Genomic DNA, 72,089 nt, shown 5'->3' on the forward strand with positions numbered 1-72,089 from the left:
ATTTACTCTGATGTTTTAAGATTTAAGGGGCGTAGTTATCAATGTGCGCTACTGTTGAGGTATTATTTTACCACTTAGGGGGGACATTATCAATGTGGGCTACCGTTAAGATGGATTATTTTACTGTTAATTGGAGTTAATATAATAACACACCTGGGGAGCATCCGTGGCACACCGGTTGAGAAACATTGTATTAGAGGTTGAGCTTTAGAACTATTGTCAAAGTTTTTGGACTATTCTTTAAGACCAGAGGCTGTGAAGGTGTGAGCCTATATATAGGATATTTCTCAAGTGTTTCAATTGCTGGGTCAGTGTGAAAAAATTTCAGACCAAGCTTGGTTTGTGACAGTCGATGTTATGTCTTTATAAACCTGTATTCCACAATGTGAGGCACCTAGTATTATATGTTCAACTTTACAGTGGAGTGAGATGACCCCCTCATATTCTTCGGAGTTTTTGAAATCTTTGGCTAGTTTGATGTTTCATAACTAATTTTCATTTAAAGGCGAATGTGACCATCCAACCCATGAAGAAGTTATAGGAGCTACTTTTGCTCCTTCATTAGCTATTTTATATGTGGCTGAGTTTGAGGAAAACATACATTTGTCTCCTGAATTCATCAATTCGGGGTTCTGTTACAGATTTCTGAATGATATATTTCTTCTTTGGTCTGTAACCTTTCAAGAATTAGAAGCCTTTGTTCACAGATTGAATGTAGCTAATGTTAATTTGAAATTGTCGATGCAATGTAGTCGGATCTACATTTCTTTTTTGGATTTAACTATCTATAAGAAACATTCACTATAGATATTTAAACTTGTTACTCCTCTTTACCGCAAGAAGATTGGCTGGAATAATTACCCGAGATTTGCAAGCTATCATTTGTTATCATTCAAAAAAAAAAACCCTGCCTTTTAGCCAATATCTATGACTAAGAGCAGCTGTAAACGCCATATACATGTTGTAAAATGATGGTGTAAATTTGTACAAGATCATTCATGCACTATTGAGGATCACTGTAAAAACATATTTTATGTTGCCTTTATAAAACACCAACGAACCAGATAAAGGAAGCATAGCGATGACTTTGATAAAGCCATGAGGCGAAACACGAAGCGTGTTGGACAATACAGCCCCCTTGCTGATTTTTGTTCTTCAAGAAACATTATTTAAGCTAAGTCCATAAAAATCTTTCAAGTTTGATATATATTTTTGAAATTAACATTGAAATGATTGAGTAGGCATTAAATTGAAGACCGATCACAGGTAAGCACGTAAAGCTTACAGCAATGAACATTTGAGAGCTTGGAGTGGTGCTGCAGAGGTCTTTAAATTAAAACTTAAAAATTGTTATATACTTTATACACAGCTTTACCCTAGTCTGTTGATACTTGGAGCCTTTATAAAACAAGTATGAAATAGGCATCTTTTTAAATGTTTCACATTATGAATATTGTCAATGCAGTGTACTGCATCTTGGGGTGAATTCTATATATGGCACTGAAAAAAGTGCTATTCTATAAACCATGCTTAAAATTATGTGCCTTTATACAATACTCCCCAAAGTTCCCACACAAACTTACACCTGCTCTGAGACAACAGTAATTTTGTGCTTGTAAGGAGCTGGCACATATGCATGAGGATGGCAAAACTGCAAAATCCAAAACTTTCTAGTACTGAAATCACTAACTACAGACCAAAAGCCTTGATCCCACTTTTGACTAAGATAATGGAGGGTATTGTGACTTGTCAACTAACAGAATTTCAAACTACACATGATATACTCCACTATTCACAATCCAGTTTTAGAAGCGGTTTCAGTACTGAAACCATCCTCGCTGCGCTGATTTCCAACATTAGAGAAGTTAGCCTAGGAAAAAGTGTACTAATACTTCAGTTCAATATGTCAAGCGCATTTGATCTAGTAGACCACAATATCCTATTGAACATTATGAATGGATATGGGATAACTGGAGTAGTTCTGAATTGGTTTAGAGAATTTCTTTCTGAGGTATCAAGTAAAAAAAGAGGGTCAGTTATCTCAGGAATGGTCCCCAATCTGCAGTATCCCACAGGACTCACCATTATCCCCTTCTTTGTTTAATATTTTGATGGCACTATTAGGTTTAAAATTGGATGCATTAGGTTTTCACCCATATATTTACACTGATATCACAATTTATATACCTTTTTATGGGTGAAATAAGTGAGACACTATCTACAATTAGTCGGGGGTTGAACTGCTTGGAGTCATGGGCACAGTCTGTTAAATTAAAGTTGAATACAGACAAAATAAAATTTCTTTTAGTAAGTCACCCTCAAAGGAGATGCCTTTCTAAGGACTTTTCTGTCGAAAGCATCACTTATCATTTAGAATCCCAATTGAAGATTCTTGGTATGACCCTGGACAGCTCTCTTACTTTAGAGTCACATGTACAATTATTGTCAACAAAGATTTTTAGCCTACTATGGCAATTAAGATGAATAAGATCTTGTTTTGATTCCAAGGCCTTCCAGTTATATCTTCAGATTTTGCTGATGGGTCACTTGGACTACTGCAATGTTATGTATGTTGGTTGTAGCATAGCTATTCATCGTAAATTGCAGACATTGCAAAATATTGCGGCAAGGTTGATCCGTAGAATATCTAGGTTTGCGAGTGCCACTCCACTGATGAGTTCTCTCTATTGGTTACCAATGGATACCTGCTCCATTTTTAGTTTGTTTCTTGGCTTATAACTATTTATTTATTTATTGCATTTGTATCCCACATTTTCCCATCTTTTTGCGGGCTCAGTGTGGCTTACAATACGATATGAATGATGGAAATACAATTTGTTACAACTTGGTTATGGATTACATTGTGAAGAGTGGTGTAGCGTTAAAGTTTATTCGTCACAAGTTGATGAGGTAATCAGATATATAGAGTTCTGTTATGTCCAGTTCTGGTATGTTTCATTGATTAGAATTTAGGATGGGTCACTATGGTATGCCCTGTTGACCGGTTGGTTTTTAGTAATTTCCGGAAGTTTGTTAGGTCATGTATTGTTTTTATGGCATATGGTAGTGCATTCCATAGTTGCGTACTTATGTAGGAGAAGCTGGATGCATATGTTGATTTATATTTTAGTCCTTTGCAGCTGAGGTAATGGAGATTTAGGAATGTGCGTGATGAACCTTTTGTATTCCTGGGTGGTAAGTCTATGAGGTCTGACATGTAGACTGGGGCCTCGCAGTGAATGATTTTATGAACTACAGTGCAGACCTTGAATGCAATGTGTTCCCTGAGTGGGAGCCAGTGCAATTTCTCTCTTAGGGGCCTGGCGCTTTCGAATTTCATTTTTCCAAATATGAGTCTGGCTGCTGTGTTTTGGGCAGTCTGGAGTTTCTTGATTCGGAAGCTGTGATTGATTTCATTTGTGATTTCTGTTAGATTATGTTTGAATGGGATGTAGATTGTAACATCATCTGCGTAGATGTAAGGATTGAGGCCTTGGTTGGATAGCAATTTGGCTAGAGGTGTCAACATTAGGTTGAAAAGGGTACTCCACATTCTGGTTTCCATGGTGATGATGTGATCAAATTGGATATTACTTGGTCTGTTCTTGCGATCAGGAAGCCTTTAAACCAATTAAGTACGTTTCCTCCAATCTCAAAGTTTTCTAGGATGTTTAGTAATATTTTGTGGTTTACCATGTCGAACACGCTCAACATGTCGAATTGTAGGAGAAGTACACTGTTGCCAGTTGCAATTGCTTGTTTGAATTTGGTTAGGAGAGTGACTAGTACTGTTTCGGTGCTGTGATTGGAGCGGAATCCTGATTGTGATTCATGTAATATTGAGAATTTATTTAAGTAGTCGGTGAGTTGCTTGGTTACCAAACTTTTCATTAGTTTGGTTGCTAGGGGGATAGATGCTACCGGGCGGTAGTTAGTTATGTCATTTGCTGTTTTATGGAATGGTCCATCAATATTTGCTTTTGTTAATTGTTCTTTATGGAAAAAATTATGCAGTAGATTCTCGGCACTATTTCCTTTCCCTTACAAAGTGATCTATAAATCTGATTGGAATTGGCCTTCTCTTATCAAATAACTAGATGGTAGACTATGCTTCCTTTAAATGTCCGTCACCAATCTAGTTATTTGTTGTTTAGAAAACATATTAAAACATGGCTTTTTCATAAATTTCATGATAAGTGGCTTTATTTCTAACTCATTATTGTAATTCACAGGATATTGTCCCTGTTCTCTTATATGATTGTGAGCCACATTGATGCATTTACTGGTTGATGCGGCCTATAAGCATTGATTGTACCTTGTTGTATCTTATATATATATATATATATTATAAAAATGCTGATCCAACCCTACTCAGTCTATTCTCCACCTACAAGTATATAACGTTACATTTTCCAAGCACCTACTTTGTTTAGCACCCCCAAACATTTTGATAAATTGGCACCTATGGTCAGCACTAATATTTGGAAGATCCTAAAGAGCTTTTTTTTTTTTTAATTAACAAGTAGCAAGAAACAAGACTGTGGGAAAATGTTTTCTTTAGGTCTCCTGGACTTTTATGAAGGTAGTAGGATGTTATGCCACTAAACTGGTCCTACATCCTCTCAGATTATGACATACAGGGACAGAACCCAGGGTGCTAACACCACATCTCAAATAATAAACCTCTGTTCTTCCAGTTTCCAATGGGCCTTACTATTTATGAGGCCCATGAATGCCATCTATTGAACTCTATCAATATTTTGAACCTGTGGAAAAAGACATGACCTTTTTCCGATTCTGCTAGCTACACTATTACCATTTTACACTAAAATCCCCATTGTTGCAACCTAAACCTTCTTCATTCCCTCCAATATTATTTACATCTACATTGAACTCGGTACTGTCAGACATAGCTTAAAATGGCGTCACTAGTATATCTCAAAGGGCTATTAATGGCAGCTGACCCAAGAAGTTTCTTGGTCCAATTCCACTGCTATTCCCATCCGGCCCCCACCCCCAGTTAATATAAGACGACGAGGCACAGAGTCTGTGCAACCTTTTTTAGCCACACGCCCATCTCAATATGCAAAATAAGTTGCTCAGTTAGCAGACGCAACAATACCATAGCAAAGGCCTCCCTTGCCCCGGAAGCAATTATTCTTCCATGCGCACATTCATTCCTAGAAGCTAATCCACTCAACCTTATGCGTTTAATAAATATATCCACAGAGAACACTGAAATTCAGTCAAAGGCACAATCCCACATTGACCCAATGCCTCTTTTCTTTTTTTAAGGGAATGAATTTTGTCTTGCCCTGCTTGGTCAGTATAGTAAGGGGGATTTTAAAATCGGCCTGAGAAGTTGCCCCAGACAACTTTTTTTTTTTTAATATCTATATCTATATATATATAATACTAGTTTCAAATATAGCAAAGTAACCCGGAAGTGAAAACTACTGAGGAACGTCAGCCCCAACGAAGTGGGGGTGGAGCGTTACGGGGTCATCACCGACTAATCAAACTTCGGCGCTCTTAACGTCACTTCCGGGACGCCATATTGCCGGGTGGCCGCATAGCCAGCCTTCTGCCTGCGACAGGGGACCTGCGCGCGGTCCTTTCCAGACGGTCGCTGCCTCGTCTCGTTGCTCTCGGCAACAGCGCAGTGGCCGTCACCGAACACCTCTTCGAACTGATTCCGCCTGGACCTCGTTGTGCGGCAGTGTCCGCACTGACCGCTAGAGGTCTCCCGCCGCCAATCCTCTCCTTTTTAAGGAGGTTGGATGAGAAAACTCCTCCCCGAAGAGCGAGTTCCGTCGACGTCAGCGTCGTTGACCCGGAAGCGGTGGTACAAAGGCCGTCCAACCATTTCCTTTTCCTGCGGAAGGACTTCATCGCGGATTTTATTTTTTCTCCTCCTCGCCCCTTCCACACCCTCTTTGTTCTCGCGAACGGAATCCTTCCGCGGCAGCAGGACGCGATGTCCCAAACGCAGCAGCTGCTCATTCCCAGTCCTGAGCCGGCGACCAGTAACGGCCGTAGGTGAGTGGCGGTTCCCCTGCCCTCCATAGGTGGCGCTGCAGCGGTAACGAACTGGAATTAATGGGAAATTAAAATAGCACCAGGTGGGGCGCGCGCGCGTGTGTGGTTTATATATATGTGTCTATTTTTACTATTTTGTACATTTTGTGAAGTTAAAAATATTAAACGTTTCAGGCCCCAAATTAAAAGGGGAGTTGCCCTTTATTCCGTGGTTTTACGTCTCCCAAAGGTTTTGATACGTCAGAAAGAACTCGACAAGCCAGTGGCTGTTTTCTTGCCAATGGCAGCAGAATTCCCATGGTGCCTTGCGATGATGGCATCATGGCGTTTGGAGGCAGGGAAACGTGATAAGAATGGCAGCCAAAAAGAGGGGGGAGGAGAGGGGGGGGGGGGCGAAAAATGCATGGTGGGAACAAATTTTAATTTCTTTTGATTATTATTTTTATTTTTTTGGAGTAACGTAGTAAAGAGTATATTTAAACAGTTAACATTTAAAAAAAAAGGGAAGATTTTAAATCCTAATTATATATAGTTAAAACAATGAATTTCTTATAATGGACTAGATATGCAAACCCTTACAAGAAAGTAAACTAAAAGGAACAAGTTTAAAAGGAAAAATCAAAATAAAAGAAACGGAAATAAAATTATAAGGGGAGAAGAGGAGAGGATTACACCAGTAAGATCCTAAAATATATGAAATTTGCATGGTTAAGAGGGACCATAGCAAGGAAAACGGGAGCAATATTCAAAAACATTCATTTTTAGAACATGTTTATTACATTTTAATAACAGGGGTAGGAAATACAAATTACAAGAAATAATCAGGTAATCACACCAAAGAATATCAGTGGACAGGTAACAGAGGGAGGAAAAGGAGGGAGGTAGGAGAAGGGTAGGGGGGAGGAAGCAATTTATGAATGCATTCAAAGCAAAACCTGCAATTTACACTCGAGTACTATGAACAGCTCTTGTTTAAAGAAAGATAGGTTGTTAAAGGCAGCCATACTTTATCAACATATAAGAATTTCGAACTTTGAGGGCTAAAGATAGCTCAAATTTGTGGATCTGTAAGACAGAATGCCACCAAAAGTGAGAATTTAAGAAAGGAGTTATCCTTCCAATTTGTTAAAACCATTTTTAAGCCTACAGCAATTAACGTATCATATAGTTTGGAGGAATATTTTTTTAGAGCACGTTCAATAATATGCGAACCAAATATGATCTTACTAACTGAAAGTGCTTCAGACAAATGTGAAATATCAGAAACCACACGCCAAACAATCAGATATTTAGATATATGTTACTTAGGGGATGATTTCAAATTTTGTAAAAGGTAGTCACATATTTGCAGCATTAGGAGATGCTATTTACTCCCAAATCTGTACCAGTCCATATCTAGAGGTGGTTGGTCAGGTCTTCCTGATAATTTTTGAGTGTACAAAGGTAGCAGTTAGACCAAAATTGAGTGTAGTTGTTTCTGAAATAAACACTTTTTAATGCATGTAGAGGACAAGAAAAGGTTTTCTTATTCTTGAGTCATGAGATGATCTGATTTGAAAATTTTGATAACATAAGCATTTAATGAATGTATTTGTAATCTTTTCTTGAAATTCCCAACATTTGAAAAAAAACCTATTAGACTAATTACTTTCAAAACAGCAATGCAAATTCTTGAGCCCATTTAAACTATAAAGGGTGAGATATCAACAGTAAAAAGGGTGATTTATGATGAACTAATAAGATGTAAACCTATTACTCCTTAATTATGCAGAATCACTGGAATAAAAGGAGGTCACCAAAGCTGGACAGAGGGTGGTTTGATGTGGAACAAACTCAATGGTACAATAATAGATTACGGGACCAAGACTTCCAGTTCAACTGGCAAGTCAGAGTGTTAGAACTAATTTTCCCTTTTTTCCCCCTTAAATAAAAGAGGAAAAAAAAGTTTCTACGTAACCAAAAAGGATGATCTGGGAATACTATGGGTAAATGATTAAAAAGAAACAGTATTTCAGGAAAAATAAATATTTTAATTGCATTAATTTAGCCTAGGCATGAAAATTTAGAATCTTTTCAATCACAGAACAGGTAAGGTGTTCCCCCATTCAGGGTGTCATAATTCAAAGGGAGAAAACTTTTTGTGCATAATTGTAACATTGTCAAGCTATTTACAATCCATACCATATTCAAAACCACTTTGCATTCAACAGTAGGTGAACACGTAACATGTAATTTGGCCTATTTCCCTATATTTAAAGAGTTATGCAAGTCAATATTCAAAGTAATTTAACAGGCCAGGTATTTTGAAACTGTTGCGTAATAGTGCCCACATTCCTGTTATTTGTTATTTTTTTAAGTCTTTAGCTACTTTGGATGTATTTTTTTACTTTTAGTTATTGTGGTTGCTACATTTCATATTTTTTTTATATATGGTCTACACTATATTTTACACATTTATGCCCTCAGTTTGTACTTAAATTTGTGCTAGATCACATTGTTTTAACACTATAACCATTTGATGCAATAGTCTTTATAATCCAGCTGGATTTTTAAGGTTCATATTCAATTTTTATGTTAATTTTACTATATTTTATATGAATGCATGTTTTATTTGGCCATATGACTGTGTCATTTTACTAATTATTCGTTTTTATGATGGTACCATTTAGTAAAAAATTCTTTAGTTTTGAATGTTATTCCATTGTGTGTGTTTAATTTTTATATAGTACTACTACTATTTAGCATTTCTATAACGCTACAAGGCGTACGCAGTGCTGCACAAACATAGAAGAAAGCAGTCCCTGCGCAAAGAGCTTACAATCTAATAGACTCCTGAAGAAGGCCAGATAAGCCGAAACACGGCCGTTTCGAGTCTTGGTTTATGACAATAAACTTTGAGATCCTTGGAAGCATCGTTTTTGTATCATTTGAGTTACCGTCACTATTTTTCATGTGTCTTCAAGTCTTCGAGGGCATTGTTCTTCAGTGTATACGTCAGATCAGTCAATAGGACATGAAGGCCCAAAGGCCAGTTGAAAAAGATAAGTTTTTAAAGGACTTCAAATAGGAATGTGCTTTATGTAGATCAGGGGGCAAGGAATTCCACAGAGATGGAGCAATGAAGAAAAGTGCGCAGTTACGCATAAACTCAAATTGAGAGGAAAAGACTGATGGAATTCTCAGATGGCATTCATAGGAGGAATGTAATAAGTGGCCTGGACGATGAGGGACAGTAAGAGATGATATATAAGAAAGAGCAAAGGCAAAAAGAATCTTGTGGGTCAGGATAAGAACTTGAACTAAACCCTAAACTGTGTAGGGAGCTAATGATGCTAGATCAGGAGGAGGGGTTTTGCTGTATCGAATTTCTTTGCTCGGGTGAGAGCACAGATGGCAGTATTTCATATAGACTGAAGGCATTTGAGTATGCTGGAGTTGAGGCCTGCATAAATGACATTGCAGTAATCCAATCAAAATAGGACTGTTGCGTAGAAGAATAGCCATGGAAGCTAATGGGTCAAAGTATTTGCAGATAGAATGGAAACAGTGCAGACAGAAAAAGCAAAACTTGGAGACATCAGAAATTGATGTCAAATTGGAGCTGCTGATCCAGAAAATACCAAGATAATGGAACAAGGTAACTAATAAAATTGTCCTATTTAAAAGTAAAGGGGAGGCAGTGGGAGCATAAGGATGACTGATCAACCATCATGCGATAGTTTTGGTGGGATTAAGAATCAAGTGATTGGAACTGTATCCAGACATGCATGAATCCCAGTGAAGTCCAATCAGTCAGGGTCATGGAAAGAAAGGAGGAGGATACCTTCAGCGTAATTAAAGACAGTAATGTTATGATTCTGAATTAGTGTAACAGTAGGACTGAGGAAAATGTTGAACAGGACAGGGGTAAGGACGGAGCCCTGTGGAACCCCACAGGGTAGGGAGTAGAAGTCCCTGAAGATGTGCTAATGGGGTAGACACTGTTAGAAAGGAAGGACTGGAACCAACTGAGTACAGTACCAGGAAGGCCTAAAGAAGCAAGTCTAGTAGTGAGTAATTCATGATCTATAAGATCGAAGGCGGAGCTGAGAGTTACTAATATGTAACCTGTCATAAAATCATCCATAGTACCTGAAGATTGGAGAGTGGCCAATGTGATGCTGATTTTTAAAAAGGGTTCTAGAGGTGATCCGGGAAATTATAAACAGGTAAGCCTGACATTGGTGCTGGACAAAATAGTGGAAACTATTACAAAGAATAAAATTACAGAACACGTAGACAAACATGGGACGGAATCAGCATGGGTGCAGCCGAGGGAAGTCTTGCCTCACCAGTTTGCTTCATTTCTTTGAAGGCATGAATAAACGTAGATAAAGGTGAGCCGGTTAATGTAGTGTATCTAGATTTTCAGAAAGCTTTTGATAAAGTTCCTCCTTGGAGACTCCTGAGAAAATTAAAGAGTCATGTGATAGGAGGCAAGGTTCTGGTGTGGATTAGGAATTGGTTATTGGACAGAAAACAGAGGGTAGGGTTAAATGGTCATTTCTCTCAATGGAGAAGGGTAAACAGTGGAGTGCCGCAGGGATCTGTACTGGGACCGGTGCTATTTAACATATTTATAAATGAAATGGAAATTGGAGCGACGAGTGAGGTGATTACATTTGTAGATACAAAACTATTGAAGGTTAAAACACGTGCGGACTGTGAAATATTGCAGAAAGACCTTAGGAAATTGGAAGACTGGGCATCCAAATTTCAGATAAAATGTAATGTGGACAAATGCAGGGTGGTGCACATTGGAAAGAATAATCCAAATCATAGTTACCTAATGCACTCCAGAAAAAGATCTGGGTGTCATTGTAGATAATACACTGAAATCTTCTGTTCAGTGTGCGGCGGCAACCAAAAAAGCAAACAGGATACTAGGAATTATTAGGAAAGGGATGGTGAATAAGACCAAAAATACTATAATGCATTCGTATCGCTCCATGGTGCATCTACACCTTGAGCATTGCATTCAGTTCTGGATATAGCAGAATTAGAAAAGGTTCAAAGAAGAGCAACCAAAATGATAAAAGGGGTGGAACTCCTATCGTATGAGGAAAGGCTAAAGAAGTTAGGACTCTTCAGCTTGGAAAAGAGACAGATGAGGGGAGATACACATGTCAAAGGACACACAATTGACCTCCTTACACACAAACTATCCTTAGACTCAAACCTTATACTAACAGATACAAAATGGACGACCATACCATGGTCAGACTACCATAAATTAAACGTAACCCTACAATGGCAGAAAAAAGACACGCACCCCAAGCAAGAAAGCACAACCTACACCACTAGAGGTCAGATCGATCCTGTTACTTTCTGGCAACAGATCTACAAAAATGAATGGCTAGCACAGACAGACTCCAAACACTATCTCCAAAAGTGGGACGACAGATGCAGGAGCATACTAGACGAAATTGCACCACTACAAACAAGAACCACACGAAGACACAGCTCGATACCTTGGTTCAACTAAGAACTGAAAAAACTAAAAACACAAGTCAGGAGATTTGAACGCGCATGGCAAAAAATGAACATACACTTAAAGATTGGAAACAAACACAAAGAAAATACAAATATACAATAAGACAAACCAAAAGAGCATACTACAAAACCAAAATAGGACCAGACTACAAAGACGCACATAAACTCTACCAACTCGTGAATAAATTAATAGACACCACACCGGTTACCACAGCCATCACAGACACCCCATCAGCAGATCAACTTGCCAAATACTTCAATGAGTAAATTATAAAACTTTGATCCACATTACCACTCAATACCACTGATCATGAAAAATTTATGGATTGCCTGGACCCTACTCCCGGTGAATACCCAGCAGATCGAACCTGGAATGACTTCAACCTGCTAACCGAAGAAACCATAACCCAAGCACTCAACAAATTCTCCAAAACCCACTCCAAACTGGATATCTGCCCCAGTAGCCTAATAAGGTTCGCCCCCAAACACTTCATAACAGACCTTACGTCACACCTGATCTACATGCTACAGCGTGGACTTTTCCCTAAGGACAAAGGAAATATACTACTGACACCCATACCCAAAGACTTAAAGAAAAAACTAAATGACACAACCAACTATCGACCAGTCGCATCCATCCCCCTGATAGTAAAACTAATGGAAAGTATGGTAACCAAACAACTCACCAACTACCTAAACAAATTCTCAATACTACATGAATCACAGTCAGGATTTCGATCCAACCATAGCACTGTAACAGTGCTAACCACTCTTATAACCAAATTTAAACAACTAATTGCAACTGGAAACAGTGTGCTACTCCTGCAATTCGATATGGTCAGCCACCAAATACTCTCGAACATCCTAGACTACTTCGGGATCGGAAGAAACGTACTAAGATGGTTTAAAGGCTTCTTAACAGCAAGATCTTATCAAGTGATCTGAAACTTAAAGTCAACACCGTGGAAACCTGAATGTGGTGTACCACAAGGATCACCGCTCTCACCAACCCTTTTCAACTTAATGATGACACCTTTAGCCCAATCGCTATCCAACCAAGGACTCAACCCGTATATCTATGCAGACGATGTCACGATATATATCCCGTTCCAACAAGACATAACAGAAATCACAAATAAAATCACACACAGCCTCCAAATAATGAACTCATGGGCTGACGCATTCCAACTAAAGCTAAACAGAAAAAACACAATGTCTCATCCTGTCCTCACAATACAACACAAACAAACCCAATACCATAAATACCCCAGACTACACCCTTCCGATATCAGACAGCTTGAAAATTCTGGGATTCACAATTGACCGAAATCTCACATTCGAAGAACATGCGAAAAATACAGCAAAGAAAATGTTCTACTCAATGTGGAAACTTAAAAGAATCAAACCTTTCTTCCCAAGGGAAGTATTCCGCAGCCTAGTACAATCAATAGTGTTAAGCCATCTAGACTACTGCAATGCCATTTGTGCCGGATGCAAAGAACAAATCATTATGAAGCTTCAAACCGCTCAAAACACAGCGGCCAGACTCATATTTGGGAAAGCGAAATATGAAAGCGCCAAACCCCTAAGAGAAAAACTACACTGGCTCCCACTAAAAGAACGAATTGTGTTTAAAGTTTGCACCCTGATACACAAAATCGTTCATGGAGAAGCCTACCTATATGTCAGACCTTATAGACTTGCCTACTAGGAATGCAAAAAGGTCATCACGCACATTCCTTAATCTCCACTATCCTAACTGTAAAGGGCTAAAGTATAAATCCACATACGCGACCAGTTTCTCATATAGCACGCAGCTATGGAACGCACTACCGAAGGCCATAAAAACAACACAAGACCTATCCATCTTCCGAAGGCTACTGAAAACAGATCTGTTCAAGAAGGCATACCACAAACATCCATCTCAGATACTAAATAATAATACTATACACGATCTATACAAAACAGATCTCTTATCACATGACTGATTAACCTCTTTGATATCAATGATCAAGCAATACCACTTTAAACCTTATGCTGAATAGGGACTCTCTATAGTCAATGACCTAATGTATGTTACAATCCAATTTATTACTCAGGAACCTCATGCAATACCATAATCTATTCTTCTTTACCATGTATATATGCACACAGTGTATATAAATACCATGATCTGTTCCATATATGTTATGTTCCATGTATGTTACCATGTATGTATGCACTTATTGTAACACCATATGTAATTCTGTTACCCGGAAATGGCAACCGCCATTACGGCAAATGTAAGCCACATTGAGCCTGCAAATTGGTGGGAAAATGTGGGATACAAATGCTACATATAAATAAATAAAAATAAATAAATGATTGAGGTCTGCAAAATCCTAAGTGGTGTAGAACGAGTAGAAGTAAATTGTTTTTTTTACTCGTTCCAAAAGTACAAAGACTAGGGAACACTCAAGGAAGTTACATGGAAATACTTTTAAAACAAATGGGAGGAAATATTTTTTCACTGAACAAATAGTTAAGCTCTGGAACTCTTTGCCAGAGGATGTGATAACAGCGGTTAGCATATCTGGGTTTAAAAAAAGGTTTGGACATATTCCTGGAGGAAAAGTCCATAGTCTGCTATTAAGATAGACATGGGAAGCAACTCCTTGCTCTGGGATTTGTAGTATGGAGTGTTGCCACAATTTGGGCTTCTACCTGGCTTTGCCACTGTTTGGAAAATGGGCTACTGAGCTAGATGGACCATTGGTCTGACCCAGTATGGCTATTCTTATTTTCTTAAGGAGATGGAAAGAGCAACCTTACCCTCCTCAAAACCAATGTGTAAGGAGTTAAAGCAGCAACTAGAGACTCTGTTGTTATAGTGTGGCCTAAAGCCAGACTGGAAAGGGTGTAATATGTGAGTTTGATCTATGTGTTGAAATAGTGGACACAGAACAAACGTTTTGGTAAGTTTGGACAGCAGCAGTAAATTGCAAGTGGGCCTATAGCTGTTGCATTTTTTGTTGTTGTTGGTTTTTTTTTGTTTTTTTAGAGTTGGATAGCCTTTATCCAGGAACACTCTAGTAGATAAGCTTTGCATCATCATGGATAAAAAGAAGGGAAGGAGATCATGCTTAGAAACCATGAACTAGGGGCCTGGGAAAGAATCCAAGAGGGATGTGGTGAGGTGGGATGAAGAAAGAAGCTTAATTGAGATAAGAGTAGGCAGATTAAAGCTGTTCCAGTTGGGAATCAGCACTCCATTGGGTATCAAAAGAGATAGTGCTGTGGGACACAAGACATACAGATCAGTCAAAGTCATAAGAAGCATCACAAACTACCTCCAGTTAGAAAAGTCCTACCTATTCAGGAAATTCTATGAGTAAAATATGCACTAATCATTCTAGAACAGCAATACACAGCATAACCTTTAACTGTAACACAGTTCATTTCTTAAATGAAAAGATAAGACATATCTTCTCAAGAACCCCAATACGCACTAATAGTTATCTTGTCAACCTTTGTAAAAAAAACAGCACCATACAACCTTGTAAATGTAATTAAATCAATGTAAGCTACATTGAACTCGTTATTGGATAATTGTAGGATACAAGTATGAATGAATGAATAAATAAACACTTGAAATAGGCACAGCTGTTGCATACTGGTTAGAAGTCTAATTTCAGATGCATTTGTATTTGTACAGACATCTGACCCTTGAAGACCAAGTTGCTGCAATCACAGCAAAAAGCTTCAAAACACTATGGAAACTGAGAAGAATCAGAGACTATTTCCTCAGACAGTCATTCTATCCCATAGGACAGATGCTGATATTGCGCCATATAGACTACTGTAATGCAGCATATGTAGGCTGCAAAGAAAACCTACTACGATTGTTGCAGACTGTCCAAAACATAACAGCGAGACTGATATTCAAAAAGTCAAAATATAATGGAGCAACCCCATTACTCATAATGCTACAATACTTCTTATGACTGTTGGAATTGAGTTCCACCATTTTTTTTTTTTGTTACATTTGTACCCCGTGCTTTTCCCACTCATGGCAGGCTCAGTGCGGCAGGCAATGGAGGGTTAAGTGACTTGCCCAGAGTCACGAGCTGCCTGTGCTGGGAATCGAACTCAGTTCCTCAGTTCCCCAGGATCAAAGTCCACCACCCTAACCACTAGGCCACTCCTCCTCCCAGCTAAATCCCGCCATTTATTTATTTATTGCATTTGTATCCCACATTTTCCCACCTCTTTGCAGGCTCAATGTAGCTTACAATACATCATGAATAGTGGAAATATATTAGAAAATAGACATTTAGTGTTACAGAAGGATCATTGGGCAATATGATAATGAAGAAACATGATAGCAGTGGACTTGTACGTTTTTGCAGTTAGAGAGGTGAAGTAGTAGATAGCCTCTGATTCCTGGGATTGCATTTCTTAGTGATAGTTTGATCATGTATAGCATGTAGTCCGGTGACATTCCAAACAGTATTTTGAACATGATTGTACTGGTTTTGAAAAATAGTCTGGCCTTGATTGGGAGACAATGTAGCATTATGAGTAGTGGGGTTGCTCCATCATATTTCGACTTTTTGAATATCAATATTACTGCTGTGTTTTGGATGGACTGCAACAATCGTAGTAGGTTTTCTTTTCAGTCTACATATGCTGCATTACAGTAGTCTAGATGGGGCAATATCAGCGTCTGTCCTATGAGGCGGAATGACTATCTGGGGAAATAGTCTCTGATTCTTCTCAGTTTCCATAGTGTTTTGAAGCTTTTTAATGTGATGGCAGCAATTTGGTCTTCAAAGGTCAGATGTTTGCCAAAAATGATTCCTAGTATTTTTATTTGTGTTTCCATTGTGTACAATTGTTGATCTATTATGAGGTTTTGGTAAGTAGTGGGATTGTGCTGGCTGGCTAAAACCAGGAGTTTGGTTTTGTCTCAGTTTGACAGTTGTGGCTCAATTTTCCATGAGGTTGAGTTCTTTTTTGGCCTATCCAGTATCTCTGTGATGCTGTTGTTGAAAGGTATGTAGATAGTGACATCTTATCCGTATGTGAATGGGTTTAAACCAGTTTTCTCCAGTTTCTTGCCAAGTGGAGCCATCAGGACATTGAATTATATTGGTGATATCGGGGACCCCTGAGGGACCACACATTCAGGGATCCAGGAGGCTGAAAATTCATTGGATACCTTGACAAGATAGGATCTAGTTCTTGAAAACCGTGAACCAGGCTTATACTGCTCCAGTTATTCCTATGTTGTGAAGTAGGATAGTTGGTATTGTGTGACCTACTAGGTCAAAGGCACTTGACATATCAAATTGTAGTAGTAGTATTGACTGGCCTTGGTTTATTATTCTTCTGAATTTTGTGATCAGGGTGGTTATGCATGTTTCTGTTCTATAGCATGATATGAAGCCTGATTGAGAGCTGTGAAGGACTGAGTAGCGCGTTAGGTATTCCATTAATTGTTGTGCTTCTAGTCCCTCCATTGTTTAGTTAAGCGTTTGATGAACCAGTCTGGTGGGTTTTCCATCATGTAGTTTGGGCAGCTGTCTAGCAGGCAGTTGGCATGTGCATATTTTGTCAGTAGTGTAGTAACTGAGCTGGTTGTTGGTATCTTAAAGGAGGTCCAGATTCTTTTTGATGTGGTCCTCGATTTCACATTTGTGTAGGAAATCTTTGAGTGTTTCTTGTGTTGCATCTAGGTTTGATCTTATTTTTATTATTTTTTTCTTCAAAATATTGTGTGAACTCGTCTGCTGTTCGTGGTTTTTCATTTGACGTTAGCAGAGCTTGTATGTTGAGTACGTTTTTCATTAGTTCATTTTTTTTTCGTGTTTATCTCTTCTGGGTGCACGTGTGTGCTATAGTATTCCGCTTTGGCTCTTTTTATGGTGTGTTTGTACTTAGGTTTTTCCTCTGTGTGGTTTTTTCATGTCTTATTTGTTTTGGACCATTTTCTTTCCTGTTTCCTGCACAGTTTTTTTCATCTCTGATAGTTCCTCGTTGAACCAGGGGCGCGGTTGTTGTTTCCTCTTAGTTTTCATTTTGAATGGTTCCATTTTATTTAGTGTGTTTCCACTTAGTTCGTCTCAGTTTCTCATGAAGTGATGTGGGTATTATGTTTGCTTGGTCATTCATCACTGTTAAACAGAAGCTGCTGTTGTCCACTTTTCCTCTGGTTAGGGCAGTGTGTGGTGTCCTCGGTTCTCTGTTTTTGCTGTTCTCTTTCCACTGAAGTGTGAAGGAGAGTTTGTTATGGTCTTACTATGGCACCTTTGCCCAGTTATGATTCTCTATTATATAGTTGTTATTGGCTAAGAGTCTGCAAGCTAGTATGTCTAATTGGTGACCTTTTACATAAGATGAGATGAGGTGGCTGGTGCCATTTTGAAGTTCCATTGGTTCTGGAAGTTTGTTAGAAGCCTAGTGTTGGCGTAATGTTGCTTGTCTAGCTTTAGATTGATATCATCTAGTAGAAGGACATTGGAGAAGTTTCTGCATATGATTGATATGAAGTCCATGAAGTCGTCTTGAGCTTTGGACCATCTTCCAGGCAGGCGGTAAAAAAGTATACCTCATAATTAATCAGTTAATGTTGAGTCTGTGATTTTGCATGTCATGATTTCAATCGCAGGGGATATATGTTCAGCTTTGGTTTCTACTGTAGAGGATTTGTGTATTAAGGGGACCCCGCCTCCTTTCTTTTTAGTTCTGTTGATGTGTATTATTTTATATCCGGCGGGCATAAGTCGAGCAGTACTGGGATGTCTTACATTTGCAGCCATGTTTCTGTTATGAATCAAGTCCCATTTCCCTTTCCATTTTTGATTATATGGTCATTGCAATTGTTTGTGCTTATCTTTTTGGTATTGGTTAGGATGTTGCTCTCTGGTTTGTTTTGGTTTCTGTAGTTTGGTCTTTCCAGTTGGTGAAGGGGGCATCATTTTGCTGTAATAAGTAAGGGGGATTTTGTTCCATTTGTTTGATTGAGATGGCTTGTAACCCCGTTATCCATCGTATTAACATGCAGTAGAAAAACCATGATCTAATATTGGCCCTAATGGGATATGTTGTGGGACTTGTGGTAGAGTGTTGGTAATTAGGGGTTAATTGTCGGAGCCACCAGTGGTCTACCCAAGTCGCTTAGTATACTTCACTTTATTCCACAGTTTTTCCCTGATGCACAATGGTGCAAATTGTGTATTATAAAGACAGAACAGGCAACAAAAACCTTATGAAAGGAAATTCAATCTATCATATCTAGGGAGCTCAGCAGTCAATCTGAGCTGGACACAGACCATGAAAAAAGAGTGTTTGTCTCCCTCTTATTAGGTAGGGTTTCTCCTTCAGGCTGCTGTTCTTCCATAGTTAATCGTGCAGCTGTGAAGAGAGAGTATAAAACGGGCTTCATACCACATGTTCATAGATTTGACAATCTCCTTAGTTTGCTGTTTGAAGGAAGGTTACAAATGCAGACAGTTCTCTATTTCAAGTTGCTGGCTTGGAATTACTTCAAGCAATGGAGAGGGGAGGGGGAGGTGAGCTGAACAGGATAGGTATTTGTAAGACAAAGGAAAATAATTGACCTTAAGATTGGAATGCAGCTATGAGAAAAAGCTACCATAGTGCTTGTTTTAAATCTCCACAAAACTTACGCCTCATTGCTATTAGGTATGTTCCTGTTTCAAATGCTGTTCTTCCTTAGTCAGTCATGCAGCTATGACGGGAGAGTTTACAGCAGGCGACAGGCCACAGGACCCAGTTTAGAGTGGGCGACAGGCCACAGTGTAGCTCTCATTTTCATATTTGTGTCAATTTCTTTTGTTTGCTGTTTGAAGGAAGGTTGCAGATGCACAGTTCTCTTTTTCAGGTTGCCACCTTGGAATTACGTCAGGCAATGAAGAGGGGAGGTGAGATGAGTAGGACAGATATTTGTGAGACAAAAGAGAGTGATTGACCTTAAGCACTCTTGGAATGCAACTCTGAGAAAAGCTTCCACAGTGCTTGTTTTAAATCTCCACAACTGAAATCCTGATAGATACATTTATATATCTTTATTCATCTCAAGAGTGTTGCTTCACTTTATTGTTTAGCTCTTTTTGTAAATGCACTTAAATAAAAGTCAGAAACATTGCTTTTCTTGAGGCCGTTGTATCTTCTTCCCCAGATTACTAGGGTGTTTGAAGATCTTTGATTTTTTTGACCAGAGCAGATTTTTGTATTAAAGTAGGTGAGATTTCAGAACTTTCTATCTATTTAGTATAACAAAAAGCCAGTTTGTCTTTGGCAGCAATTAACAGAAGAGTGTTAATTTCACAGAGGGTGCTCGATGAGGATCTGAGTCTCTTTAAAGTTGGAAAGTTGAGATTCTCAACATAGTAACATAGTAACAGTAGATGACAACAGAGAAAGACCTGTACGGTCCATCCAGTCTACCCAACAAGATAAACTCATATGTGCTACCTTATATGTATACCTGACCTTGATTTGTATCTGTCACGTCTGTGGTCATGACCCTCTCAGGCTTACCTTATTTCTGGCGGTCAGCTTCTAAGCTGGCTTCTGTCTGGTCTTTCTGTGTTAGTTCTGTCTCTGTGTGCTGGCTGCTTCCAACATGGCTCTGATTACTCCACTATACTGCACATGTGTGTGTAAGCCTCTCTGTGCTTCAGTATGCTTTCTGCCTGTGTTTTGGTTTGTGTTCCTCTTGCCCTCTGGTGGCCAGACCTGGTGGCTGCATTGGACTATCTGTGTGCTGTTTCCCATTCCAGACTTCTTCTACTACTACTACTACTACTACTATTTAGCATTTCTATAGTGCTGCAAGGCATACGCAGCGCTGCACAAACATAGAAAAAAGACAGTCCCTGCTCAAAGAGCTTACAATCTAATAGACAAAAAATAAATAAAGTAAGCAAATCAAATCAATTAATGTGAACGGGAAGGAAGAGAGGAGGGTAGGTGGAGGCGAGTGGTTACAAGTGGTTACGAGTCAAAAGCAATGTTAAAGAGGTGGGCTTTCAGTCTAGATTTAAAGATGGCCAAGGATGGGGCAAGACGTAGGGGCTCAGGAAGTTTATTCCAGGCGTAGGGTGCAGCGAGACAGAAGACGCGAAGTCTGGAGTTGGCAGTAGTGGAGAAGGGAACAGATAAGAAGGATTTATCCATGGAGCGGAGTGCACGGGAAGGGGTGTAGGGAAGGACGAGTGTGGAGAGATACTGGGGAGCAGCAGAGTGAATACATTTATAGGTTAGTAGAAGAAGTTTGAACAGGATGCGAAAATGGATAGGGAGCCAGTGAAGGGTCTTGAGGAGAGGGGTAGTATGAGTAAAGCGACCCTGGCGGAAGATGAGACGGGCAGCAGAGTTTTGAACCGACTGGAGAGGGGAGAGGTGACTAAGTGGGAGGCCAGCAAGAAGCAGATTGCAGTAGTCTAAACGAGAGGTGACAAGGGTGTGGATGAGGGTTTTGGTAGAGTGCCCGGAAAGAAAGGGGCGGATTTTACGGATGTTGTAAAGAAAGAAACGACAGGTCTTGGCAGTCTGCTGGATATGAGCAGAGAAGGAGAGAGAAGAGTCAAAGATGACCCCAAGGTTTCGAGCTGAGGAGACAGGGAGAATGAGAGAGCCATCAACAGAAATAGAAAACGGGGGGAGCGGGGAGGTGGGTTTGGGGGGGAAAATGAGAAGCTCGGTTTTGGTCATATTTAATTTCAGGTGGCGTTGAGACATCCAGGCAGCAATGTCAGACAAGCACGCTGAAACTTTGGTTTGGATGCAAGGTGAGATATCAGGGGTAGAAAGGTAGATTTGGGAGTCGTCAGCATAGAGATGGTAGGAAAAGCCATGGGATGAGATTAATGAACCAAGGGAAGAAGTGTAGATAGAAAAGAGGAGGGGACCAAGAACAGAACCCTGAGGTACGCCGACAGGCAGAGGGATAGAAGTAGAAGAGGATCCACCAGAGTGAACACTAAAGGTGCGGAGGGAGAGGTAGGAAGAGAACCAGGAAAGGACAGAGCCCTGGAATCCAAGTGAGGACAGGGTATCGAGAAGTATGCTGTGATCGACAGTGTCAAAAGCAGCGGAAAGATCAAGAAGAATGAGGATGGAATATTGACCTCTGGATTTAGCCAGTAATAGGTCATTGGAGACTTTAGTAAGCGCAGTTTCGGTTGAGTGGAGAGGGCGAAAACCAGATTGTAGTGGGTCAAGAATAGCATGTGAGGAGAGAAAATCAAGGCAGCGGCGGTGAACAGCACGCTCAAGTAATTTGGAGAGAAAAGGAAGGAGGGAGATGGGTCGGTAATTAGAGGGACAAGTAGGGTCAAGTGAAGGCTTCTTAAGGAGAGGTGTGACCACAGCATGTTTAAAGGCAGCAGGGACAGTCGCAGTGGAAAGTGAGAGGTTGAGAATGTGACAGATAAAAGGAATAAGAGTAGGAGAGATGGCATTAAGAAGGTGGGTGGGAATGGGATCTGAGGAACAGGTGGTACATTTTCAGCACAGTCCAGTCCGGATCTTCTGGCCTGCCAGACTTGCTTGTCTTGTTTGAGCCTGCACAGCACCCGTAGCTGCCTGGTGATTGCTGCAGCTGAATCTCAGCTGCTGCTGGGCTTATTAGCCATTTGGAAACTCTCTGCTTTGCCTTTGCATCGCCTAAGGCCCTGGTTTGTTGGTGCTTGCTGCACTTCTGCCTAGTCCAGTTTATAGTCTGTATTCTTGCCTGATTCTAGTTTAGTCTTTGTGTAGCTTCTTGTACTTTATTGCTTGTTTCCCAGTCTTGTTTCTTGTTTGTATGTCTTTGCCTAGTTCTAGGTTGTCTGTGTTTCTTGTTCAGTGGCTGCTTGCAGCTTTCAGTTCTGTCCCTTGTCTGTCTGAGAGTCCTAGTCTAGTATTCTGCCTTGCCTCCCTGTGTATTCTAGATCCTGTGTGTATCCGGCTGGTTTCCAGTTCCTGCCCTGTCCGGTAAGTCCTGCCGACCACCTGCACTCAGGGGCTCAACGCCTGAGGAACAGTGGTCAAGTGCAGGTGAAGTCTAGCTGGCCATGTCAGAGTTCTGCCTTATCCCTGTATGGGGTGGTTTTGCCTGCCACTGCTGCTTCTCGGCAGCGGCCCAAGGGCTCACAAACCTAGCTCCTGCTTTGGAAAACGTGATTGTATCTGCCATTTTCAGGGCACAGACCGTAGATGTCTGCCCAGCACTAGCCCCACCTCCCAACCAATGGCCCCGCCTCCCAGTCTCCGCTAAGCTTCTGAGGATCCATTCCTTCTGAACAGGATTCCCTTATGTTTATCCCACGCATTTTTGAATTCCGTTACCGTTTTCATCTCCACCACCTCCCGCGGGAGGTCATTCCAAGTATCCACCACTCTCTCCATGAAAAAATAATTCCTGACATTTTTCTTGAGTCTGCCCCCCTTCAATCTCATTTCATGTCCTCTAGTTCTACCGCCGTCCCATCCCCGGAAAAGGTTCGTTTGTGGATTAATACCTTTCAAATATTTGAACGTCTGTATCATATCACTCCTGTTTTTCCTTTCCTCCAGGGTATACATGTTTAAGTTATCAAGTCTCTCCTCATATGTCTTGTAACACAAATCCCATATCATTTTTGTAGCTTTTCTTTGCACCGTCTCAATTCTTTTTATATCCTTAGCAAGATACAGCCTCCAAAACTGAACACAATACTCCAGGTGGGGCCTCACCAACGATTTGTACAGGGACATCAGCACCTCCTTTCTTCTGCTGGTCACACCTCTCTCTATCCAGCCTAGCAGTCTTATGGCTATGGCGACCGCCTTGTCACACTGTTTATATAAGTAATGCCATACTGGGAAAAGACCAAGGGTCCATCGAGCCCAGCATCCTGTCCACGACAGCGGCCAATCCAGGCCAAGGGCACCTGGCAAGCTTCCCAAACGTACAAACATTCTATACATGTTATTCCTGGAATTTTGGAGTTTTCCAAGTCCGTTTAGTAGCGGTTTATGGACTTGTACTTTAGGAAACCGTCCAACCCCTTTTTAAACTCTGCTAAGCTAACCGCCTTCACCACTTTCTCCGGCAACGAATTCCAGAGTTTAATTACACGTTGGGTGAAGAAAAATTTTCTCCGATTTGTTTTAAATTTACTACACTGTAGTTTAATCGCATGCCCCCTAGTCCTAGTATTTTTGAAAAGCGTGAACAGACGCTTCACATCCACCTGTTCCACTCCACTCATTATTTTATATACCTCTATCATGTCTCCCCTTAGCCGTCTCTTCTCCAAGCTGTATAGCCCTAGCCTCCTTAGTCTTTCTTCATAGGGAAGTCGTCCCATCCCCGCTATCATTTTAGTCGCCCTTCGCTGCACCTTTTCCAATTCTACTATATCTTTCTTGAGATGCGGCGACCAGAATTGAACACAATACTCAAGGTGCGGTCGCACCATGGAGCGATACAACGGCATTATAACATCCTCACACCTGTTTTCCATACCTTCGTCACCTTCAGATCCTCAGATACTATCACCCCAAGATCCCTCTCACCGTCTCTACATATCAGACTCTCACTTCATAACACATACATCTCCCTTGGATATCTACTCCCCAAGTGCATCACTTTGCATTTCTTCGCATTGAATTTTAATTGCCAAACGTTAGACCATTCTTCTAGCTTCTTCAGATCTTTTTTCATGTTTTCCACACCCTCCGGGGTGTCCACTCTGTTGGAAATCTTGGTGTCATCCGCAAAAAGGCAAACCTTACCTTGTAACCCCTCGGCAATGTCACTCACAAATATATTGAACAGAATCGGCCCCAGCACCGATCCCTGAGGCACTCCACTACTCACCTTTCCCTCCTCCGAGCGAACTCCATTCACCACCACCCTCTGGCATCTGTCTGTCAACCAGTTTCTAATCCAGTTCATCACTTCGGGTCCTATCTTCAGGCCGCCTAGTTTATTTAAGAGCCTCCTGTGGGGAACCGTGTCAAAAGCCTTGCTGAAATCTAAGTAGATGACGTCCATAGCACGTCCTTGATTTAATTCTCCCGTCACCCAGTCAAAGAATTCAATGAGATTCGTTTGGCACGATTTCCCTTTGGTGAAACCATGTTGTCTCGGATCTTGCAACTTATTGGCTTCCAGGAAATTCACTATCCTCTCCTTCTGCATGGCTTCCATTACTTTTCCAATAACCGAAGTGAGGCTTACCGGCCTGTAGTTTCCAGCTTCTTCCCTATCCCCACTTTTGTGAAGAGGGACCACCTCCGCCGTTCTCCAATCCCTCGGAATCCCTAAGTGCATCACTTTGCATTTCTTCGCATTGAATTTTAATTGCCAAACGTTAGACCATTCTTCTAGCTTCTTCAGATCTTTTTTCATGTTTTCCACTCCCTCCGGGGTGTCCACTCTGTTGCAAATCTTGGTGTCATCCGCAAAAAGGCAAACTTTACCTTGTAACCCTTCGGCAATGTCACTCACAAATATATTGAACAGAATCGGCCCCAGCACCGATCCCTGAGGCACTCCACTACTCACCTTTCCCCTCCTCCGAGCAAACTCCATTCACCACCACCCTCTGGCGTCTGCCCGTCAACCAGTTCCTAATCCAGTTCACCACTTCGGGTCCTATCTTCAGCCCATCTAGTTTATTTAAGAGCCTCCTGTGGGGAACCGTGTCGAAAGCTTTGCTGAAATCTAAATAGATTACGTCCATAGCACGTCCTTGATTTAATTCTCCCGTCACCCAGTCAAAGAATTCAATGAGATTCGTTTGGCACGATTTCCCTTTGGTGAAACCATGTTGTCTCGGATCTTGCAACTTATTTGCTTCCAGGAAATTCACTATCCTTTCCTTCAGCATCGCTTCCATTACTTTACCAATAACCGAAGTGAGGCTTACCGGCCTGTAGTTTCCAGCCTCTTCCCTATCACCACTTTTGTGAAGAGGGGACCACCTCCGCCGTTCTCCAGTCCCCCGGAACCTCCCCCGGAACCTCTCCCGTCTCCAAGGATTTATTAAACAAATCTTTAAGAGGACCCGCCAGAACCTCTCTGAGCTCCCTCAATATCCTGGGGTGGATCCCGTCCGGTCCCATGGCTTTGTCCACCTTTAGCTTTCCAAGTTGTTGATAAACACTCTCTTCTGTGAACGGTGCTCTATCCACTCCATTCTCAGGTGTACTTTTGCCAGTCCCTAGCGGTCCTTCTCCAGGATTTTCTTCTGTGAAAACAGAGCAAAAGTATCTATTTAGCAAATTGGCTTTTTCTTCATCATTTTCTACATAGCGTTTTGTTGTATCTTTTAGTCTCACAATTCCGTTTTTAGTCTTTCTCCTTTCACTAATATACCTGAAGAAGTTTTTGTCTCCCCTTCTTACATTTCTAGCCATTTGTTCTTCCGCTTGCGTCTTCGCCAGACGTACCTCTCTCTTGGCTTCTTTCAGTTTCATCCGGTATTCCTCCCTGTGTTCGTGCTCTTGAGATTTTCTATATTTCTGGAATGCCAACTCTTTAGCCTTTATTTTCTCAGCCACTTGCTTGGAGAACCATATCGGTTTTCTTTTGCTTTTAGTTACTCTCCTTACATAAAGATCTGTGGCCCTATTTATTACTTCTTTCAGCCTGGACCACTGTCCTTCCACTTTTCGTACGTCCTCCCAGCCCATCAGCTCCTTCCTCAGGTATTCCCCCATTTTACTAAAGTCAGCACGCTTGAAATCCAGGACTTTGAGTTTAGAGTGTCCGCCCTGCACTTCAGCCGTCATATCAAACCAAACCGTTTGATGGTCACTGCTTTCCAGGTGTGCACCCACTCTGACATTTGACACACTATTCCCATTTGTGAGCACCATATCCAACGTTGCTCCCTCCCTCGTGGGTTCCGTCACCATTTGTCTGAGCAGAGCACTTTGGAAAGCATCCACAATCTGTCTACTTCTTTCAGATTTGGCAGACGGAACCTTCCAATCTACATCTGGCAGATTAAAATCTCCCAACAACAGCACCTCTCTTTTCTTTGCCAACTTATTAATATCAACGATCAGATCTTTATCTAGTTCCTCCAATTGTGTCGGGGGTCTGTAGACAACGCCCACGTGGACAGAGGTTCCATCCTCTCTTTTTAAGGTGATCCATATCGCTTCTTCCTTTCCCCAGTTTCCTGTCATTTCAGTCGCTGTGATATCATTTCTCACATACAGAGCTTAGATCTTACCTGCTAGTTTTCTTTCCTTGAGTCTCTCCAAACAATTCCTGAACCTTCCCAGATTTTATCCGTGGGATTCTGTGGTTCTTTGGTTCCAAAAGTCCAGAGTTGACAGTGATCCCTGATTTTATTTTCCAGATGGACTGCTGGAAGGTTCTGAGTTTATTTTTTTTTTTAAAAGAAGGTTGTTGGGGATCTGTTCTGTTCTTTATACCATCTTGCTTGCTCAGTAGAAATACTGACCGGCTCAGGTTTCACAGGACCATATTAGATGATGTCACTCAGTAGTACTCAGTGTCCCCATCTGCTGGTAGGAGGCCATATATATCCACTCTTCGAGAATGGTATGGAAAGACTCAAAGAAGGAAAATTAGCAGGAAATATCTAATTTCTTCTTTCTGTGTATACTTTTTGTTGTTGTGACTTTTTGTTTTCTTGCATTTGTTCCATTATTTTTGTTTTTTTATTTAACATTTTCTTGTTCTACTTGTAGATTTTTTATCTAATTTCTTCTTTCTGTGTATACTTTTTGCTTTTTGTTGTTGTGACTTTTTGTTTTCTTGCATTTGTTCCATCATTTTTGGTTTTTTTATTTAACATTTTCTTTTTCTACTTGTAGATTTTTTTTTTTTAATTTCTTCTCTCCATACTAGTCTTTCCCTCATTCTTCAGATCATCCTGTGTTGTGGTACAGAGTAGCCCAAGGCCAGAACACCTTCTCTTAGGTCAGCTCAAGGCAAATTTAGGAAACCTGGTACTTGGAAACTTTCCATCCCTTTATCACAGAGCTTCCCTGAATTGTACCATAAACATTGGAGAAAATGGTTCGATGCTGTGTAACTTATTTTTACTTAATAATCTGGTACTGTATTTGAGGATGTATCTAATGGTATATGTTTTTGGACTTTTAGGATGTTAGAAGTGTGGAAATCTAAGCAGTCATAAATTCTAAACTTGCTTTTTGTATATTTCAGTCTTGCAGGATGTTGGTACCAGCTAGTTCAGAATGTTGGACCAGATGGAGCTAATCTCTTAAAACTTATTCCAGTGCCTAAAACTTCTGGAAATCAGCCGCCGCCAGTTCAGAACTCTGTTTTTTCTGATGCTTCAAAAGTGAACACAGCAAACCCAGTTCATGTTTTTCAAACACTTCCAAACCACACTGCTGCTTCATCAATTCAGGTACCTGTTTACCAGCAAGCTAACACTAAAAACTACATTTTTACAAGTCAGATTAACACAGTCACCTCTCCAGTAGCCTCTGTGGAAAATAGGAATTCCTCTTCCTCAATTCAGAACACAGCAAACCCGATTCGTGTTTTTCAAGCACAGCTTCCAAGCCACACTGCTGCTTCATCAATTCAGGTACCTGTTTACCAACAGGTTAACACTGGAAACTACATTCTAAAAAATCAGATTAATACAAACCCCTCTCCAGTAGCCACCCTGGATAATAGGAGTTCTTCCTCCTCGTCCTCAATCCAGACCACTTCTGTGCCATCTGTTCAAAAAATCGCTGTGCCACCTTCCTCCAAACAAGGTGACAAAGCATATATGTTAATTAACTCTAAAAATCTACCACTGACTGTGAAGTCGCCAGTGTTGCCCTCTGGGCATCATCTTCAGATTCCAGCTCATGCGGAAGTTAAGTCTGTTTCAGCCTCCTGTTTGCCACCCGCCATCCAGCAGAAAATACTAACATCAACAGTATCTAGTTCTTCTGGAGCACAAGAAGTTAAAAATATTCCCACTGTCATCTATGTGTCTCCAGTCAACACAGTGAGAACAGCGGTTTCCCAGGATTTTAAAACCATTTGCCCCAAACAAGAAACGGTCACGACGAACTCACAGACAATAAATGTAGTTGCTTCAGAGAGTCAACAGCCCCAAGAGTCTCCGATGAAATGGGTTGTACAAGAAAATCCTCAGTCGTCATCTTCACCGTGCCTTGTTCCTGTTAAGTCATCCAATAACACGGCTTCCAAAATACTCAAATCTTTGGCAGAAAGGAGTAATGTGGAATACAATTCTGAAAATATCTTATCACTCTGCTCCAATTCTGGAGCAACCATAAATAAAATAACTCCAATCAAGGATAATGCTTTAGTTATGTGCAATGGGAAAGTGTATTTGTTGGCCAAGAAAGGCTCAGACATTCTCACAGGGAAAACTGAAAAGCAGAGTGCCCAAACAACCAATGAAACGTTACCTACAAAAGCTCCAGAGGTAGCGAGTTCTGGCTCAGTCACAAAATTAACTAGTGAAGTGGTTAATATTGTATTATCCAAAAATAAAAGTGGAAATGTTACCAGCAGTCCAAGAACAGATTTAAATACAAAGGCTTCCTTCCATCCCAGTATAGTAACTAGTGTGAAACTAGAAGCAGATGAAACAGAAAGGGCTCTGCAGTGCTCTATTGACATAGATCATTTTGAGTTACAATCCACAAGGCAGGATGCTGTGCCTGTTAAAACTGTGAAGAAAAGGAATGACCTACTGAAAGAAGAAAATTGTGCTGTGGATAGCCAAGGATCAAATTCTTCTAGTAATGGGCCAGCAGAAGCTTGGTCTCGCTTTAATCAATATGGCAGTGTGTGTGCGAAAGAAGAAGAGGTAAGCGGATTCCGTTTATAACTCTTGTGCAGAAGGAAGGGATCCTCAGGAGCTTAGCCTAGAATGGGTGGCAGAGCTGGTGGTTGGGAGGCGGGGCTAGTGCTGGGCAGACTTATACGGTCTATGCTGGGGCTGGTGGTTGGGAGGCGGGACTAGTGCTGGGCAGACTTATACGGTCTGTGCCAGAGCCGGTGGTGGGAGGCAGGGATAGTGCTGGGCAGACTTATACGGTCTGTGCCAGAGCTGGTGGTGGGAGGCGGGACTGGTAGTTGGGAGGCGGGGATAGGGCTGGCCAGACTTATACGGTCTGTGCACTGAAGTGGACAGTACAAATAAAAAAAGTAGCACATATGAATTTATCTTCTTGGGCAGACTGGATGGACCGTGCAGGTCTTTTTCTGCCGTCATCTACTATGTTTACTATGTCTTGTAAATTGCAAAGTAAGATCATTTTGAAGAGCCTTTGAATACTTTGACATGTACAATGGTTGGACATATGGCACATTTCATTTTGGAACTGCAACAAACAGGAGGGTGACTGTAGATATCTCTTCCACCAGTTAAAATGAGAAGTCCAACAAAATAGTGTGCAGGGTTTTCTCAACCCATTAGAACTGCCATATAGGGTCAGATCAAAGGTCCACCAAACCAGTATTCAGTTTCCAACGGTGGCCAATCCAGATCACAAGTACCTAACAGGATCCAAAAAAGTAGTTAGGTTCCATTCTGGTTATGGTCAGAAAATAAGCAATGGCTTTCCCTAAGTCTGCCTTAATAGTGGTCTATGAATTTCCTCCAGGAGCTTGTACAAAGCATTTTTTTTAACACACCTTCTGGCAGAAAAATTCCAGAGTTTGATTGTGCCTTGAGTAAATAATATTTTACTTATAATCCATGTCAGAACAGTCCACACGAGTGGGTTATGCGTCCCATGCCAGCAGATGGAGCCTGTGAAAACCTCCATTGTTTCTCTAGTTCCAGCAGGTAGAGCAAGCATGTCATCTGGTACAGCAACTACAATCAGGCCATTCCCAGGAAGGCTGTAGGCCCAGATGAAGCATAGGCTGAGTTTGGGGGATGCTTCATACAACAGTCCTTTGGTGCTGATTACCCCCCACCCCATCCCTCCTTGGGAATGGACACAGTTAAGGTCTGAGTTCCCAAACCAATGGGTCCATCAGGGGTTGAAGACCTTTCTCCCAGTGTCCATATTTTCTGTTTCCATGTCCTTTCTTAGGCTCCAGGACAGTGGAGCTATATGTTCTATTTTGGGTTCAGACTGCTTCCTTTCATTAGCTTGGTGTCACAAGGCTACTTTCTAGGGAGGCTAGAATGAGCTTGAGCAGAAAACTCTCACAGGGATTGAATAAGAAGTCCCCAACATAATTATTTGGTACCATAAAGGTTATCTTGTTAGGATTTGGGGGGTGGGGGGGGGGTGGATAGGTGAGGAGTAAGGCAGCAAAAGCACTGGCAATGGACAGGGTGGAGAATCAACAGATACAAATCTAGGCCAGTGACGAGAGGCAACTATCTAGCACTTCAGCAATCTTGGCCTCTAGCTTGGGAGAAGACAGTCCAGGTGATGGCAGACAAGACAATGCTGTTGATGAACACAAAGAAACAAGTAGCCCTCATGTGCCTGATAAGTGTGTCAGATTTGGTCTCGGATGGCATTCCCCTGCAGGTCCTGATGGTATTGTCGTTCAGGGGAATTTCTTGAGCCAACCCTTTTGGGACCCTGAAGTATAAGGACTAGAAGAAGTGGCTATGATTCTGCAAGGGGTCGAGTGGAGCACCTCCATAATTTAGTCTCATAAGAGCCCACTGAAATGCCAAGATGAGTAAATTCTTCAGCCAAAAGAGGGAAGCAGAAGCCTGGAAAATGGATACCCGATAGGACCAGGACTGACATCTAGTCTGTTATACATGTTCCTGGTGGGAACTTGGATATTCTCTGGTCAAGTGTCCGAAGAGGCAATTACCAGAAGTGGTACTTCATCCCGCCCCCCTTTCAGATGATTTCTGCACAGAATCACCTTTCTGTTCCTTTTTCAAAAGGCAACTTTGCAAGGATGCTTAGTGTGAGATAGAACTTTTGATGTGATAAAAAGAGGACTACATAGGGGGGACATAATTGAACAGTGCACCAGTTTTCATGAGGGCTTCCTCACAGGACGGCCCCGTAAAGGGGCGGGGCAACCCATATTATCAAAACAAGATGGACGTCCATCTTTCGTTTTGATAATACGGTCGGGGACGCCCAAATCATGAAATTTAGGTCGACCTTAGAGATGGTTGTCCTTAGGTCGTTTTTGAGATGGTCATCCCCAGTTTTCGTAGATAATGGAAACCGAGGACGCCCATCTCAAAAGCGACAAAATCCAAGCCATTTGGTCATGGGAGGAGCCAGTATTCGTAGTGCACTGGTCCCCCTGACATGCCAGGACACCAGTCGAGCACCCTAGGGAGCACTGCAGTGGACTTCAGAAAAAGGTCCCAGGTGCATAGCTCCCTTACCTTGGGTGCTGAGCCCCCCCACCCCACCCCAAAAACCCACAACTGTACACCACTACCATAGCCCTTAGGGATGAAGGGAGGCACCTACATGTGGGTACAGTGGGTTTGTGGTGGGTTTTGGAGGGCTCACATTTACCACTACAAGTGTAACAGGTAGTGGGGGATGGGCCTTGGTCCACCTGCCTGAAGTACACTGCACACACTAAAAACTGCTCCAGGTACCTGCATACTGCTGCGATGGACCAAAGTATGGCATTTGAAGCTGGCAAAAAAGTATTTTTAAAGATTTTTTTTTGAGGGTGGGAGTGGGTTAGTGACCACTGGGGGAGTAAGGGGATGTCATCCCCGATTCCCTCCGGTGGTCATCTGGTCAGTTCGGGCACCTTTTTGATGCTTGGTCGTGAAAAAAAAATGGACCAAGTAAAGTCGGCCAAGTGTTCGTCAGGGACGCCCTTCTTTTTTCCATTATCATCCGAGGACGCCCATCTCCTAAACACGCCCCAGTCCCGCTTTTGCTACACTGCCGACATGCCCCCGTGAACTTTGGTCATCCCCGCGACGGAAAGCAGTTGAGGTCGCCCAAAATCGGCTTTCAATTATCCTGATTTGGGTGACCTTGCAAGAAGGATGCCCATCTCCCGATTTTGTGTCGGAAGATGGGCGCCCTTCTCTTTTGAAAATTCACCTGATAGTGGTCTTATTTAGAGTTTGAACGTTTTACAAATTAAGTTTTGGGGAGACCCTATTTTCTGTGAGGATCTATTTCTTCAGCCTTTCTCCTCAACAACAGCTCTCACAGAGGTCAGAGACTGGGTTTAGGTCAGGACATTCACAGAATTCCCTCACTACTCTTCTGGATGGGGTACCCTTCTCCTGGGAGTCAAAGATTCAAGACCTCAGTCTTCCCTTCTTTCAGCCTCGTAAGGTAGCATCTCTTTAGATCTTGAAGGAGAGGATGGTCTCATTGAGTAATTTTAATATAAAGTGTTTCTCTGTGCCCAGTACTCTCCCCCATCTAAGGGTAGTGTTTCAGTGCTGGCGATATCAGGCCTTCTCTGTTCTGATGGTACAAATGTTAGGTGATGTAGAGCAGAGGAGGCCATTCTCAAGTCAGTTGTCGGTCATATTTGTAGGTGCACAGTTTTTCTGAATTTTGGATAGGTGGTTTGTGATTGATTTGCCAAGGTACAGTGATCTTTTAAGCATTGATTTCAGGAGGAGTTGAAGAGATGATCACCTTGGACCACACCAGCAAGAATTGCAAGTTCCAAAGGTCCGATGAGCCTATTTGATTTTAAGCGCAGGAGTCCTTGTTGACAGGTTTTAGAATCTGACCAGAAGATAATGACAGGGAGGTGCCCTTGCCTCCATTATATCCCTTCTCTAAGTGCCTTAGCATGGTTGTGCAGGTCTGGAGGGTCTGTACCTTACGTGTTCGGATTCGGAGAGCTACTGTGGCTTCCTTTCACCCAGTCTAGAAGGAGGATGGTTACATCTGACTTGATTGGACTGTTCTGGCATGGACAATAAGAGAGGTGAAATTTGAGCTTACCTAGTAATTTCCTTTCCTTGGGTTCCGCCAGACCAGACCAGAACCTACCCATGGAAACACAATCAGAAAGCTAACAGTACGTATGTTACAGCCAACTCTGTAGTCGTACTCCTGGTTAGTGACCATGAAATGACATTTTTGCATCGGGTTTGCCTTGGTGATGAATTGGAAACCCATAACAAAACAATTGTCTTTTGACATAGGATAGAGAGAAGTTGAAGGCATCACCAGCACCCTTTAAGTTGAGTGAACGTTTTTCTTCTGGCTCTATCAACTGATGGGAGGACATAAACTACTTGTCAGGACTGGGTGACAACGATGGGAGAGAGGGAGAGAGCGAGCGAGCAAGACTTTGCGATAACAAAGGGGGGTAGGAGGAGACAGACTAGGTGGGAGGACTCAAGGAAAGAACTTGTCCAAATTTTACCTTGTACCATTTAAAACAATTGGATGGCATGTCCCTTAGCTTTTGTACTTTTTAAAGAGTAAACAACCGATATGCCACTCCATTCATGATTTCATAGACTACTATCATACCTTTCCTCAACCATTTCTTCAAGCTGAACAGTCCTAACCTCTTTAGCTTTCCCTCATAGGAGAGTTGTTTCATCCCCTTTATCATTTTGGACACCATCTCTGTACCTTTTCTAGTTCTGCTTTATGTTTGACCAGAATTGCACACAGTACTCAAGGAGCGGTCATATCATTAAGTGATACAGAGGCATCTATTTTATTCTCCATTCCTTTCCTAATTTTTAGCATTCTGTTTTGCTTTTTTTGGCTACCACCACCACTCTGAGCATAGGATGTCAACAATGAGACCTCCATCCTTTTCCAGGGTGATGACAACTAAAGTAGAATCAGAAATCATGAAGCTATAGTTGGGTTTTACTTCCCTATGTGCATCACTTTACACTTGTCTACCATCCCAGTCTCGTGTGTTCATACTACAAGTTTTCACAATCTGCTTAAGATGTAACAACTTGGAATAATTTTGTGTCTTCTGCAAATGTGATCACAGTTCCCATTTCCAGATCTCTCTATATAAAAAGCAACACCAACGTTCTATGAAGCCTCCAGCCGGAAGTGTGAAGGGGGCGAGATATCCGGTTTCCCTATGAGTGTCTGCCCCGCCCTCTCTGTAACACAGTCAGTGAAGGAAAACAGCAGAGCACGAAATCAAATCGCTGGCTCTGTAACAGTGAAGGACTCAGAGGGGGGAGGGGAGAGAGGCCAGAGGGCAGGGACACACACACTCCCACATGCACACAGAAGAAAACATTGCTAGCCCCCGTTTCATTTGCATCAGAAACGGGGCTTTTTTACTAGTTATTCATAAGAAGCCTTGATAAATTTATTTTGGACTTAAGAGCCAGTATCCAAGACACCCCCCTCCCCCCCCCCCCCCCCCCAAGTGGGAGTGAACCTCTTCTGGGGTGAACCGCTGTTGCTCCTTTAGGTTCTGCTTTAGTAATACTATTTTCCTGTTCTGTGTGTCTAAGGGAAAAGAAAGCTTAGTAAATGAGGCTCCGGAAGCCACAGGTAAAAATGCACAGCCAGCAGCCCCCATCCCCCCCAGTCTTTCTCCCCTCCCCCATCATTGTTACCCAGTGTCTTTCTCTTTATCCCTCCATTTCTCTTCAGTCTGCTAACCCCAACCCCCAGTTCCCTCTAGCTATCTCTTACCACCCACTTAATAACTCTTAAGAGAACTAAGGGAAAACAAGGCAACAAAATGTCTTAAAGCATTAGCCAGTGGCGTTCCTAGGGTGGCTGACACCCGGGGCGGGTCGCCGATGCGAACCCCCCCCCCCCCCCCCCCCCCCCCTCCGGCGAAAGGACCCCCCCCCCCCCCCCGTTGCGTTTTTACCTGTTGGGGGGGGTGCCGCGCGCCTGTTGGCTTCGTTCATTCCATGCTCCCTCTGCCCCCCCCCCCCTTGGTACGCCACTGGCATTAGCTTGCATGATGTTGTAGTGAATCCAGAACTGTTGGATAAAGTATTTCTTTCTTCACTTGCATATGTGTCCATGGCCACCACTGAAATGCAGAGCTGTTTGATACAGAGGGGTTGTTCCTGGCTGCAGTGGCAGTGGTTGCAGCAAAAAAAAAAGGAGTGTAACCTTCTTAACTAAGGTTTTTTTCTGGATAAGGACGAGAGTAGGAATGGCTAAATGTTTCAGTTAATCTGTATATACGGGACTGTAATTTAGAAGTGGTATGGTCTAATCAATTTGCTTTCATTTTATTTACTTTTTGTAGTCACTTCCCTATTCATTGGCTATAGAACCTTTGCAAATTATTGTGCTTATAGTTTTCCTTGGTATTGATTTTTGCTTATTCACGTTGAGGTCTGGAGTCTCAATGCGTGGGTGAGACAATGGTGCCGAGAGAAGGGTTTTAGATTTGTTAGGAACTGGACAACATTCTGGGGAAAGGGGAGCCTATTCCAGAGTGATGGACTCCACCTTAACCAGGGTGGAAACAGGCTGTTGGCATCTACATTTAAAAAGGAGAGAGCAGCTTTTAATTTAAATTTGTTTTTATTAGACCAAAACAATAATGAAATAGAATACTCATGTAGAATACAAAGGGTCAATGATCTTTTACGTTACTCAACCCTCCCCCATACCACAAACTCCCTTAGTGAAATCCCAAAAATTCACGACCAGCTTTAAAGACCTGTACTCTTATGACCTCCTGGTTGGAATTAAAAAAAAAAAAGTGAATTGCTGTACTGGAACATCCTTGAGGTCCTCCGAGAGTGTTAAGAATCCCACTGCAAGCTATGGGCGACAAAGATTGTATGTAGGCATCCCAAATGACAATAAAAAGCCCCTGGCCCTATTGTGCTCTAAAAGCATTAGAGCATGAAATCTGTTACGCCAAGCCCAAAAGGACAAGGGGGGTCAGAAGACCTCCAGACTCCAAGATAATTTTCTAGCCCACAAGGCTTGCATTCCTAATTAATTGACATCTAATTTTCCTTCAGCACAAAAATGTCATAATGGTCAAGGAGGAGACCCATTGGTGAGAGGAATAGGAGAATATAACAAAGTCTCCAGATAATGTATAATAAAGTTCTACAAAAACTGAATTTGAGGACAGACCTAAAAGGTGTGGAACAGGCTTTTGACATCCTGGTGACATTTTGGCGCAGTGGAGATTCCAGCTTTCCCATTTGAAACAAATGTTCTTGAGTAAGATAAGCTTGACACTGTAAGCGAAACTGACATTTCTACAGCTCTGCACTAACAGATTGGTTATTTGCCTTACCAAAGCTAGGAACTCTAATGTAATAGTGCGCTGTAGATCCAGACCCCACCTATGTGTGAGATCAGACACATCTGTATCCAGAAAGCGTGGAAGAAGCAGTTTATGAAGAACAGATACCGAAAGGCGGTTCTCCCCCACGCCTCCGAAGAGTGCCTACGCCTTAATAGTGTGCTTGGCTCGTAAAGCTATGGGATCCAGGGAAGCAATATAATGTGATTGGTAAAAAAAAAAATCATTGGTCCATTGAAAGGTGGTCATAACAAATTTGAGCCCCAATATTGTTGATTAAGGTCTTAATACAAAGAGAAGGCAAGTACAAAGTGATGCTTGTAGGAAAGAGGAACCCAAACTATAGATGCATGATGCAAGGATCCACATTAGGAGTCACCACCCAGGAAAAGGATCAAGATGTCGTTGATGATACGTTGAAACCCTCTGCTTAGTGTGCAGCAGTGGCTAAGAAAGCAAATAGAATGTTCTTAGGAATGGAAGATAAAAATAAGAATATTATAATGTCTTTGTATCACTCCATGGTACGACCGCACCTCGAATACTGTGTGCAGTTCTAGTCACCGCATCTCAAAAAAGATAATGGAATTAGAAACGATACAGTGACTTGGCTTTTCAGCTTGGAGGAGAGACTGCAGAGGGAAGATATGAACAATCTTCCGTTATGACATAGAGAATTACATATTTTTATTTTCTAAGTTTTCTGCTTAATTTTATGTTGATTTGTCTTATTTGATTAATATTGTTTTGTATTTTCCCTCAAATGTTGAGGTGTTTATTTTTATTATTGTGATCCGCTTAGAATTATACTGAAATAAATGGAATATTAGATCATAGATAGTGTAGTATAGTCAGTGCATTTTTCTTAGCAAAAAAGGTGCCGGTACTCAAATGCTAGGCCACCCTTCAATAGTAGGGTGATAACTGAGGGACCCACCCCATAATAGCCAGGCCCCCTGCAACAAGTCACAGAATCTATGACAACACTGAATTAGTGTGTAGAGCCTGAGCTCTTTCATTAAAACTTGGGGTCTATGGGTCAATTTTAGCAGACAATGGAAAAGGTGCCGGTACTCAGTTCCCCCAAGTACCCCCTCAAAAAAAGCCCTGAGTATAGTATAAAGTACTGAGTGAAGTGGAACGGGTAGACATTAATCACTTGTTTACTCTTAACAAAAACACAAGGACTAGGGGACATGCAACGAAGCTAATTAGTAAATTTTAAACAAATCGTAGAAAATATTTCTTCAGTCAACATTTAATTAAGCTCTGACATTTGTTGCTAGAGAATGTGATAAAAGCAGTTAGCTTAGCAGGGTTTAAAAAAAGGGTTGGATAATTTTCTAAAAGAAAAGTCCGTAAGCCATTATTAAGATGGACTTGGGGAAATCCACTGTTGCCAGTGGATGTGGTAACAGGGGTTGGTATATCTGGGTTTAAAAAAGTTTTGGACAAGTTCCTGGAGGAAAAGCCCATAGTCTGCTATTGAGATAGACATGGGGAAGCCACTGCTTGCTCTGGGATTAGTAGCATGGAATGTGGCTACAGTATGGGTTTCTGTACTGGCCACTGTTGGAAGCAGGATACTGGGCTAGATGACCCATTGGTCTGACTCAGTATGGCTATTTTTGTGTTCTTAAGATAAGCAGCATAAAATCTGTTTTACCGTTTTGGGATCTTGCCAGGTACTTGTGACCTGAATTGGCCACTGTTGGAAACAGGATACTGGGCTTGATGGACCTTCGGTCTGTCGCAGTGTGGCAGTGCTTGTGAGGTCAATTATCAAGCAGCATTTAGACATTCAGTGCTGTACCAGGTATCTTAAGTGCCGCTTGAGTTTCATTTTCAGCTGAGGTGCACATATAAAACTAGGCATACTCTCCGGGTGTTCACCTAGTTTTATACGTGCAGAAAAATGGGCGTGGAAGGGCAGGACCCACTATGGAGGAGATTCTATATATGGTGCCTAAAAAAATCGGTGTTGAAAATATGCTTAGTTGATATTTCAGTGTCTAAATCTACGTGCATCCATTTACACCAACGAAGATGTGGCTTAAATCCCAGCGCATAGATTTACGTGCACTGGGCCATATTCTATAACTACATGCGAAACGCCCACAATCGTTACAGAATAAGCTTAGCGAGTTGTGCACCTAAATTTGAATTAGTTCCAATTAGTGCTCATTATTGCTTGTTAAATGCTGTTATCAGCGCTCATTAGCTTGTTAAGCCAATTAAGTTGCGTGCGTTGTTATAGAATCCGCACTGGATCTCTAGGCTCACTATATAGAATCCGGAAGTATGTGCCTATACATACGCCCAGGTTCAGTGAATGGCACCCAAATTTGAGCGCTGGAAAAATCAGTGTGTAGTGCTGTGAAGCGCCTTTTATAGATTAGTGCTTAGAGCTTATTCCTGTGCCCAGATTTGAGTGCCAGTATTTACTGAATTTGGCGCAGGAATGGTGGTATTCTATAACTCCGCACGCAGATTTTTTTGGAATGTCCCTAACATGCCCCTAGCCCTCTTTTGAGTTGCACACTAGGGGATTTAGTCACGCAGTGTTAGAGAATAGCACGCAGGAAGAGGAAGATGCATGCGCAAAATCTAATTAATGCCAATTAACTGCAGTAATTGCTTGTTAACATCAATTTATTGCTAGTTAATGATTTGGTAGCTAATTTTGTATGCGCTTCTTCGATCACGCAAATTTCGGCCCCAAAAATTTGGGTGCCATATATACAGTGGGGGAAATAAGTATTTGATCCCTTGCTGATTTTGTAAGTTTGCCCACTGACAAAGACATGAGCAGCCCATAATTGAAGGGTAGGTTATTGGTAACAGTGAGAGATAGCACATCACAAATTAAATCCGGAAAATCACATTGTGGAAAGTATATGAATTTATTTGCATTCTGCAGAGGGAAATAAGTATTTGATCCCCCACCAACCAGTAAGAGATCTGGCCCCTACAGACCAGGTAGATGCTCCAAATCAACTCGTTACCTGCATGACAGACAGCTGTCGGAAATGGTCACCTGTATGAAAGACACCTGTCCACAGACTCAGTGAATCAGTCAGACTCTAACCTCTACAAAATGGCCAAGAGCAAGGAGCTGTCTAAGGATGTCAGGGACAAGATCATACACCTGCACAAGGCTGGAATGGGCTACAAAACCATCAGTAAGACGCTGGGCGAGAAGGAGACAACTGTTGGTGCCATAGTAAGAAAATGGAAGAAGTACAAAATGACTGTCAATCGACAAAGATCTGGGGCTCCACGCAAAATCTCACCTCGTGGGGTATCCTTGATCATGAGGAAGGTTAGAAATCAGCCTACAACTACAAGGGGGGAACTTGTCAATGATCTCAAGGCAGCTGGGACCACTGTCACCACGAAAACCATTGGTAACACATTACGACATAACGGATTGCAATCCTGCAGTGCCCGCAAGGTCCCCCTGCTCCGGAAGGCACATGTGACGGCCCGTCTGAAGTTTGCCAGTGAACACCTGGATGATGCCGAGAGTGATTGGGAGAAGGTGCTGTGGTCAGATGAGACAAAAATTGAGCTCTTTGGCATGAACTCAACTCGCCGTGTTTGGAGGAAGAGAAATGCTGCCTATGACCCAAAGAACACCGTCCCCACTGTCAAGCATGGAGGTGGAAATGTTATGTTTTGGGGGTGTTTCTCTGCTAAGGGCACAGGACTACTTCACCGCATCAATGGGAGAATGGATGGGGCCATGTACCGTACAATTCTGAGTGACAACCTCCTTCCCTCCGCCAGGGCCTTAAAAATGGGTCGTGGCTGGGTCTTCCAGCACGACAATGACCCAAAACATACAGCCAAGGCAACAAAGGAGTGGCTCAGGAAGAAGCACATTAGGGTCATGGAGTGGCCTAGCCAGTCACCAGACCTTAATCCCATTGAAAACTTATGGAGGGAGCTGAAGCTGCGAGTTGCCAAGCGACAGCCCAGAACTCTTAATGATTTAGAGATGATCTGCAAAGAGGAGTGGACCAAAATTCCTCCTGACATGTGTGCAAACCTCATCATCAACTACAGAAGACGTCTGACCGCTGTGCTTGCCAACAAGGGTTTTGCCACCAAGTATTAGGTCTTGTTTGCCAGAGGGATCAAATACTTATTTCCCTCTGCAGAATGCAAATAAATTCATATACTTTCCACAATGTGATTTTCCGGATTTAATTTGTGATGTGCTATCTCTCACTGTTACCAATAACCTACCCTTCAATTATGGGCTGCTCATGTCTTTGTCAGTGGGCAAACTTACAAAATCAGCAGGGGATCAAATACTTATTTCCCCCACTGTAGAGTCCGGGGGATATTGTATAAAGTAAAGTAGGCACCTACTTTTCTTTATAGAATACTGCATAACTGGGCGTATTTGCTCCATAGAACTGAAGCAAGGGTGTGTTCCTAAGTGCTGGTGATTCACATGTAGCATATAGTATTCTATAAAGTTATGCATATAAATGTGTACTCTACCCAGAGTCCGTCCATGTGCATGCCCAACTGTAAAATATACGCTAACCCAGAATTGTAGATAAAGTGCTCAAAATTACATGAAAAGTAGGGCGCACAATTTAATTGCTTATGGTCCCTTTTAGAGTGCTGCAGTAGAGCTACCACAGCGTTTACTGGGAGAGTAAGGGGAGAGGTCATGCCTTAATCCCTCCATGCATGATGCATGTGGGTAAGAGGAACCCGAATTATAGCTACGTCTTGCAAGGTTCCACGTTAGGAGTTACGGATCAAGAAAGGGATCTGGGTGTCGTCGTCGATGATACGCTGAAACCTTCTGCTCAGTGTGCTGCTGCGGCTAGGAAAGCGAATAGAATGTTGGGTGTTATTAGGAAGGGTATGGAGTCCAGGTGTGTGGATGTTATAATGCCGTTGTATCGCTCCATGGTGCGACCGCACCTGGAGTATTGTGTTCAGTACTGGTCTCCGTATCTCAAAAAAGATATAGTAGAATTGGAAAAGGTACAGCGAAGGGCGACGATAATGATAGTGGGGATGGGACGACTTTCCTATGAAGAGAGGCTGAGAAGGCTAGGGCTTTTTAGCTTGGAGAAGAGACGGCTGAGGGGAGATATGATAGAAGTGTATAAAATAATGAGTGGAATGGATCGGGTGGATGTGAAGCGACTGTTCACGCTATCCAAAAATACTAGGACTAGAGGGCATGAGTTGAAGCTACAGTGTGGTAAATTTAAAACGAATCGGAGAAAATTTTTCTTCACCCAACGTGTAATTAGACTCTGGAATTCGTTGCCGGAGAACGTGGTACGGGCGGTTAGCTTGACGGAGTTTAAAAAGGGGTTAGATAGATTCCTAAAGGACAAGTCCATAGACCGCTATTAAATGGACTTGGAAAAATTCCACATTTTTAGGTATAACTTGTCTGGAATGTTTTTACGTTTAGGGAGCGTGCCAGGTGCCCTTGACCTGGATTGGCCACTGTCGGTGACAGGATGCTGGGCTAGATGGACCTTTGGTCTTTCCCAGTATGGCACTACTTATGTACTTATGACTTAAGTGTGATTGAAACAGTCTAGACCCAAACATCTAACTTTTAGCCGTGGACGATTTTGCTTGGTTCCATTATGGCAGAAAAATATCCAAGTTTTGTGAATTCCCAAACCCTTCCCCCAACACACCCCCTTATGATTTGGACGCACTGCAAAGAAAAACATCTCAAATCCGAGTTTCTAAAATTGTAATTTATGCCACTTTATGCCATTTCTTTTAGATGTTTTTCTCTCTTGAAATGAGCCCCTTAATGAATGAGCTCAGCTGTTTGTACAGAATGCAAGTTTATACAGTTTGTTACATACAGATGTCACAAAAATTGAGAGATCCTTTTGTTCCAGCAGTTTGAACCCACTAGGGACCGAAAACGTACCCCCACAGGATTATTTACACTTTGTACATCTCCAGTCCGTGCCTATCCCCAAAGATAGTGTTCCAAAGGCTGTGCGCCTCTCTATATTTCAGGTTCAGACCCTCGTGGTCTAATCTCCACCCAGGGTTACCTTTGCGTTGGCTCACCCTGGCCTTGGGACGGCCACTCCTTGGCTCCTATCCCGCGCTCCTGGGCTGGATCTCTCCACTGGCCACCCAGAGCTGTCCTTCACGGTTGCTGTTTTTCCTAGCAGCAACTCTCCTTGTCTTTAGCCAATGGATTCACTTCTTTTTAAATGGGATCCCGCTTCTCCTTCAGGTCACTTGGCAGGGGCTTGCAGGCAACCAAAGACCCACAGCAACAAAAAATCCAACATAAAAGAAAATTTTAAAAACCCAAAAGAAAAGACCTCCCCTAGGGGGTTAAACGCATAATTTTATCTCCTCCTAGTCTCCTCCCCCCCCCCCCCCCCCCCCCTTGTCACTCTTCAGTCTCTCAACACTATCTCTCTGCATTCTATTTCCGAACTTCTCCCCTTGGGCTGGGCCTCCTCCCACCCAGGGACCTCCCAGTCATTCCGCCCAGTGATTCTCTACAAGGACTTACTGTTTTATTAATCCCAAACTAATAGGGGATCACATACAGAAAGGTGGCATATCAAATGCATTACCCTTACCTTTACCCTCGCCCTTGTATATAAACACTAATTGGTAAACAAAAATATGTTTTATCATGTAAATCAAATATTAGCTGTTGCATTTAAGTGTATGTATGTGTATATATAGTTTGTGGCTACATGTCATATTGTAGCATTGCTAAGCATGAGAAAAGTCTTTCATTGCTTCATTTTTGTAATTGCAGATCCCAGTTGAGATTAAACATCCTTGGGAAGAGGATAGTTTAATAGTCAGGAAGAGGAAAGATTCTTTGTTAAAAAAGAAATTTGGTATCTTTAAAGAAGTAAGGGTAGAAATGAAGAGACTTCCTGTACCACATTTCTCAACAACGTCGGGCACAAAGAAGAGCTCCAGAAGTACAGATTCTGACGTTGACAGAGACTTTGGAAACGATGTAACAAGGCAAAGAGAAGAGTATTGGAAAGAAGATGTGGTAAGTAGATAGCGGCAAAGAGTAAAGCAACAATGCTACAAAAACTGAAAGAGTAAGTCAATAATTTGGCATTCAGAGCAAACTGAAGTGCTCATGTTTTTGGTTCTGAATTTTATTTATTATCTGTGATATAATCTTCATTTTTCTCTGTCATTATGGATCTAAACAGATCAACCCTATGCAGTTGTCAATGGTGCACAAACATTTGAGCAGATGTCTCAATATACCGTATGTACTCAACTATAAGATGAGATTTTTGGGCCCCAAAAAAGGTTCAAAAATTGGGATCTCTGCTTATAGTTGAGTGAGGGACCTCTCTCTCCTCTCACCCCCCCCCCCCCCCCCAACATGGTGACCAGCACATCTGTCCCCCACCTCCGGTGACTGACACAGATACCGGAAGTAACTGCAAGCAGGCCTGGTCCCAGACCTTGAGCGTCTGCACACAACTGCAAGCAAGAGTGGTCTGGGACCATGACTATGCGCAGATTCTCAGGGTCCCAGATCGGCCCTGCTTGCAGTTACTTCCATGTCTGTGTTGGCGTCCAGGCTTACCGGTAAGAAAAATGCCAATCACTTTGGGGTAAGGTGGTTGGGAGAAGAAAGACATGCCAGTAACTGCGGGGGAAAGGGAGGGAACAGTCACTGCAGGAGGAGAAGGGACAGGGAAGAGGGAGAGAAATGCTGGTCACCATAGGAAAGGAATACTTGAATATAAGTCCTCGGCTTATATTTGAGTTAACATTCCCCCCCCCCCCCCCCCTTTTTTTTTTTTAGGGGAAAGATGCTATCTCGGCTTATATTCGAGTATCTACTGTATATGGAAAGTGTGGTTAACTGAAGAGTGGCTCTTCATCTGAAAGCTGTGAACTATTTGCCACCTGCCATCCAGCAGGGCTCTTGAAAGTTTGGCTCTTCAACCAGGCCTTTAATGGAAGAAGAAGTAACTAACTCGTTAGTCTCACTCACACACACAAGGAGTACTCAGGCTGCATATACTGCAGCAGGACATGTTTACCCACTCCTATCCTAGCTAAGATAACATTTAACCATTTCTCTGACCTCATGTGCAACTTTCTTTAACTCAATCACCTTACTTGCTAACTCTTCCTACTTTCTTACCCTTCTATATGTTACGTCTTTGCTTTACCCTTCGCTATCACCTATAATGTTCTATTACGTATTGTGTTGACATTGTAAATAGTATACCATGCCATACTTTGTATTGTTTTTTAATATTTTTACTGTTGTAATTGCCTATTGCTCATGTTTGTTCTATTCTTACTGTACACCGCCTTGAGTGAATTCCTTCAAAAAGGCGGTAAATAAATCCGAATAAATAAATATTTACCTTTTTATTCCTAAATATGTAAAGTAGATGACAAGAACAGTATTGAAACATAAAGATGAGGTAGGAGATGAAATGGAGGATTTTGTTTTTGGACCACTAAGGCTGACAATGAATTCTCCAGTGTTTATTTCAAAGTTTTCAGTCAAACATCTTGTTAACAAAGTTATGATTCTGTACTCCATTCCCACCCTTATGTGAACCCTCTTTATCTTTATTCACTACTAAAATTAGCAAAAATATTATTCACTAGTATAATATAAAGTTACTGATTTCCATTGTGGAGGCATCCAAATTCTTATTCAAAGTCTCCCAACCCCAGTTTCCAGAGTCCCACTGTATTCACAAACAACACAGTGTAATCACCCAGGTAGAGAAAGAGATATGTTGATGGTACTGTTTGGCCAAATCTGCTTGGCACCTGCCTGCCTTCCAGCCATTTCATTTCTTTTATGTAAATTGTTTTTTAAATATTTTTATTTTTGAACTTTTACAAAGAAAATATGTAGAACAAGATGTCCAAATGGACAAGTTCGCCAATACAAGTAATAAATTGCAAAATGATAGTACAATTATTGTGATCTCCCCCCTCCCCCCCCCCCCCCCCCCCCCCCCACACACACACACACACACATTTATCTAGTACTCTTTAGTATCTCAGTTACGTTAACAACTTAGAAGGCCCGGGACCACAAGACCATTGCACATATGGGTCCCAAATACGATGATATTGTACTAATTGTCCTGTGCGCAAGGTTGTTAATTTAGACATTAGATTAATATAATCCACCTTATGCTAAATCTGCCGGAGTTCCGGTAAGGTTGGTTGCTTCCAGGCTGCAGCAAGCGTCAGTTTACTGGCAACAAACACACAAGCAACTAGTTGATGCGTAGATGATTCCTCCCTGTGAGGCCTGACATGTAAAAGGCAATGTTCCATCTTCAAAGGATATTGGACTCCTGTTAGAGTGAGCACAAAGTTCAGAATTGTAGTCCAGAACTCTTGGGCATGTGGGCAAGCCCACCAAATATGAATCATGTCACCTTCCATTCCACATTGTCTCCAACATAAAGCTGAACTTGCAGGAAATATTTTGGATAATCGCTTAGGCGTATAGTATCAGTTATATAAAATCTTATGACCATTTTCCATCAAGTTACTAGATACTGAAACTTTAAGCAAAGATTTGAATATACGTTCCAATTGCTCAAACTCATAGGAAACACCCAGTGCAAGTTCCCATTTTGACAGGTAATAGATAATTGGTTTTCGGTAAGTCAAAAGGGCTCTATATGTTCTGGAAATACACCCCTTACGTGTCCCTCTTACCATTGCCCACTCCAAAGGCGTTTCAAGTAAGTTTAGCTCACTCTTGGTGCGCCTGACCACAAAGTCCCTCACCTGTTGATATTGAAATGTCTGAATAGCCGGGAGGCCATATTCCTCTTGATTATACTACTACTACTTAACATGTCTAGAGCGCTACTAGGGTTACGCAGCGCTGTACAAATTAACAAAGAAGGACGGTCCCTGCTCAAAGGAACTTACAATCTAAAGAACGAAATGTCAAGTTGGGGCAGTCTAGATTTCCTGAGTAGAGGTGTAGTGGTTAGGTGCCGAGGGTGACATTGAAGAGGTGGGCTTTGAGCAATGATGAGTCACCCTTGAGTTGAATCTAGTGTCACTGTCACTGAGGCCTGTCAGATTATTTATAATTTCAGGCTCTGAACCAAAGTCAGTAGTTAGGTTCATAATATACAAACCCAAATAGTAGCAGCATTCCAGGCTACCAGTCCCAGGGCAAGCAGTGGCTTCCCCATGTCTGTCTCAATAGAGGGCAGCAGTTTCTTTCTCCTTGGGCTAAACTCAGTCATTATAGTAACAGCCTTTTGATTACAAGTCATGCACCAGGAACCTTGTGGAGCCATTGACGCTAAGGCTGTGCAGTAGTTTCTTACTTTCTCACTCACTGAGGATCATCCTTTCTGTAGCTACTCCAAGGCTTGGACCTTTCTGTATTTTCTCCTATATCTGCCCCATCCACCCTTGACTTTCTAATTATGATAACGTATCTGGTTTCTAGAGGAACAGCCTTGCAGTGTTTCTCAACTTAATTGCCTTGACACCATTCATAAATAAAAACAGGTTCTCCACTGCAACATTCAACCGTCAATCCAGGTTTCTATATTGGTTTTCAAAAATAATATAGAACATGAGAGTTGCCGCGTCCCCAAAAAATAGCAAGATTGAAAATTCTGCAGGAAACAAAACACTCCTTGGAATCACTGTGGATTGAAATTCCATGTGCAAAGGGGAAAAGGATAGTGATAGGAGTGTACTACCGTCCGCCTGGCCAGGACGAACAGACGGATGCGGAAATGTTAAAGGAAATCAGGGACGCAAACAAACTGGGCAACACAATAATAATGGGGGATTTCAATTACCCGCATATAGACTGGGTTAATGTAACATCTGTACACGCAAGGGACATAAGATTTCTTGATGAAATCAAGGACAGCTTCATGGAACAGCTAGTTCAGGAGCCGACAAGAGAAGGAAAAATACTAGACTTAGTCCTTAGTGGTGCTCATGATCTAGTGCAGGGGGTAACGATACGAGGGCCGCTTGATAACAGTGATCATAATATGATCGGTTTTGATATTGGCATTGAAGGAAGTGAAACTAGGAAATCAAGTACGCTAGCGTTTAACTATAGAAAAGGTGATTACGACAAAATGAGAAAAATGGTGAAAAAAAGACTGAAAGGAGCAGCTCGCAGAGTAAAAAACTTGCATCAGGCGTGGATGCTGTTTAAAAACACCATCCTGGAGGTTCAGGACAAATATATTCCACGTATTAGAAAAAAGGGAAAAAAGACTAAACGTCAGCCGGCGTGGCTAAACAGTAAGATAAAGGAAATCATTAGAGCCAAAAAACAATCCTTCAGAAAGTGGAGAAGAGAACCAACTGAAAGTAACAGGATAGATCATAAGGAATGCCAAGCCAAATGCAAAGCAGAGATAAGGAGGGCAAAAAAGGACTTTGAGAAGAAATTAGCGTTGGAAGCAAAAATACATAGTAAAAATTTTTTTAGATACATTAAAAGCAGGAAACCGGCCAAAGAGTCGGTTGGGCCGCTGGACGAAAATGGTGTTAAAGGGGCGATCAAGGAGGACAAAGCCGTAGCGGAGAAATTAAATGAATTCTTTGCTTCGGTCTTCACCGAGGAGGATTTGGGGGGGACACCGGTGCCGGAAAGAATATTTGAAGCGGGGGAGTCGGAGAAACTAAACAAATTCTCTGTAACCTTGGAGGATGTAATGGGTCAGTTCAGCAAGCTGAAGAGTAGTAAATCACCGGGACCTGATGGTATTCATCCCAGAGTATTAATAGAACTAAAAAATGAACTTGCGGAGCTACTGTTAGAAATATGCAATCTGTCCCTAAAATCGAGTGTAATACCGGAAGACTGGAGGGTAGCCAATGTTACTCCGATTTTTAAGAAGGGTTCCAGAGGAGATCCGGGAAATTATAGACCGGTGAGTCTGACGTCAGTGCCGGGCAAGATGGTGGAGGCTATTATTAAGAATAAAATTGCAGAGCATATACAAAAACATGGACTGATGAGACAAAGTCAGCACGGATTTAGTGAAGGGAAGTCTTGCCTCACCAATCTAATGCATTTTTTTGAGGGGGTAAGCAAACATGTGGACAATGGGGAGCCGGTTGATATTGTATATCTGGATTTTCAGAAGGCGTTTGACAAAGTGCCGCACGAAAGACTCCTGAAGAAATTGCAGAGTCATGGAATCGGAGGTAGGGTACTATTATGGATTAAGAACTGGTTGAAAGATAGGAAGCAGAGAGTAGGATTGCGTGGCCAGTATTCTCAGTGGAGGAGGGTAGTTAGTGGGGTCCCGCAGGGGTCTGTGCTGGGTCCGTTGCTTTTTAATGTATTTATAAATGACCTAGAGATGGGAATAACTAGTGAGGTAATTAAATTCGCCGATGACACAAAATTATTCAGGGTCGTCAAGTCGCAGGAGGAATGTGAACGATTACAGGAGGACCTTGCGAGACTGGGAGAATGGGCGTGCAAGTGGCAGATGAAGTTCAATGTTGACAAGTGCAAAGTGATGCATGTGGGTAAGAGGAACCCGAATTATAGTTACGTCTTGCAAGGTTCCACGTTAGGAGTTACGGATCAAGAAAGGGATCTGGGTGTCGTCGTCGATGATACGCTGAAACCTTCTGCTCAGTGTGCTGCTGCGGCTAGGAAAGCGAATAGAATGTTGGGTGTTATTAGGAAGGGTATGGAGTCCAGGTGTGCGGATGTTATAATGCCATTGTATCGCTCCATGGTGCGACCGCACCTGGAGTATTGTGTTCAGTACTGGTCTCCGTATCTCAAAAAAGATATAGTAGAATTGGAAAAGGTACAGCGAAGGGCGACGAAAATGATAGTGGGGATGGGACGACTTTCCTATGAAGAGAGGCTGAGAAGGCTAGGGCTTTTCAGCTTGGAGAAGAGACGGCTGAGGGGAGATATGATAGAAGTGTATAAAATAATGAGTGGAATGGATCGGGTGGATGTGAAGCGACTGTTCACGCTATCCAAAAATACTAGGACTAGAGGGCATGAGTTGAAGCTACAGTGTGGTAAATTTAAAACGAATCGGAGAAAATTTTTCTTCACCCAACGTGTAATTAGACTCTGGAATTCGTTGCCGGAGAACGTGGTACGGGCGGTTAGCTTGACGGAGTTTAAAAAGGGGTTAGATAGATTCCTAAAGGACAAGTCCATAGACCGCTATTAAATGGACTTGGAAAAATTTGCATTTTTAGTATAACTTGTCTGGAATGTTTTTACGTTTAGGGAGCGTGCCAGGTGCCCTTGACCTGGATTGGCCACTGTCGGTGACAGGATGCTGGGCTAGATGGACCTTTGGTCTTTCCCAGTATGGCACTACTTATGTACTTATGTACTTATGTAAGATTCCATGATACCTAATTCCAGGGATAAGCAGTGGCGTTCCCCATGTCTACCTAAATAGCAGTTTATTGACTTTACCTCCAGGAATTTGTCCAAACCTTTTTGGTACGTTAAATGCTTTTTTTTAAAAATTCTTTATTTATCAATTTACATATATTAAAACAAAATATATTAAAAAAAATATATTAAAACTACATATATTAAAAAAAAATAAACTTGTCAAGTAAATAACATCACTGTTCAACTATATAAGGAAACCAATTAATGTTCAAACAATTACAGCATGTTAATTAAAGTCCACATTTGTGAGATTCAAAAATTACATTATGGATTCCAAAAGAAAATAATTAAGGAAGCTTTCCTTTATCGGGTGCTCATAAAAGATATCTTCTCTTAATATATAGGGTTCTAAGTTAATTACTCCCTTGTCCTTTTGCAGCTGTGCCGGCTCATAAAACACATATTTATTAGATTGATATTTAACTAGGCATTTGCACAGGTACTTTAGAAAAAACGTACCTCCTAACTGAATTACACCAGGCCTCATAAGTAAAAATCTCTGTCTACGTTTTTGAGTCTCCTTAGTCACATCAGGGAAGAGACTAACTTTTAAACCAAGGAAACTCTTATCCTTATTTTGAAAGAAAAGTCTCATCAGACAGTTTTTATCTGGCGACAAGGCTACTGTGGCAATTAAAGTAGAAGCTTGGACTAGTTCGGTATCTGAGGATTCCAGTATCAGTGAAATATCTAATTCTGACTTTTCTTGAGGCACTTGGCGCTTCAGGGGCAAATAATATATTTGTGTGAATGGTGGAACCATTTCCTCTGAAGCGCCAAGTATCTCTGTAATATACTTTCTAAGCATTTCCCTTGGTAAAACTCCAACGTTTTTTGGAAAATTTTAAAAAGCGGATATTATTATTTCTGGTTACATTCTCCAAGAATTCAGTACGTCTCCTCAAGGAAATTAAATCTTTAATCATAGTCTCTTGGTTTAATGAACCTCTTTCACTTGTTTTTCCAATTCTTCTTGCCGATTCGATATTGTCTCTACCTTGAGTTCAGTCTGTTGAACCTTTTGGTCCATTTTAGACATTTCTTGAGATAATTGTTTAATTTGTGGACTTAAGGAACTCCCTAAGTCCACAATCAAGGTGTATATAGAGTACGTTAAATGCTTTTACCACTTGGTCTGGCAATGAGTTCCAGAGCTTAACAATATGTTGAGTGAAAAAATATTTTCTCCTGTTTGTTTTAAATGTGCTGCTATTTAATGTCATGGCATATCCCCTAGTCTTTGTACTTTTTGATAAAGTAAATAATTGATTCACATTTACGCATTCAAGTTATCATTTACTTGATATACTGCCAAAGGTGCAAGCCATCATAGTGGTTCACAATTCAATTCAGTAAAGGAGCATGCCACAGAAAGGAACTACATCATATATAGGACAGAGGAAAAGGGAAGGAAAACGAGGGAAAGAGAGGGGGGAAAAAAAGAGTAGCAGGCCATAAGTACATAAGTAATGCCACATTGGAAAAAGACGAAGGGTTCATTGAGCCCAGCATCCTGTCCACGACAGCGGCCAATCCAGGCTTAGGACACCTGACAAGCTTCCCAAACGTACAAACAATTCTATACATGTTATTCCTGGAATTGTGGATTTTTCCCAAGTCCATTTAGTAGTGGTTTATGGACTTGTCCTTTAGGAAACCGTCTAACCCCTTTTTAAACTCTACTAAGCTAACCGCCTTCACCACGTTCTCCGGCAACGAATTCCAGAGTTTAATTATGCGTTGGGTGAAGAAAAATTTTCTCTGATTTGTTTTAAATTTCCTACACTGTAGTTTCATCGCATGCCCCCTAGTCCTAGTATTTTTGGAAAGCGTGAACAGACGCTTCACATCTACCTGTTCCACTCCACTCATTATTTTATATACCTCTATCATGTCTCCCCTCAGCCGTCTCTTCTCCAAGCTGAAAAGCCCTAGCCTCCTTAATCTTTCTTCGTAGGGAAGTTGTCCCATCCCCGCTATCATTTTAGTCACCCTTCGCTGAACTTTTTCCAATTCTACTATATCTTTCTTCAGATGCGGCGACCAGAATTGAACACAATACTCACGGTGTGGTCGCACCATGGAGCGATACAACGGCATTATAACATCCTCACACCTGTTTGCCACACCTTTCCTAATAATACCCAACATTCTATTCGCTTTCCTAGCCACAGCAGCACACTGAGCAGAAGGTTTCAGTGTATTATCGACGACAACACCCATATCCCTTTCTTGGTCCGTAACTCCATTCAGGATTTTATAGACCTCTGTCACATCTCTGCTCACCATCTCTTCTCCAAGCTTAAAAAGCCCTAACCTCTTTAGTCTTATTTTATTCTCTATTCCTTGCCTAATAATGCCTAACATTCTGTTTACTTTTTTTGGCCACCACCTCACACTAAACAGAGCATGTCAACATATTGTCCGTGGTGACCCCTAAGTCCTTTTCCTCAGTTGTGACTCCTAATGTGGAACATAGCATCATGTAGCTATAATTTGGGTTATTCTTTCCAATGTGCATCACATTGCACTTGTCCTTATTAAATTTTATTTGCCATTTGGATGTCATCTACCAGCTTCCTAAGGTCCCTGTATGTGATTTAACAATTTTGAATAGTTTCATATTGTCTCACTCATCATTCCCATTTCCATATCATTTATAAACATGTTAAAAGGCACATAACCTTTTGACACTCCATCTTCCTCCATTGAGAGAATTTAGCCCTACCCTATTTTTTGTCTATTAACCAGTTCCCAATCCACAACAGAACATTGCCTCCTATATCATATCTTTTATAATTTCTCAGGAGTCTCTCTTGAGGGACTTTGCCAAAAGCTTTATGAAAATCTAGATACACTACATCAAACTGGTTCACCTATATTCACACGTTTATTCACACATTCAAAAAAAATATAGCAAGTTGGTGAGGCAAGACTTCCTTTGACTGAATCCATTCTGTCACTGTCCTATTAAACCATGTGTGTCTCTGTTCAGTAATTTTGTTCTTATTGTCTGCTCCAGACCATTCCCCACTAGCAGGTATTTGCACTCCTACCAGCAGAGGGAAACTGTGAACAGTGAAGCGGTCTAACTTCAATCTGGGTGCAGCTTTCTTGGGCAGGGTGAGTGTGAGTTTGGCGGTGGGAGGCAGCTTGCTAGGCACTGCTGGGGATCCTGAGTGTGTACCCTAGGGAAGATCTGAATGACCTTCTTTCTCTGGGGTTTGAGAAGGTCACAGTGGGCAAGGAGGATCCCTGAGATGGGGATCCTCAATCTGTGGAGGCTCCTTTGGGAGAAGATCCATCTGTGGTGCATATTTTTTGCTGTGCTGAGAGCAGACACTGAAAGTCCAAACAGAATCTTTATTCATACAGACCCGACATGGCCACGTTTTGCCAATAAGGCTGCATCAGGGGTAGTGATATAAAACAGCTAACCAGGGACAAGAAAGGCTTAGCCCTGGTTGCACAACTGATCATCCAAGATGACTTCAGCAGTAGTTTCCTTACAGAAAGTGGAGGAGCAACGCCTCTTTGCTGTTCCAGTCTGCTTTCCAAGGTGTTACAGACTTTCGGAAGACCAACCTTAGGTTTCCAAGAGGGTGGCTGGCTTTTGAAAGGCATTTGCAGGCCTCAGACCTTTCCTTACCATGAAGATTTGAAGGAACTGGTGGAGGCAGAGTGGCACTCTCCAGATGTGCCTTTACACATTGGTCAGGCCATGATGCGGTTTTACCAAATCCCCCTATCGGATCTTGAGGTCTTAAAGCTACCCAAGATGGATGCGCTGGTGACGGCCATCACCAAGAAGACTGCAGTCTTGTTGAAAGGTGTGGCAGCCCTAAAAGACCTTCTGGATCGTTGGATGGAGGCACTGTTGAAGGGCTCCTTTGAGATCTCTGCCTTGGCGTTTCAGGTGGCCATTTGTGGGGGTTACATGGTGCGTGCCTATTTCAGATGAACCGAATGTTTGCCTGACTCGCCTGCTTCCGATTCTTCACAGTCTGAGGTTATCAGTTTGGAAATGGGCACAGCCTTTTTGACAGATACTTTGTATAATGTGGTCCAAACGTCAGCTGACCTTAGTGATCTTTGAGAGGTATTTCTTGTGGCTTCGGAATTGGTTTGCAGACGTGGCTTCTAAGGTGCAGTTGATTCAGTTTCCATTCAATAGTAAGTTGCTTTTTTGTGAGGATTTGTAGTAATTGGTCAGAAGTTTAGGGGACTCCAATGTTGTGATGCTCCTGGAGGATTGGTTGCGTACATCTGGACGCCCATCTGGCCGGGGATTCGGCGTTATCGGCCAGTCAGAGGATGTGCACCACTTCAGAATAGGTTCTGGAATAGAGGGCAGTCCTTTCATGGCATTGCCAGGGCAGACATGATGGCTCTTAGGGATCAGCAGGCGCTGCCCATGCTTCGCAATGAGGTTTTGTGGATCCATTTTCCAATTGTTCCCATTGGCAGCAGATTGCAACTGTTTTACCTGGACTGGGTCCACATAACTTCGGACCAATGGGTCCTGGACATCATCAAAGAGGGATATTCTCTGGAGTTTTGTCATCTTCCCAACGCCTTTCTCGTTTCTCCTTGCAAGTCTCCTGTCAAAACGAGGGTGGTTTGGCAAACCCTCAACTGGTTGTTGGCCTTGCACACTGTGGTTCCCGTGCTGCCAGCAGAGCATGGTTCTGGCAGATATTCCATTTACTTTGTGGTCCCGTTTTGGATCTGAAACAAGTCAATCAGGCATTGCGGGTTTCTCCCTTCCCTTTGGTTGGACATTGTGGCAGTACAGAGTGGGGAGGTTTTGACTTTGCTGGATTTGTCAGAAACATATCTCCACATTCCGATTCAGCCGGACCATCAAGCGGTCCTCGCCGGGCACTTCCTTTTGGCTTGGCTATGCCACAGAGAACCTTTTTCCAAGGCAATGGTTGTGGTGACAGCATATCTCCAAAAGGAGGATGGTGCATCCTTACCTGGACGACTGGTTGGTTTGAGCGAAGTCTGCCAAGGAGAGTCAGGCTGTCACATCCCGAGTGGTTCAACTTCTGTAGCAACTAGGCTGGGTGATGAACTTGGACAAAAGTTCTTTGCTGCTGACACAGACTTTGGATTATCTGAGAGTGCAGTTTGACACGTGCCTCAGGAAGGTTTTCCTTCTAGAAGTGCAGATTCAGAAGCTCCAGGATCAAATTCAACACCTTCTCATTCTCAGCTGTCTGTCGGCTTGGTCGATTGTGCAGGTGCTGGGGTCCATAGCGGCCTCCATAGAAGTGGTTCTGTAGGTAAAAGCCCACATGTGCCTTCTCCAGGCAACCCTATTGGCGCATTGATCATCTCAGTTGGATCCCCTCACAGGATTTGGCTTCCAGTTCATCGCAGTCTTCACTGGTAGCTGGATCGATCCACTGGACCATCCAGACTCGTTGCAGGTTACTACAGACGCCAGCCTGTCTTGACTGGGGAGACCATTGTCAGAGGCTGGGCAGCCAAAGAGTCTTTTGTCTGTCAATCTTCTGGAAACACGAGCGATCCGGTTTGCTTTGCTGGAGTTCCAGTCACAGATTCATCACCAGGTGGTTCGGGTTTTGTCAGACAACTTGATGGCTTTCTCGTATGTCAGTCACCAAGGGGGTACCAGGAGTCTTCAGCTGGCTCAGGAGGCATCTGCTCTCCTGTCCTGGATGGAACAGAATCTACTGTTGCTGTCAGCAGCTCATATGGCGGGAGTGAACATCCTTGATGCAGATTTTCTCAACCGCCATCTGCTGGATCCGGGGGAATGGTCCCTCGATCCGTCCACTTTTTATCTCGTATCCCATCATTGGAGAACTACGATTAAGGATTTCATGGCCACAACGGGAAATGCCAATGCTGCAAAATTCTTCATTCACCAAAATAAGCCGAAGGCGGAGGGCTTGAATGTGCTAGCTCAGCCTTGGCCGCATCGCGGTCTGCTGTACATCTTTCCTTTCTGGCCGCTAGTGGGGCGTGTTCTTCAACAGATTCAGTCTCACAAAGTTTGGGTGATTCTGGTAGCTCCGGATTGGCCAAGGTGACTGTGGTATGCACATCTTGTGAGGTTGCAGGTGGACGCAACGCTGCCTCTGCCAGTGGCAGACAATCTGCTGCTTCAGGGTCCAGTCCGCATTCCGGACGTGGCCCTGTTCTCACAGCTTGACTGTTGTGTGGGCGTTGCTGTTGAAGAAGGGGTATTCTTCCTGTGTCATTCACACTCTGTCAGTTCCAGGAAGTGGTCCACCTCCTTGGCTTATGTTAGAGTCTGGCGCATTTTTGAGGCTTGGTGTGAAGAGAGAGAGGTGGTTCTTTTTTGGGACTCGGTGGTTCATATATTGGATTTTTTTACAGTGTGGTTTGGAGAAGGGGCTCTCTCTCTCTCTCTCTCTCTCTCTCTCTCTCTCTCTCTTCGCTGCATGTGCAGTTAGCAGCTGTAGCTTGTTTTAGAGGTCTGCTGCAGGGGAGGTCCATTGCTGCCCATCTGGATGTCAAGCATTTGCAGCCTCTGTTTCGGCAGGTGGTTCTGCCGTGGAATTTGAACTTGGTGCTGTCAGCCTTGGTGAAGGCCCCTTTTGAGCCTCTGAAACATGCTTCCTTTAAAGATCTTATTCTCAAGGTGGTATTTTTGGTTTTGATCACCTCAGCTTGGCACATTTCAGAGTTACAGGCACTCTCATGTCAGGAACCTTTCCTCATTTTTTCAAGGGAAAAGGTGTCTTTGCATCCTGTTCCTTCCTTCCTGCCTTCCCAAAGTTCTTTCCCCTTTTCATGTGAGACTATCTCCTTACATCTTTTTCGAGGGCCAAGTCTCCCTTTCGGAAGACAGACTGCCTGTTGTTTGGCGTTCCAAGGAGAGGTGAGGTGGTATCTAAAGTTTTCATTGCCTGCTGGGTCAAGGAGGCTCTTCAGCATATTTTTTCAGTGGTAAGACTCTGCTGCTAGCGTTGAAAGCTCACTCCACGAGGGTGCAGGTCTCTTCCTGGGCTTAGCATTCTCTTATTCCTCTGCAATGTGGTCATCATTTCATTCCTTTGTGAACCGTTACAGGCTGGACATTGAGGCACAGCAAGATGCATCCTTTGGGGCTTCAGTGTTAACCTAGGGCCTGTCCCACCCTTGTTGAGCACTGCTCTGATACATGCTGCTAGTCGGGAATGGTCTTGTGCAGATGATAAGGAAGGAGAAATTAGGCCTTATCTGCTCATTTGCTCCAGACCATTCCCATGACCCCCCAGTTGGGCGTTTATCTTCCTATGGGAGGTGAAGTGGCTCTGGAGCTGTGCCTGGTCCAGTCTTTTCTTGCATTCAGTGACTGTCTTGGTGCTCCTTTCTCCCCTGGAATTTTGTTTGGGGTTTTCTGCTCTTCTTGGTCTAGTTTCTGTTTGCTGTTTGAGTTCTACCTGGTTTGCTTTGTTATGAAAATATTGAGGGGGTCAGGGTTGCACAGATGCTTATACAGTATTATTACTCAGCAGTCTCCCTCTGCTGGTAGGAGTGCATATACCCGCTAATCAGGAATGCTCTGGAGCGACTCAAGGAAATCAGATTAGCAGGTAAAGCCTAATTCCTCCCTGTAATAGTTTCTAAGAAAGTCTTTTGTCAGTTTGTTCAAAATAGTTGCACCCTTGGGGCAAAATATGACATCCAGGAGATAAGAACAAAAACTTAGTTTTCTAGTTTCAGACGTGATGGTCTTTCAGAGTCATAATGCTGTTCCATAATGTTTCAGTATAGGCTGTTTTTCAATGTTCAGTGCAGTTAATTTTTTGAAAGGAGATTTTTTTTAATTATTAACTTTTTTTTTTCCTGTACAGGTGGCTTCAACATCAGAGCAGGCGATCCCCCGGAAAAGAAAATTCCAAATATTTTCTAATGTGGAAAATTTAAAGAGGACAAAAAGTGAAAAAGATTTTTCTAGTAGCGTCATACTCTCTGGGTTGAAAAACGCTTGCAATAACTTGCAGAGCTTAAACAAGCGGCCTTCCCCAGCCTCACATATGCTGCAGGATAGTATGGACAGCTCAGACACTTCCCTGTCTAATCTTAGGTTGCAGAGTGCAACCAAGAAAGACTCCGCAGCTGAGGCAGAAAGCCGGACTGTCCCTTCAGTGACTCACAGTGGTGGTGATACACTATTTTCTGCTGAGGAGGCTTCCCCTCAGCGTTCTTCAGTTCAAAATGAAACTGTTGCACCGTTTCCTGTCCAGAATTTTTTACCTCCACCGCCACTGGATCCAAGCGAGTCCTTTCGGGATGAAAAAATAAGACGTCTGAAAGAACTTCTCAAGGAACGGGAAGAGGCGCTGGAAGCTATCAGGAGAAAGATGAGGAAGTGAAAATGAAGAGGTTTCTGGTGAATCAGTTGTTGGCAATGAACTGCTTTAGTTGAAATAAAATTTCCATGGATATTTACCCAGCTCTAACTTGGAAGGCTTTTGTTTTGTTTTTTTTTACCTGAGAACAACACACAGTAGTGCTGTGAAAATGGTGGTCAATTTTGAGCTTTACATTTATTTCCCACGTATTCCTTTTATAGATTTTGATACCTTGAAATATATATTTATAGAGGGATTTTTCTTCTGATTTCAACCAATATGTAATTTAGAATGTGCAGAATAATTAAAAAAGAAAAAAAAAAGACAACACAGTAGGTTCCTCACCTTTTTTTTTTTATTGCTGACTTTCCCCTTTGTTGTCATGTGAGACCCATGAAACAGAATAAGGGAAAATGGCTGACCTGATCAAACAACAGAAGAACACAGTTGTTTAAACTGCTGGAAATCAGGTGATGAAATAAGTCTTTCATTTAGTAGTTTAAAAAAATGATTGCATTCTTCTTTGCTGTCTGAAGATTTTAAGTTATGCTTGAAGTGTTATATATTGTGATCTATTGTTTATGACATTTCAGGGTATTAGAAGAGTTAATTTCTTACCAGCAGCGTGCTCCAGGAATGAAAGATTGGGTACACGTGTTTAATAAGTTCCTCGATTTTGCTTTTTTTATTGACCAAGACTTAAGTATTTTCTTTGCCTTTTCAAGTAGACAAGACTGAAGTTGGCAAAAACTTTCTAAAAATATGTAACGGTAACCTTAACCTTTCTTAATTAGAGCAGGCATTCATTTCTTTATCACAGCAGGGCTTCTTCAATAGGAGAGAGCATTTAACTCAGGGGTCCTTTTACTAACGTGAGCTGAAAAATGGCTTCCGGTAGTGTAGGTGTGGGTTTTAGGTGCGCACCAATCCATTTTTCAGCGCACCTGTAAAAAAGCCCTTTTTTTTTTTTTTCATTTTTGCCGAAAATGGATGTGCGGCAAAATCAAAATTGCCGCACGTCCATTTTGGGTCTGAGACCTTACCTTACCTAGTGGTAAAGTGTAACGCAGTAACTGGGAGGTAATGACCTACGCATGCCAAATGCCACTTGGTGCGCATCCAGGAAAATATATTTTTTGGGCGCATGTAGTGAATGCGCACCAAAAATGAAATTACCGCAAGGGCCACGCGGTAGCCGTGTGGTAACTCCATTTGGGCAGGTGTAGATGCTTACACAGCTTCGTAAAAGGGCCCCTGAAAAGCCTGGAATCTTTCAATATAATACAAGAACAGCAAAACTTCATTTAGCAAGGAATTGACCAAAGAATTAGAGAAGTTAAAAAAAATAAATAACTCCCTGTTCAATTTAAATCATTAGCAAGTCAGACCCAGTTACTGATCCATAGTATAAACATAATTTCTTTTTTAAACCTGTCTGTGTTCAGTGATTGTGTTATGAATGAGGTACTCCTTGTGTAAACCACTTTGCAGATTGGGTCTCATGGATATGAAGCAATCCCTTTAGTTAAGTCCCGAAGGGAGTGGCCTAGTGGTTAGAGCACCAGTCTTGTAATCCAGAGGTGGCCAGTTCAAATCCCACTGCTGCTCTTTCTGATCTCAGGCAAGTCACCCTCCATTGCCTCAGGTACAAACTTAGATTGTGAGCCCTCCTGGGACAGAGAAATATCCAGAGTACCTGAATGTAACTCACCTTGAGCTACACCTGAAAAAGGTGTGAGCAAAATCTAAATAAATAAACCATCTAATTTTTCAGATTAAGCAAGGCACGTGACTGCATGCAGATCTGTCTCCTAATATTCATCGTGCATAGCTTGAAAGTTGGGCCTGAATTGTGTGCCTCTGCTTTAGGAGACCTTCACAGTATATCATCATTCATAGACTTGATGGTAATAGTCTGGCAACAGTAGCAGTGTCTACATGGTTATCTCGACGTTATTGTGGGATTGTGGTTTGTTTGAAACAGCCATGACTAGATTACTGTGGATGGTCGGTTACTGATACTGTTGAATGTGCTTTACAGTGTTCTTTTATTTTGGGGGAATTTGGACGTTAATTCCTAGGAAGTACTGAATTTGTACTAAGACTTAATGAAATGTGAAAAAGTACTAAAAATAATAGAAATGTGCATAATATGTCATTTGATCTTTGGAACTAAAATACAGGCAAGAGCTCTTCTTATAGTCCCCAAAAGTCGGGATCCAAACCCTGTAAAATGTACCAATGTTTCTTCAATTATTTTAATCATATTCTTAGAAACATTTGAAAACTTACATGTACAGATCAATTTATCTTCATTTGGTTTTTCTTTTTTTTTTTTGCCGAAAGGTCCTCTGTCCACTTCCATCAATGCATGTTCTGGGACATCCTCTTTCAATAAAGCTCTTCTTTGTTGTAATTGATTGACTCTCAAATTCCTCACCTTTTAAGCATAACTACCTTAAATGAAGAAACTGGCTAAAGATTTTCTTTTAAGCCATGGTTGTGTCACCTTTCAAAATGTAACATTTTGTTTACATCAGTTGGTTTATGGTATATTCATTATATTTTATGACTAGTAAAAAAGGCCTGTTTCTGACACAAATGAAACGGGTGCTAGCAAGGTTTTCCTCGGAGTGTGTATGTTTGAGAGAGTGTATGTGAGAGTGACTGTGTGTGAGAGAGAGAGTAGTCTGTGTGCGAGTGTGTCTGTGAGAGAGAGTGTGTGTGTGTGAGAATAAGAGTGCATGCAAGTGCGTATGTGAGAGACAGTGTGTTTCACACAGATACACTCTCTCTCACACACACACACACACTGTATGTGAGACACAGACTCTGAGACTGAGTGTATGAAACCAAGAGAGTGTGTGAGTTCTGTGTGACACAGAGAGAGTGAATGTGATACAGTGTGAGACATAGAGTGTGTGAGAGTGAGAGAGTGTGTGTGTGTGACAGAGATACCCCCCTCTCTCTGGTGTCAGGCCCCCCCTCTCTATCTCTCTGGTGTCTGAGCGTTACTGTGCAGGACGCTGAGCTGTGGTTGTGCTTCAAGGAACTGACCAATCCTATTTAATAGAATGTACCTCCAACATTCTGAAACCAAGAAACCTCGTGTGGTTGGTCACTTCTGCTTGTGACGAACCCGGAAGTATGTGATGTCAATTCAGGAGATGGATACAGAGAGCAGGAATGCCTCAGCCATGCAGTCAGCTTCAGAATGTTGGAGGTGCGTTTTATTATATAGGATAATGTCCAAACATGATTTTTGAAATTTCAAATTCATTATCTATAAGAGAAATTCCCTTATATAGCAGACCTGGCCCCACCCCGTACATCCCAAAATGACAGTGTGCGAGGCAAGAGCGAATGGACATTGCTCTTGCCCCATCAACAGGTACTGGAGTGGGGACCGGGGGCCTGAGTGAGGATCAGGTTGGGGAGGGAGAGCCACTAGACACCAGGGAAACAGTTTGGGTGGGAGGGAGGGAGGGGTATGCCACAGGAAAAAAAAAATTTATATTGGGGCAGGGATGTGGGAGGGAACGGGGTTGAGTGACAAGTCAGGATGGGACAGGTAAAATGTCACCCTTCCTGTCAGTGCCTGAATCTGTCACTGCTCAGGCACTGACAGGAAAGGTGACGTTTATCAATGAGCTGCCTGTTACTGCCACAGTTTTAGCGTGTCAGTAATCTTCATGCTACTACTACTTACTACTACTTAACATTTCTAGAGCGCTACTAGGGTTACGCGGCGCTGTACAGTTTAACAAAAAGGACAATCCCTGCTCAAAAGAGCTTACAATCTAATGGGCGAAATGTCAAGTTGGAGCAGTCTAGATTTCCTGAATAGAGGTATGGTGGTTAGGTGCCGAAGGCAACATTGAAGAGGTGGGCTTTGAGTAAGGCTTTGAAGAGCGTGCTACGATATTTTGCAGTAGAGCTGTGACTCTACCATGAGACTTGAGCATCTGCCCCTCAGTGAGAGTGTCCTTAAGGAAACCCTGCCTTGTACCATGCACTCCCTCACATCCAGTGCCTCAGGGAGTGTATTCTGCCACCATGGCACCTGAACAGAACTAGATCTATCCCCATGACATGCCTTTCTTATAAAATACACACTTTCAGGGGGAATTCTGTATATGACGTCAAACGTTTGGCACTACTTCGTTGCGGACAAGTATTCTAACGGATGCAAGGCACTGATATGAAGCAAAAATGGGAGATCTGCGTGAAAACATGCGCCCATTTGTAGACTAGTGCTTATGTGCAGATCTGCAAGGGGGCATTGCCACGGGAGGGGACATAGGCAGATCAGAGACATTTCATTAAATGTGCGCAGTGTTTCAGAATAATGTAGATCTGTGCCCAAATTACACACCAGCATATACACTTGGTTTCAGTTGGTGTAATTCCTCGTGCCCAAAACTGAGTGCAGATCCTGGTGCTACGCTCTGTTCTATAAAGGGCACCCATCCTGGAATGCCGTTCAGCACCGAATTTTGAGCGCCATATACTGATTCTTTCAAATATTTAGCTGCGAAGGTTTGGATTGGCTGCCAAATTTTGTAAGATCGACTTTGTCCTATCTCTTATGTAGGAAATGCCTGAAAGCTCATATGTTTTCTGCTTTTGGTATTGATCAATTTAGCTAGGGTACTTTTTTTCCTTAGTTGTAATCCGCATTGAATTCAAATGGAGATATTGCAGAATATAAGTCACTCATAGCATAGCACAACCTGCCATTTCCCTGTGAGCATAGTGCTCTCCCTGGGTCAACGTGATTGTCAAATAACTCGGCGTAAGGCCATTCAGAGGTCCTTTTACTAAGCTGTGGGGAAAAAAGGCCCTGCAGTAGCGGTGGGGTCCGTTTTTCCTACGCGCCAGGGCCCTTTTTACCGCAGCGGGTTAAATGCCCAAAATCAAAATGGCTGCATGGCCACGTGGCAGGGAGCACTTACTGCCACCCGCTGTGGTGGTAAGGGCTGCCATGGTAACCCAGCGGTAACTGGGCAGTTCGCAGCGATGCTTAATTACCACCGAGTTAGCGCCATGCTACAGGAAAAAAAAATTTCCAGTGCCCCGGAAATGGCACGCACTCCAGCCGGAACTTCTGCTGGCAGCCGCATTGGGCTTACCGCTGCTTTGTAAAAGTACCCCTTAGTAATTTAAAAATCAAAGTAAGAATCAAACTGGATATGAAATTTAACAGGCAGGCAAATGTAATTGAAGGGCTTGGGTTTATTTCCAAAGCCCACTAAGTCCAATGCAAGCAAAAAGGTACCAGAGTGGCGTTACAAATAGAGATAAAGGCTATAAAAGTTTGGAGGGATACATTTGGGTAATTTTCATTTTTCAAATTTGATCACAGTCTATACAAAACATGTTTCTCATATGTTGGAGAGAGTTGTGTTCCTATCCTAGCACTCGTGGAAGTACAGATGATTCTCCTTGGCACTATCTGGAGCACAGCGTGGGTATTCTGCCTTAACTCTACAGCTAGTCAGCAATTTCATTTGCTATCCAGATAGCTGGGTGGATGAAGTTAGACCAGCAAAAAGGCTGTCCTAACTTAAACCACATGGCGGTCCAGATAGTGGCAGTCACTGCTGACTACAAATATTCTGTGCCACTGCTTCTGCAGAGAGCAGAGCTAGAAATGCTGTGGCTGGCATTTGAAAACTATGCTGACCACATTTTTTAAACACTGAGCCATAAGGAAAAAGGTACTATGAGGCTTAATATTCAGCAAGCAGTAGTCAAGATTTTTAAAAATTATGACCGCCACTACCAAAGTTATGACTGGACCATGTCCAATTACTGGCATTAAATATCTGAGTATACACAGAGCACTTAACCACATAAGATAGGACCACATAGCCATCCTATCTTTGGTTTATTTGCCTGGATAACTTGTGCAGTTAAAGGCTGAAAATTGTCACTTATCCAGTTAAGTTCTTGTTCTGCCCTTTCACTGGGTATGGTTGGCATGCAGTTTAAGCCAGAGTATAGAACAAAGCATTGATGAAGGCTAAAAGAAAATATAAGAGAAACTTGCCACAGAGGCAAAATCTCACAGTAACAACTTTTTCAAAAATCTCACAGTAACAACTTTTTCAGGTACATCAGAAGCAGAAAACCTGTGAGGGAATCCATGGGACTGTTAGATCATGAAGGAGCAAAAGGAGCACTCGGAGGACAAAGCCATAGTGGAGAAACTGAATGAATTTGGTCATTAGGGAAGATGATGTAAGAGATCAATCTGTAGCAGAAATTACAAGCGTGATGATGTGGAGGAACTGAAAGAAATCTCAGTGAACCTGGATGATGTACTGAGGCAAATCGACAAATTAAAGAGTAGTAAATCACCTGGTCTGGATGGCATGCATCCAAGAGTACTGAAAGAACTAATTGCTGATTTGCTGTTAGTAATCTGTAACCTGTCGTTAAAATCGTCCATAGTACGTGAAGATTAGAGAGTGGCCAATGTAACGCCAATTTTTAAAATGGGTTTAGGGGTGATCAGGGAAATTACAGACCGGTAAACCGAATGTCTGTCAGGTAAAATAGTGGAAACCGTTATAAAGAATAAAATTATGGAACACATAAATAAACATGGTTTAATAGAACATAGTCAGCATGGTTTTAGCCAAGGGAAGTCTTTTTATGAAGGTGTAAATAAACGTGAATAAAAGTGAACCGGTTAACGTAAGAACACAAGCATTGCCATCAAGCCCAGCATCCTGTTTCCAACAGTGGCCAATCCAGGTTACAAGTACCTGGCAAGATCCCAAAATACTACAATACATTTTATGCTGCTTATCCTAGAAATAAGCAGTGTATTTTCCTCAAGTCCATCTTAATAATGGCTTACAGACTTTTCTTTTAGGAAGTTATCCAAACCTTTTTTACACCCCACTAAGCTAAACGCTTTTACCACACTCTTTGGCAACAAATTCCAGAGTTTAATTACATTGAGTGAAGAAATATTTTCTCTGATTTGTTTTAAATTTACTACTTTGTAGCTTCATTGCGTACCCCCTAGTCCTAGTATTTTTGGAAAGAGTAAGTAAGCGATTCACATCTACCCATTCCACTCCACTCCACTCATTATTTTATAGACCTCTATCATATCTCCCCTCAGCCATTTTTTTCTCCAAGCTGAAGAGCCCTAGCCGCTTTAGCCTAGATTTTCAGAATGCTATTGACAAAATTCCCCATGAGGTACTCCTGAGAAAATTAGAAAGTAATGGGAAAAGAGGCAATGTTCTGTTGTGGATTAGGAATTGGTTATTGGACAGAAAACAGAGGGTAGGGTTAAATGGCCATTTCATTCAATTGAGGAGGGTGAATAGTGGAGTGCCACAGGGATCTGTACTGGGACTGGTGCTATTTAACATATTTATAAATGATCTGGAAATCAGAATGATGAGTGAGGTGAATAAATTTGCAGGTGTCACAACACTATTCAAGGTTGTTAAAACACATGGTTTGTGATAAATTGCAGGAAGACCTTAGGAAATTGGAAGACCGGGCATCCAAATGGCAGATCAAATTTAATGTGGACAAATGCAAAATGGTGCACATTGGGAAGAACAGTCCAAATCATAGTTATCTGATGCTAGGGTTCACCTTGGGGGGGGGGGGGGGGGTCAGCACTCAAGAAAAAGATCTAGGTGTTGTTGTAGACTGACATCTGCCTGGTGTGTGACAGTGGCCATAAAAGCAAACAGGATGCTAAGAATTATTAGGAAAGGGATGGTAAATAAGACTGAGAATACTGTAATGCCTCTATATTGCTCCGTGGTAAAACCTCACCTAGAGTATTGCGTTCAGTTCCGGTCGCTGTATCTCAAAAAAGATATAGCGGAATTAGAAAAGGTTCAAAGAAGAGCAACCAAAATGATAAAGCGGATGGAACTCCTCTCATGTGAGGAAAGGCTAACGAGGTTAGAGCTCTTCCGCTTGGAAAAGAGACGGCTGAGGGGAGATATGATTGAGGTCTATAAAATCCTAAGTGGTGTAGAACGAGTAGAAGAGAATCAATTTTTTTTACCCCTTCAAGAACTATAAAGACTAGAAGACAAATCCAAGGAACTATCTTTTTACTCAGTGAATAGTTAAGTTCTGGAACTCATTGCTGGAGGATGTGGTAACAGCGGTTATGTATACAGCTTGACCTAAGTACTATCTGAAGTCTTGCTCACACTTAGTAACAGCATTCCTCTGTGACCACACATCTGATGTTACGAGTAAATGAGGAGGAGTGGCCTAGTGGTTAGGGTGGTGGACTTTGGTCCTGGGGAACTGAGCTCGATTCCCACTTCAGGCACAGGCAGCTCCTTGTGATTCTGGACAAGTCACTTAACCCTCCATTGCCCCGTGTAAGCCACATTGAGCCTGCCATGAGTGGGAAAGCACAGGGTACAAATGTAACAAAAAGAAAACCTGAGACTTTATTAAACAAGTCCACTGAAGAATCCCAAGATTTTCACTGAGATCCACAAAATGTCACTGCAACTTTTCACTGTCCTGCACTTTCACTGCTTTGAAGAATAGCATAATGAGAAGACCCAGAATTCTTGAACTAAAATCGTTTGTCAGTGCAGTATTTAAACAAGGAAAAAATAACCTGCAGCTCAGATGTGGTGGACAAGAGTTTTTGCCTTGCAACTGGGAGTAATTCAACAGCAGGCTGAGTACAGATGCTGTTAATACTTTTACACTGGTGAAATCTTGATAGCGTCACAATAACTTGAAGAAAGTCATAAAGCCAACTACAGCATAAGCAGTTTCAGTTAACAGAGGAGAATGCTGCAGACTAACTCTTACAGACCCAATGGGAAGAGACAGGCAACTAGCCCAGCATGCACAGAGAAAAATGCAAGCCAATAGAAAGAGTCCTATAATACACAGGGATCTGGGACATGTGTCTGGACAGATAGCCAAGACCTGTCGCTTCTTCCTCTATAACATTAGCAAAATTCGCCCTTTCCTGTCTGAGCACACCACCCGAACTCTCATCCACTCTCTCATTACCTCTCGCCTTTACTGCAACCTACTCCTCACTGGCCTCCCACTTAGCCATCTATCCCCCCTTCAGTCCATTCAGAACTCTGCTGCACGTCTTATCTTCCGCCTGGACCGATATACTCATATCACCCCTCTCCACTGCACTGGCTTCCGATTAGGTACCGCATACAGTTCAAGCTTCTCCTACTAACCTACAAATGCACTCGATCTGCAGCCCCTCCTTTCCTCTCTACCCTCATCTCCCCCTACGTTCCTACCCGTAACCTCCGCTCTCAAGACAAATCCCTCCTTTCAGTACCCTTCTCCACCACCGCCAACTCCAGGCTCCGCCCTTTCTGCCTCACCTCACCCCATGCTTGGAATAAACTCCCTGAGCCTATACATTGATTGAGTTACATGTTGTATGATGCTGTGTTTTACAGTGGTTGGCAAGATAACTGTTAGTGCATATGGAATAGTTATTGGTGCTGAGTATTCAGGGTTAGAAAAATCCACAACAGCCAGCATTTAAAAAAAAAAAAAAAAATGTATGTTTAATATCACCCTGATGACGTTTCTGAGCTGAAAGGCTGAAAGGTAGTGAGTAAGTATAGGGTGCCATCTTGTGGGTGAGCCAGGAACAGCTCCACTCCAGTAGCATGTGAGTCATTAAGGAGCCTGCTTGTGTCCTTCCTCCTATCTCTGAAGCACTGCTAAATTGCGCTGAACATCTGTGCCCAGGGACATTACTGCATTCTATTCATTAACAGCCGCTGTTAATGATCTCTTCTTGGGAAGAAGAGATGATAGTCTGAGGTAATGAGAGGATCTCCAAGGACAGCTAAGCTGCTAGGAGAGGTGACAGGTGTACTGTAAATTGTAAGCTAGATATCAGCGTAGTACAGGCAATCGTAAAATATGAATGTCAAATTCATAAGGAACTTATAGGCTTACAAAACAGAAGCACTGTTTATCAATGTGTTTATTTATATCTGGACAGATGCTGTCTGTTGCCAACATCCAGCATGATTATTATTATTATTATTTGTTACATTTGTATCCCACATTTCCCACCTTTTTGCAGGCTCAATGTGGCTTACATATAACCGTTAGTGGTGTTAGCCGATTCCAGTCTGAACAAATACATAGTATGAATGAATACAAAGTGATATTGTGGTAGAATGAGGTACATGTATGGTAGGTACAATTGGGGGGAACTTAGGGAGGGAAAGGGGGAAGATGATATACACTGTACATATAAATAAGAGGGCTTTGATTCCTCGACCAGCTAGGTTGATTAGCTGAATGGCCTTCAGTGTTGTGGGATACTGCTTACAGCAGGTTGACCCTGCACAGGTGAACTGCTCACTGGACATCTGACACAGTGGCGTAGCTAAGGGTGGGCTTTTGAGCTCAGGCCCACCAGTAGCAGCACACCTATGATATGGCTGGCAGAGATTCCCAAGCTGAAAACTCCCAACAACTGTCCCTCCTGCATACCTTACAAATAGCAGATCTTCGCCTGCAGGAAGCAGCGACTGATACATACTGCTCACACCGGCCCCAAAGCCTTCCCCTCTGACATATTCCCGCCTATGCAGAAACAGGAAGCTGCATCAGTGGGAAGGATGTGGGGCCAACATGAGTACTGTGTATTAGTTGCTGCTTACTGCCGGTGAAAATCTGCTATTTAAAAGGTGTGCAGGAGAGGAGGGGCATTTGAGAGACCATATGGCATTCAGGCGAGAGAAGGAGAGACCAAATCATCTGTGGGATGGGGTGGGGTTCTTCTGCCCATCCCATCTTGGGCCCAGGCCCATCCAAAATTAGGTGTCTGGCTACGCCCCTGATGACATAAGCTGGATGTTAGTCTGGCGTCATTCCCTGCTCCTTTCTTATAAGAGCATTACTTCAGGATTTTTTTCTTGTTATATACATCCTCATCACTGGACTTAATTCACATAATCTGGTGTAAGTTATTCCTGTAGAAACTGAGCATAAGTAAAACTGCTTCCCTGCTGCCACTGTCTACCCTGGAAATAAAGCTCAGTCACTATTGAGTGGCAGTGCGTTTTCACTTGGATAAATGACACAGACAAAAGTGAAGCAGAAGTGGCTGGGAAGGGAAGAGAACCTAGCCCTTGGTTTGGGAGTCATACTGGGAGAAAAGGTAGATGGAAGAAATATGGGTAATGCAGATTTCCAGTGACCTACCAGGAAATCACATTCATTTGGGGGTTTTTTTTTAATGACATTGTAACTAAGTGTAAAAATATCTTGGCCAGCAGCATTGTTCCTGGGGGAATGGTAGGCCTGTGTAGCTGTTTTTCCAGTTCCTCAAAGTCTCAAGTGCCTGTGTGTTGAAAGGGACACAGAGAAGAGGTGACAGTTGCAGGGCTGCTTCATGTTAATTAGGCTCTGAGAGCTTCCAGTAAAAAAACAGAGCTCAAGTTGGGGCCTGCGGGGACACGCAATGCCCTTCCAGCTGCCATCAGGGTCCTCTCAGGACAGCGCAGAGCTGCACTTCTGCCCAGCCGCTGAGATTTGCATCATACCTGTGAGCTGGCCAGAGCTAGCAGAAGGCACGTGGAGACGGCCAAGAAAAAAAAATCGTTCCCGTTGTGCACTGGCTGAGGATCGTTCTTTACAATAACACCTCACCCTGAAGTATTATTAGGTTTCTGCCCAGGGCTGGGCTAACCCTCAGCCTTGTACCACCAAACAATTATCTTTCAGAGCCATAGCCCTCTCCCCCCTTCCAATTTAGATAATTAAACACATTTCACATCAACTTTTCCAGAATAATGCACAGATTTTCAGTAGTGCCTAGTTTGAGGGGGCTGTAAATATGGGTACAGTTTGAGCGGGACACAAGCAACATGCAATGTATGTCATATGCATAGTATATGGCAATCTAGACAAGCGAATTTGCACCCAGTCTATGTCAGGCAGGGCTGCCGAGAGGGGGGAGCAGGGGGGACAAAATTCCCCAGAACCGCAGTCCCCTCCACCCACCCCCCTCCGTCCACCACCGGGCCGGGCCCCCCTGAATTCAAATCAAAGCGCCTCACCTCGACCTCGCTCCGTGTGAAAGAAGTGCAGCAGCGGCAGTCTACAGATTGCCTCCCTTCGGGCCTTCCTTCCCTGTGTCCCACCCTCATCTGATGTAACTTGCGCGAGGGCGGGACACAGGGAGGGAAGGCTTTACTCATACTACCCCTCTCCTCAAGTCGCTTCACTGGCTCCCTATCCGTTTTCGCATCCTGTTCAAACTTCTTCTACTAACCTATAAATGTACTCACTCTGCTGCTCCCCAGTATCTCTCCACACTCGTCCTTCCCTAAACCCCTTCCCGTGCACTCCGCTGCATGGATAAATCCTTCTTATCTGTTCCCTTCTCCACTACTGCCAACTCCAGACTTCGCGCCTTCTGTCTCGCTGCACCCTACGCCTGGAATAAACTTCCTGAGCCCCTACGTCTTGCCCCATCCTTGGCCACCTTTAAATCTAGACTGAAAGCCCACCTCTTTAACATTGCTTTTGACTCGTAACCACTTGTAACCACTCGCCTCCACCTTCCCTCCTCGCCTTCTTCCTGTACACATTAATTGATTTGATTACTTTATTTTTTGTCTAATAGATTGTAAGCTCTTTGAGCAGGGACTGTCTTTCTTCTATGTTTGTGCAGCGCTGCGTATGCCTTGTAGCGCTATAGAAATGCTAAATAGTAGTAGTAGTAGAAGGCCCGAAGGGAGGCGATCTGCAGACTGCTGCTGCTGCGCTTCTTTCACATGGAGCGAGGTCGAAGTGAGGCGCTATGATTTGAATTCAGGGGGGTCCGGCCCGGTGGTGGACGGAGGGGGGGCGGCGATGACGACTTCGGGGGGGGGGGGGCTCTTGCCCCGGGCCCAGCCCAGTCTCTCTGCGGCCCTGATGATAGGCAAAAATGCTTCTTCTCTATTATAGATGTGTATATACCCAGTTATGAGAATATTCTTGAAAGGGAAGTCAGCATCTTCTTTCCTCTGGAGAATAGAAGTCTAATAAGCACCTTCATATAGAATTGCTCGCCCAATGTTTTCACAGCCTAAGTGCTGTTATATATGAACAAAATAAAGTTTAATACATTTAATGTCTACAAGTAAGATGCCCAATTGTGCATTTTTACAATAGCATTCTGGGAAGAGTGATTTTGGAATAATCATGATTATTGAGTTTAATTACCAAAAGCTTGGGGGTGGGGTGAGGGCTAAGGATTTAAAGATAATTGAGGGGTGGCACAAGGCTTAAGGTTCACCCTTACATAAATAACTGTATGTTACGCCCCTTTGCCTGGGCGCTTCTGGGTCTGGGGTCCGAGTGGGCTGGAGCCCCCGCAAAGGGCAAACTGCTTCGGACCCTCACCCACTTGGCGGGCAATTCCTCCACCTGGGGGAAAGAAGTGTTAGCGGATGGGATGACCCTTTTCTCCCCCAGGAAACTCAAAGTCAAGGTCCAAACTCTGGGAAACAAGTCTGGCAGTTAAGATAGGCCTGCCTGTGGAGAGACAGCT

At 42.5% G+C, this 72,089-nt stretch overlaps 1 protein-coding gene across 1 annotated transcript; it reads left to right on the top strand.

The window, feature by feature from the left end:
* The first annotated feature begins 5,603 nt into the window (after positions 1-5,603).
* Positions 5,604-59,450, top strand: LRIF1 (ligand dependent nuclear receptor interacting factor 1). Its single transcript, XM_030199969.1, has 4 exons — positions 5,604-6,039; positions 27,758-29,396; positions 43,545-43,793; positions 58,031-59,450. The coding sequence occupies exons 1-4, from the start codon at positions 5,978-5,980 to the stop codon at positions 58,550-58,552; spliced, it is 2,472 nt and encodes an 823-aa protein (XP_030055829.1). The 5' UTR covers positions 5,604-5,977; the 3' UTR covers positions 58,553-59,450.
* Positions 59,451-72,089: the final 12,639 nt, after the last annotated feature.

Source organism: Microcaecilia unicolor, chromosome 4, assembly GCF_901765095.1.
Source record: "Microcaecilia unicolor chromosome 4, aMicUni1.1, whole genome shotgun sequence".
NCBI lineage: Eukaryota > Metazoa > Chordata > Amphibia > Gymnophiona > Siphonopidae > Microcaecilia > Microcaecilia unicolor.

Coding starts and splice junctions, on each gene's coding strand:
- LRIF1 (XM_030199969.1), top strand. CDS start 5,978: ATGTCCCAAACGCAGCAGCTGCTCATTCCCAGTCCTGAGCCGGCGACC. Junction 6,040..27,757: donor GCGACCAGTAACGGCCGTAG/GTGAGTGGCGGT, acceptor TGTATATTTCAG/TCTTGCAGGATGTTGGTACC. Junction 29,397..43,544: donor TGTGTGCGAAAGAAGAAGAG/GTAAGCGGATTC, acceptor TTGTAATTGCAG/ATCCCAGTTGAGATTAAACA.